We start from the raw sequence: 72,089 nt of genomic DNA on the forward strand, positions 1-72,089 counted from the left end.
ATTAATTTTGTTCTTCAAACTTCAAGCTCAAAGGAAGGCCAGTTGTATAGCTTATATCACCAGCATAACTGTTTTCAGCTGTGCTAACATAATTGCACAAGGGTTTTCTAATCAGACATTAGTCTTCTAAGGCGATTAGCAAACACAATGTACCATTAGAACACTGGAGTGATAGTTGATGGAAATTGGCCTCTATACACCTCTGGAGATATTTCATTAGAAACCAGACGTTTCCACCTAGAATAGTCATTTACCACATTAACAATGTATAGTGTGTATTTTTAATTAATGTTATCTTTATTGAAAAAACAGTACTTTTCTTTGAAAAATAAAGACATTTCTAAGTGACCCCAAACTTTTGAACGGTAGTGTACATGCACAGTCTGATAATGAATGTGTATATTTGCCCACTGTGGGGCGACTTCAATTCAATTCAATTCAATTCAGTTTATTTGTATAGCCCAATTTCACAAATTACAAATTTGTCTCAGAGTGCTTTACAATCTGTACACATAGACATCCCTGCCCCAAAACCTCACATCGGACCAGGAAAAACTCCCAAATAACCCTTCAGGGGGAAAAAAAGGGAAGAAACCTTCAGGAGAGCAACAGAGGAGGATCCCTCTCCAGGATGGACAGATGCAATAGATGTAATGTGTACAGAAGGACAGATTTAGAGTTTATATACATTCAATGAATGTGACAGAGTGTATGAATAGTTCATAGTAGGCATATTCCACCGTCTCCAGTGCGCTGATGATCTTTAACGTTCACCAAATATGTGTAAACCATCCATCGATCTAACCCAACCACAACATACGGGGCAGAGAACATGTGAATATGTTCGATCAGACGCAGCTTTCATTTGATTCATGAACAATATTCACCTGCGATTTTTCTCTGATGTTAAAAAAAAAGAGGCAAAAGTGTGGCCCTTGTAAACGGGCCTGAAAAAAACAAACACAAGGAAATGGTTGTTAACACTATTTGTGTGTGAGGCCAGATGTGTCATGTCTGCCATGTTTTTAAAAGAAGAAATAAGTGTTTGAAAGTAAAGTCCAGGATAAAGTCCTTAAGATTACGATCTTTGTCAAGTAGTAAAGATTCTTCATTTGATTTATTTACTCATTATCCTACTTCGATGGTGGACATTAGAACATTGATCCATCTCTTCAGGGATGTTTACATCCCCAGCTGTTAGCATTGGTCAAAATTCAGATGTGAAGCTAAAATCCTTGATTGTTTGCTCCAGTTAGGAAGAAAACTTAGGCGAAACTTCACTTGTTTCAGTAATTAAACACGAGGAGTCCGAGCATATGAAGAGAAGTTATAAAATTAAAAAAAATACACAAGCTGGACACAAAGGGTGTTTCAGCCCGCTGCCTCTGTGAAAGATGTGCTATGTTTGGATGGACTGCACTTGTCTTGATCTTAAAGTAAGGAATAAATAAAGTGGGATCAATATCGTCGAATGAGAATTCCTTTTATGAATGCTGTACTGTATGATGAAATCGCGTTGAATAAGAACAGCAGAAAACAGAGTAAAGACACGATGTTTGTGAATCAGAATACTGAAGTATGACTTCATTTAACCTTTTATCTTTAACCTTTTATCTTGTTACGCAGACATCTTCAAAACACAGAAATGATGCTGAGAAATTCTTTATTAACTGACATGTGCATCGGGTTTCCACACACACACACACACACACACACACACACAAATACCACAAACAGTTAAATACATCCTGAGAACAAGCAACAGCACTTCATGCGTCGCCTGTTTGTGTCGGCTCGTCATCAGGAGGCTTCCTACTTGGGATCAGGCCTAATTTAATAAGAAATTCTGAGTTGGTCACTTCTCCAATGAACAATTCTGAGAAGTTATGGGTTAAATTGTTAAAAATGTTAATTGGGGCATTGTCACTGTTTAGCTTATTGATTTATTCTTATTTTGGGGTCAATTAGATTTTTCATTTGGAGTTTTATTAAGCTAATATCTCAGGGATGTGATCCATATTTTGAGCAGCATACACAAAATGCATTCTTATAGTTTATATTGTGAATGTTGAGGACACAGTGACGGTTTAGTTTGTCCGTGATGCACGAAGGCAGGTTAACAACACTGTAAAAATATATCTCGAACATGTATTCATCTTTATTCATCGTGTTATCACATATTAATCGTGGCCAACTTATTTAGCTGTGAGCATGGCTTTGTTCTAGTGGGGCCGGGATGTTGCTGGAGGAAGAGGAGGCTACAAAAGATGGAGGTGTGCATCTGTAGAGAAGACAGTCAATTTAATATTTGACATCTTTGAACAGATCGTGGAGACATTTTAATGCGATTAGTGTAAATTAATGAGCAGAGGAAGACATTATTAGAGCTGAACTTATCTATTATACATGATTATAATGTCGTAATATATTAAAAGTCTTAAATGAATGCACATTGAAGTTTTAAGTTAGCTTTTCTTTTCACATGTTATATCTTCTCTTTAATATTTAAGATGCTCAAATGTCTCAAATATTGCAATTTTTCATTATATTGAAAAAAGATGTATGTTTAGTCTCACTGGCTTCACAAATACAGTTAAATACAGCTCACTGTGGTCAGATGTAATACATTACTGTATAATTATGGTATATTTTCTCACCATATTCTAGTTCACACTTCTCTTCCCTCTGTAAATCACTGCAGAAAAAAACAGGTTGTGGAGTGGCATTAGAAAAACATACATACAAAAAATATCTACACCTTTTACCAGTAAATACAGATTTTTTAAAAACTTGTTTCTGTGATTTTGACTTCAAATTATGTCCTTCTAAATATGAATGCAGATTGACATACACACCTGTACCAACGTTGCTCCCCGAACAAGTGACTGAGAAGAGAGACAAAAAAAGGGTGAAATTCCGTGAAAGAAAGTCATCATCCATATTCAGCTTTATACATTTTTTTCACGTCATGTAGTTGCTGATCATATTAAATGTCAGTGCCGATGTTCCAATTCCAAATAAAGCTACTCAAAGACCTTTAGAGAAGTGTATACAATTAACGAAACAGTGGTGAAACTACCAACCGTGCATTAATAATGCACATGTGTGTTTATACACTTTAAAACAGCGAATAAGAAGCACAGGTGTGCATACCTGAGTACTGTCTCTGAGGGCAGAACAGGACTCTGCTGCCCTCTGCAGTGAGCGGGGCCACCACCACGTTATAGACGTCCCCGCACTGGACGTTGCCAACGTCACAGCTGCTCTGCCCCGAAGAGGCGGTGCAGGTGTAGTTGTTGCTGTTGCTGCTGCCCACCATCTCTGTGATGGAGCTGTGGCCGCCGCCATCGCTGCGCCAGTAAACCCGAAGAGAGTTGTTGGCCATCCTGTAGAGCCGGACGCCCGACGGACAGCAGGCACCTGGGAGAGAGAGAGAGAGAGGAAGTGATGTGGGAGTTGTGGACATATCATCTCAGAGGTTACCAGATGTTTGTGGATGTTTATTGTGTCATGCAGAGACGCCATTTCAGATACAGTCACATGGTTTTCTGTGTTTTCTATGCTGAATCTTTGAGATATGAATATTACTAGTATTTAGATTTTTTTTTTTTTGCTGGAGGTTGGCGCCTGAATGGGAAGCCTGATCTCACTTTTGTTCTTGATTGCTTCCATATTTAAAAAAAAAGTATAATGGACAAAAACTACATCAGTGTTGTAATAATTAACGTTAGAGAACGTATTCACACTGCGGACGACAAAACATAAAAAGTCAGAGTATTGAATGAAAAATAATGTGTGTGTGTGTGTGTGTGTGTATGTGTGTGTGTGTGTGAGAGCTTTTTTATTTATTTAAAGAAACACAATACATAGATGAGGTCATATGAGCGTATGCATGTATGTGGAATTGAATTGGTTTTCTGGCAAGGGAAAATAAAAATAATAAAAATGATGATTAATTAACTAATCAATATTTGTAAAAATTTAGTGAATGATGACCAGATGTAGTGGTGTTCTATTGTGTTGTAAATGATAGATGAGGTTAATTTTTCTATTGAAATATATTCTGACATTACATTTTCCCAGTGTGTGACATGTGTGTGTTATTCCTTGACTCACTGGACGAGAAGCCCTGATACGAGCAGTTTGAACTGCGCCCGCTGGGGCTGAAGGCCTCCATGGTGACGGTGTAGTTGGTCCCACAGGTGATGCATCCCATGAGGCAGTGGGGGTCCTGGGTGTGGCAGCGGGCGTGGCCGCGCGTTGACGTCAGAGAAGCGATGAACAAATGGGCTCCTTTAGCTTGAGACCACGACACGTTGGTCACTGCCTGCGTCACCTGGTCGACCGTCAGGTTGCCCGGGCAACAGGGTTCTGTGAGAGAAGAAGATGATGAATGAGGACGTTACGGGTGAAGCACATAGTCACCATCTGTATCTGTTTATGTCACCAAAATATCTGTATTTGGGAAATATTTCTTCTTTTTTGGAGCTTGATTTATAGTTCGAGGCTGAAAGCGAAGATGTCTCTGCTTCTTTTTCCAAATCTGTCACTCACAGCTCCTCCAACTTTGTGGAATACTAAATCACAGAAGCGCTCTTTTAATTAATCGAAATTAAGATGTTGCAATTTTAACAAGTTAATTGATGTGCCAAAAGTAAATAACACAAAAGAATGCATATAATTGGGCTCATCATTCTTTATGTTCATTTAGCTGATGATACAAATGTTTACTCATACTTCATTTTGTATTAAAGTAAAACATGTCTGAATATTCCTTTTTTGGACCAATAGATGCTTTTATGAGTAAGTAAGTAAAGTTTATTTATTTATTGCACTTATCACAGACAAAATGTCACAAAGTGCAGTAAAATAGTCAATTAAAACAAGTTGTCAATAACAGGGGCCAAAACCTCTTAACAGTTAAAAGAGCAAAATACACAATTAAAAAAATTAAAAAAAGAAAGAAAGAAGATAAAAAAAGCAGGCCATAGAATATTAAATTTAACCAAATGCCAGTGTAAAGAGGTATGTTTAGAGATGGAGTTTAAATGATACTATTGCATCTCATCAATGTAAAGTATTTATACTTTCTTTTAACCTGATACCAGTCTGTAGTTTTTCTATGAAGTGGATCGATCCGATTTGACTCACCTGTTTCCAGAGAGTCGGAGTAGCTGGGTAAACTCTGGCCGGAGGGGCCGGTTGCCGTGACGCTGACGTCATACGTGGAGCCGCAGGGAAGGTCAGTGATGTCACAGCTGTTCCCGCCGGTGGTGCAGCTGCGTCTGCCGTCGTCTCCCGACGCGCTCACAGTGTAAGTGGCGTCGCTGTTGTTCGCTGTCCAGCTGACGCTGGCGCTGGAGGAGTTTTTCAGATTCAGCATCAGGTTCGTCGGCATGCAGGGAGCTGATGGGGACGAAGGAAAGGAGGAGCGAAGAGTTTGTACATACAATGTTTCACCAACAGAGGAGGCCATATTGACAATGGCTGTGCAGCTCAGTTATTTAGCTGAGAATATATCAATCAAACCATATCAAGAGCCATTTTGTTTGTTTTTGTTTCGTTGGACCTCCCCCCCATAGGGCCATTGTCAATTAAGACAAAGGCCAATATACAGGTGACACTGTGTTTTTGATTTAATTAAATTTTTTGGGAATAGACAAATGGGTTCGGACAAGGAGCGCATATTTTTCAAGTTTCAAGTTTTTATTGTTTCATTAAAAAAAAAAAAAAAAAAAAAAAAAAAAAAAAAAATTTGGTTTGTGTACAACTTAAGAAATAAATAACCTTTCACATTACAAACTGGACATTGCATCTGTTTATTACAGATGCAATTTCCAGTTTGAAATGTGAAAGTTTTTTTGGGATAGGTAGCGGGGTCACTGCACGGCCATTAAAACAAACTTTAAATATCATACACTCACTTGCCACTTTATTAAGAACACCTGTATACAATGTCATGTATGCACTACATCAGCTCTGCAGTGAATTCTATTTCCCACTTTTTTTCTTCTTATTCTATCAGATTGCATTATAATGTAGATTTGTAAATCTAATAAAGTGGGTCGTCAGTGTACTTCTCTATCCATCATTCATAAAATGTATTTTTTTTTTAAACGCCGCTTTTTGCCTCATACAGAAAGTATTTTATTAATTAGTCAGGTCAGACTCAGTCATGGATATTTTCTGAATACTTATAAAAGGAATATGAACAGAGGGTTTTTCCTACCTGTGTTTTTAGTGTGAGCTTCACATGCACGGTTGCATCCACTGATGTCACTGCAGGGCGTCACCAGCACGCTGTAGGGACTGTCGCAGCGGAGGTCAGACAGGGCGCACACCGGGGCCGTGTCGTTACACAGGATGACCTCTGACCCGTCGGCCGCTCGAGTCTCGTACACCTGGGCCCCCAGCGAGGCCGTCCACGTGATCTCCAGAGTGTCGGTGCTCACCAGGGAGATTGACACTCCCTCCGGACAACAGGGCACTGGAAGACACAGGCGATAACACGAGTAAAGATCCCTGTAAGAGCCATTTTGTTTGTTTTTGTTGGACCTCCCACCACTAGGGGGCGTAGGGCCACTGTCAATTAAGACAGAGGCCAATATAATCAGGAGGAGCAACGTTCTTTTGACCGTGTGAGAGCAGGAGACAATGTGTTTTTATTTCTTTCATTTTTTGGGAACATACAAATGGGTTTGGTAAAGGAACGTGTGTTTTGGCTTGTGTTAGAAGCCGTACAACTCTAAAAATAAATAACCTTTCGCATTACAAACTGGAAATTGCATCTGTTTCTTGCCAATAAACCATAGTGACCTTTTTTTGAAAGGCAACCAGGAAAAATTCCAGTCTCATAAGGATTTTAAATCCTAAAACCTGACGTGTTACTTACAGGTGGTGTAGTTGAGAATCGGCCCTTGGGGACTGCTGCCAACGTGGTTGAGCGCAAACACAGACATCAGGTACGTGTGGCCGCACTCGCAGTGGTAGGTGCAGTTGTTGCCGGTGGTGTTGAAGGCCTCGTCGGCGCCGGCGCCGCTCGTGATGAAGACCCGGTAGCTGTCGGCGTGAAGCGCCGCATCCCAGGTCAGCGTGCAGTTTCCCGCAGTTGACACCGTGAGAAGCAAAGACTGAGGAGGGCAAGGGACTGCACGGCAGAGCAGGACAGCAGGTCACACTCGTATACTGATTTTATATATTTCTTGTCTTATAGTTTCGCATTTCTCACCTGTAATCACAAATTAATAATATCATTTTTCAATATTCGTTTGTATATAATGAAGTGTGATAATACCTATTGTAGCCTATTATAGTGTATGTTCAAAGTATCTGTATCATTTCATTGTAGTTATTGTTAGATTTGATGTATTAAATTAAATCAACGACAGCCAGCAGATAAATTCCTCTGGAAAAACAGTGCAGTATTATTTGCCTTTATAATATTTTATGTTTTTACAATATCTTAATGATGCACTATGTGCTCCATCCCATTAAGTTGTTGAAATGTTTTCTTCTTCTTCTTTTGTCCCTGTGCAGTTTTAATACAATGTGCTACATTACAGTGATGACACAACCTACCGTTAACCATCTGGAATTGCGCTTTACCAAACCAGTGAACAGACTGGTCTGAATATTAATTAATTAATGTTAATTAACTGATTAATTAAAATTAGTTGCATGATTGCTACTCATGGTCAAAAAACACACAGGGTCATTTTAACTCTTGTTGTTTGGATTAAACATGGCATACTCTAAAAACTCTCAAACCCTCATATGTTGCTTAAAATATAACTGTTATACCAATTATCTAACCAATTTGGTATTAGGCATGGGCGATATGGTTAAAATTGTAGATGACGATACAATTTTATATATAATAAAATATCTGGTAATTTATACAGAAAATTCAATACCTGAAAAATACAAAGTCTATCATCATTTTGTGTGAGTGAATCTTGATTAAATGTAAAAGCATTTCCATAAATAAGGCCAGCTCATTGATTGTCCATAATGACCTATTACAATCAGACTTTTGATCCCACTTATGTCCGTGTCGGGGTGAAATCAAAATCAAAGTCAAAATATGTATCAAGAAAAAAAACAGATCTCTACTCACAGGTGATGAACACCATGGGGCCGGATGGCTGGCTGGGCCCGGCCTCGTTGAAGGCCGTGACCCGGATGCTGTGCACCTCTCCGCAGCCCACTGGCCACAGGGTGCAGGAGCTGGATGTGGAGTTACAGGTGAGGTTCTGGTCACTCGTCGCATGGTATCGGATGGATCCGGAGACCCCCTGGTCCAGTTCCCAGGACACGGAGAGTCCGGACACACCGTTACTCATCACCACAGACACATTGGCACAAGATGGTGACGGAGGCCCTGTTAATAAAACACACGCATACAGACGTGCACATTTGATACTTTGATACCAAGCTAGACACTTTAGTTGTATTTACTCCTTACTAGTTTAAGTACTCTCCGTTTGATGTTACTTCATACTTCAGTGTTAAGAAGGTTTATGATATGATATGATATGATATTCCTTTATTCGTCCCACAGTGGGGAATTTTCAAAAATCACAGCAGTGGTGCACATCAGAGCATCAATGCAAATAAATATAAAACACAAAACTAAATACTAATACTAATATTAAATATACAGGGGGAAAACAAAGTAAAGTGCTGAGTAGAGTAAAGTGCAGAGTTTGCCAGGATCTCCAGCGATCTACTGTTAGTCCACTGCATCTCTGAGGAAAATACTTAATTACACTCTATTTATCAGATGACGTTGGTGTAAAATCAAGATGGTATGGATCAATGATTCTCAACCTTTTTTCAGTGATGTACCCCCTGTGAAATCAGCCAAGTACCCCCTAACTAGCCATTTTTGGTTATATACACATCGCTGTGCCAACAGTGTCTGATTTAATATAGAATATATACAATTCTGTTAATGAACTTACACTGATATTCGTTTTTGAAATGATTTTTTTTAATGGATGCTGATTTTAAATATATTTTTTACAAATTTCATGTACCCCCTGTACCCCCCAGGGGTACACCTACCCTCATTTGAGAACCACTGGTATATAGGGTGATACAATGTGATACACACTGTATGATCATTGAAATACTGTTAACAACTTGCTATTTGTTTTATTTACTTTTAAGTCCTTATGTGTAGAATGCATCTCTAAATAGTATTAGAGCACGTAAAAGACTTTGTGGAAAAACGAGACAGATCCGGCAAGAGTTCATGATTTATATCCGGATTTATATGTTTGGATTCTCCCACTAGGGGGCGCCAGAGATTAGAGTTGAGGACAGCATCGGGGAAATGAATGCTCCTTGGCAAATGGTTTAACTTTGATGCAACTTAAGCAAAACAGGCCACCTAGACACACTCTACACTTTGAAAACCAAATATCAGGCAAATAAATGTTTGTATTAAATGTATAATATATCTCACGTATCATTATAAAGGCACTGGATCATGGTCCATAATCATTGAATGTGTCTATGTAACTCTGTAATGATTCCTTCTGGTCACATGACATATATTGCTTCTGTCCATACTGGAGAGGGATCCTCCTCTGTTGCTCTCCTGAAGGTTTTTAATCTATTTCTTGGGAGTTTATCCTGATCCAATGTGAGGTCAAAGGTCAGGGATGTCATATGTGTACGGACCGTAAAGCCCTCTGAGGCAAATTCGTAATTTCTGATATTGGGCTTTATAAAATAAACTGAATTGAATAAAGGACTACGGGAGCTGGCGTGCGTCTCTCCTGTTGAACAACAACACACAGAGAAGTGCCTCGGTGCCTCCTTACTTGTTGTCTGGTTGACGTGCAGACCGCCTTCTCCCTGTCGGCCCTCGGGGTCCCAGGCGAAACCCTCGATGACGTAGAGAGAGCCGGCGTCCAGGCCTGAGAGGGTCAGATTGGTGCTGGAGGTGTTGTGCTTCGTGCTGGTGTTTGAGCCAAACTGGTGTGTGGACAGGGTGTAGAGGACGGCGTGAGCGACGGGAGCCCAGGATACCACGATGCTGTCGTTACTGGGAGAGGAGGCAGAGAGCCGAGGAGGAGGCAACACTGTGGAGGAGAGAAAAAACAAGTTCATTCATGAGATGCTTTATTTAGGCATTAATATTATATTATTTCTGTTTGCATGGACTTTTTTCTTTTCTTTTTAGTTACTTTCATGTTATTTTCAAACAACTCCATCAATGCTCTTTTTTTGCAGCTAAAGTATGAAAGTCACAGTTCTCAAGTATATATACTATATACTATAAGAACATATATGGCATTAAATGATGCTTTCAGAATCTTGCTCAAGCTTCCCAGATGGACAAGTGCAAGTCGTATGTTTGTGACTCGTAATGTTCCCACTTTCCACTCTGTGTTGAGGCATTTTAAATATAAATGTAAAAGTCGATTAAATGGATAATTTAAAAAGCCTTAACTGAGCCAACACAGAGTGATACGAGGTATTTTTCTTGTTTCTGGAAAGATTGGAACAAGTGTTTGTATGTTTTTTTAACCACAAGTGACTTTTTAACTGCAGTGATAGTACATATGTGTCCTCGTATTGAATTTTACATGTTGTTGTATTTGTGTTTGTTGCTTTAAAGACTCATGAGTCTGGAATAAAATATATATATATAGGAGAGCAATTTACCTCAGATGTGGGAACTTAAATTGAGATGTAATTAACTTTTTAGGCAATTTTGTCATGAGTGAGAGGCTTAAAGGCCTGATTGGAGTCTGATATATTCAAGTAGCCTTACAGAAATACAATACAATGAAATCAGAGATGCATAAAGACAAACAGTGGACACAAAACATGGTGAAACTGCTTGTAGCATTTTGGTTTGGCTCAAGTCAAGTCAACCCCTTGTGTTGGGCGTACAGGGCTCAGGTAAAGTTACCACCGATACAGGTAGTGGCTTTGCTCGAGGACAATGAGGCAGATCAAGTGACTTCTGAGGGGCACGTGGATCACTGAGAACAGCACATGTTGTTTCTCCATGAACTTACGACTTATTTCCACACATGATCCAGTCATTTTGTTATTTTGCCATGATATATTCAGTATTCATGAGGTTTTGTTTCCCAGATATGGAAGTAGTGAATATACACGACCGTTCAAAAGTTTGGGGTCACCCAGACAATTTCGTGTCTTCCATGAAAAATCACACTTTTATTTATCAAATTAATATAAAATGTAGTCAAGACATTGACAAGGTTAGAAATAATGATTAATATTTGAAGTATTAATTTTGTTCTTCAAACTTCAAGCTCAAAGGAAGGCCAGTTGTATAGCTTATATCACCAGCATAACTGTTTTCAGCTGTGCTAACATAATTGCACGGGTTTTCTAATCAGACATTAGTCTTCTAAGGCGATTAGCAAACACAATGTACCATTAGAACATTGGAGTGATAGTTGATGGAAATGGGCCTCTATACACCTATGGAGATATTTCATTAGAAACCAGACGTTTCCACCTAGAATAGTCATTTACCACATTCACAATGTATAGTGTGTATTTTTGATTCATGTTATGTTTATTGAAAAAACAGTGCTTTTCTTTGAAAGATAAAGACATTTCTAAGTGACCCCAAACTTTTGAACGGTAGTGTATATTATATATATATATACCTGTCTTTGCAGTCAGAGGAAGAGACGGTTGGCTCCGGCCTCCCCCGTTGGCGGCCATGATGCTGAGCGTGTACTCGGTGTACGGTGCGAGGGACTTAATTTCAGCGGGGGTGGAGGACACGGTGTCCTCTCTGAAGAAGCCATCGGTGTTCTGGATTCGTACGATGTAATGAGTCGCCCCGGCCTCCAAGTCGAACGACGTGATCAAGGTCTCGCTGTCCTTCGGGTTCGCCGTCTGGATGGGTTCCATCATCTGAGGGGCTGAAACAGTCACAGTCAGTTCACAGGCCTCCAAGAAGAGGACGCGTACTGTGGAAATGTAACTTCAAGGAAAATGTTGGTAGCGAAATGTGATAATTGGCTGTGGAATCCACCTTTTGCCTTTCAACTTTCCGGGATTTGTACTGAGATACATGTTATTTATTTATCTCATCATCCTCATTGAATGGATCAATAAAAAGATGTCCTCTTATGTTGTTATTGAACTAATCGTGACTCTTCTGTGGTCCTTCGCCCGGTGTACGTTGTCAACCGATCATCATCACAGACACATTTAGGTGTATTTACATTGTAATAGTATTCATTATTTATATAAGTAGTGTGTATTTATTTAGAAAAATTTGAATATATATATATATTTCTTTTTCTGATCAAATGTGAGGTCCTGAGACGTCGGATGTCGTATATGTACAGATTGTAAAGCCCTCTAAGGCATATTCATAATTTGTGATATTGGGCTATATAAAAATAAACTGAATTTATTTGAATTATGGCGGCAAAGAATGTACTATGTGCAAATTCTTCAAACACATGCAACACCAGAACATATATTAAAACCAACAGCTTGTTTGTTAAATATAAAAGTACACAACGATAAAGCCCTGAATGAAACATTGGCTCATTTTGTGCTGAAACATGACAGGTGTTTTATTAGTCTATTCTCTTACCTGTGGATGACTCAACATCTGCGGAGCTCAGGGTTACTTGGGAACTATCCAGGGCTTCAACTGTGAATACGTACATGACGTTCGGGGACAGAGAGTTCACAGAGCCCAGCACCGTGTTCGGACCAAACGTGGCAAAAGCCAAGGGGGTGCTGGGTGAGTTTTGGGGGGCGACGGTGATCTTGTACGAGCTGGCTCCGGAGAACCTGGTCCATCGGAGGATTGCGGACTTGGTCGTTACTGAGAACACGGATACTTGGATATCTGATGAGAGAGATGACAGAAGTGGAGATCAATACTGTGGTTGTTTACACACCCTGAGACATGGATTTATTTACTTATAGATGTGGGATATAATCAAGATCGGGCCCTTTCCTTCTCTTATATGATAATTATATTAAAAAATCGACACAGTTATGGTAAAAGAGAACATACCTTGGGCTGCAACCTGCAAATATAGATGGAAAATATTGTTAACAATACTTGTATGGAATTACATGAAGTTCAAGTTACTTTCAAGTGAACCACTTTTGATGTTGAATTACATTGTGCCTTCACAACAAAATGTGTGTGCCTAGATTTAAAGTAGGACACACATTATTATAACAAATTGTATTCCATGACTTTACCTTTGAGCAGATGCCTAGCAAGACACAAATCACCAGCCCCTTCATAGCTCCTGTTCTTCCCGTTTGTCTCTTAAGTCACTTTTTTCTCAATCTTTTACACACACGTTATCAATTCGGTTCGATTGTTTTTTTAAATGCTTCACTCTAAGCTGTTTGGCCGTTTTTTAAACACATCTGGTGTCTGCGCCGGTTGAAATACCTTCATCTGGTCCCTCCCACTGGGGGCAAATATCCAGTCATAGCGAAGCACAGAGATGCACCTGGGGAAAGGTGCAGGTCAGGTAGCTTGAGAACAAAACACAGAAGACAAGATGTCAAGGATGTCGTCAAAACACAACACAATGTCGCACGGTACGGGGTCTGACAAAGGAATTGGACCCCCGATAGCTTAAGGCCGCAAATCCTTCCCTTTCACACTGAGGTCTGAAATAACTAAGACATTTTCTAAAAAGAAACAACAAGAAACCCGGATGTAATTCCTGGAATATAGATACTGAACATTATCAGGTAGGAAGTAAAAATGGTCAACAATTTCTCCCTATTCGGTTATATGATACTGAGTCGAATTTAGGAGATAGTCAAACAAACTCTGACTGAATAAGTAAGTCAGAAGTTTGACTTATTAACTAATTACTTTAATTAATACCTCAATAGTATTATGTCCACTGCAATATCTTCTTATATGTAGCTTCATTGTCTGCTAATTTGTCAACTCGTTTTTACCTAGAAAGTAAAGATTTTTTTTGTATAAAGTGTTTAAAATTAGCTCTCCACCTTGAGCAGCTAACGTTACAGCATTGAAGGGATGCACACATACATTTCTCACAGATCTTAATCCAAAAAGGGCCATTCTGCATCATATGTAATTGTACATTTGATGCAAAGTGTTGAATGCAGGACTTTTACTTGCACCAAAAATATTTCTACACAGTGGAATAGCTTACGTAAGTGATCAAAGTACTTCCTTCCTTTCACAAATGTAATAAGATGTTTCCACCACAACTTTTCTGTGCTAACCAAAACTTGCGCATAGGAGATGTTTTCCTCTTTACTTCATTACTGTTATGTCATCTATCTGTCTTGTTTGTCTATTATTGTCTCTGTTTTTACCCTATAAAGTAGCTTTGAGTACATTTGAACAATACAATGTATAACTAATATTATTATTAATTATTATTATTATTATGTATAATAATAAAAATAAAAATATTATTATTATTATACATACTATTATAATATAGTTGTTATTATAATTATAATTATAATTATTATTTTTATTATACAAAATACTAATAATTTGTTGAAAACTACAGCGGCACTCCGTCGCACACTTGGTGACGCGGGTGACGTCAGAACATGAAGACACAGGACAGGAAGAGGCGCAGAGGAATAACAAAAAAGAAAAAGAAAACAAGATGGCAACGAGTTCAGATCACGGACTGAAAAGAATAGTCTGGAAAAGTAAGTTCACCCCGACGGGAGAGTGTGTGTCGTGCGTGTGAAGAAGGGTAACTCTTCGGTGACATGACGTGGAAGTGCGACGATGTGTTGTATCAACAGTTTGTGACTTTGTTTTGACTTTTGCATCGCGGCTTGACAGTCGAGTCTCATTCTCCCGTTGAACGGAAGTTGACTAACTTGGCAGTGGCCGCTAGAAGAGTCGGTACTGGTTCGGCTGAACACGACCGCTCGCGTTGCGGTTCGTGCATTTGTCGACGTGGTTCAGCACAACCCAGCTGACACGGACTGGTCTGCCTGTCTGTCGCCTGCAGCCCCACCTCACCACGAAGCTTCACGTCAGCGCGACGACGACGTGACGGCGGTCCACAACTCGCACCACTTTAAAACGACAATAAATCATCAAACTTGTATTTCATACTCGAGGTCCAGATAGTACAACATGAGTGAAACCATAGCCTGTTGCACTCAATTGTAGGTTATTATAGTCTAATATCAAACAGCCAACCAAAACAATGAAGGATATACTTTTGAGTTTTTGAAAACATTATGGCTTTTGTGATGGCAAGTGTTGCAGGGTAGTTTTGTTACACTGCATCAGTTTCACTCTAGTGTAAATCAATCAATCAATCAATCAATAAAGCAATCACACTTGTATTTCAGAGTCAAAGTCCAGATAGTAAAAAACATTAAATGGAATAGAATACATACAAAATCACAAGTAAAATGCATAGAACTATGAATGCTTTATAAATAGACATCTTCTGTACCAATGTCTCCACAGCTGGGCACGTTGAACTAAACTTTAAATTTAAATTTCTATCCAATTGGCATGCAACTAATGCCAAAATGTTCATAATTCAATGCCCAATCTTGTGATATGCGAAGGTATGCGCTCTACCGAGTGCCCATTCTAGTTAGGTTATGTTTTGATCGCTGTGAATTTATTTATTTGTATGCGTGTTATTCGCATAACTCAAAAAGTATTAAACCGAATCGCATGACATTTGGTGTGATGATTGGTTATTATCCAGGGACCATTTGATTAGATTTTGGGATCGATCGGGTCAAGGTCAAGGTCATGAAAAGGCTGCGGCAAAGGTATGCGCTCTACCGAGTGCCCGTTCTAGTTCATAATTTTTTCATTCATTATTTATAGCAAAATACATTCAATGATGGCAGATGCTAATCAGAAATGTAAAGACTCACATTATATGAAGCACAACAGCACTTTTTTTCACAACACTAGGCTGTTTACTTATGATTTATGAATTATAATCTCTGGATATTCAGACGAACCGACGTGTCGCAGCACCCGATTCAGCTCCAGCTCTAACGGTCATGAACAGCATGTTATTTTGTGCTTCCAGTCGTGTTCTTTATGCTGAGTCATATTCTGTGTCTCCTTCCAGGAATACAAGATACAATTATTACAGATTGCAGGAAATCTGAAGCATGGAAGGTAGGACGACTCTATACAACAGATTCAACCTTTCAATGAGAGGGATTCCTCTCAAAATATGGTTGTAATTTCTCGCATCATATGTGATACATAGTTTGACCGCTACCAATTTTGGTTTTCTTCACAGATATTGATTCTGGACCCCTTCACCACCAAGCTCCTCTCATCATGCTGCAAGATGTCGGATCTGATGTCAGAAAAAATAACGAGTAGGTTTCCTGAACAGCGAAGCACTCATTTTGATATAATGCTGGTAAAAGACAAAAACGCATTGCCGTATGTCTGTAACATGGATATTGTGTTTCTTTAGTTGTGGAGGACCTGTACAAAAACAGAGAGCCTGTTCCAGAAATGAAGGCCATCTACTTCATGTCACCAACGGCTAAGGTTTGCCCTCATTCAGATTCAAGAAGTTTTCATTTCTGCAAGATTAGTTTTCAATCTGATGATTTCTTTCTTCCGTGTTATATCTTAAATGTCCTTCTATAGTGTGTGGATGCCTTAATCGCTGACTTCAAGCCCAAACCTAAATATAAAGCAGCATATGTTTATTTCACTGACTGTAAGTAACTTTAATCACTTCTTCAGGCAGAAATACTGAAATACATGTTCATCCAACATGATCAAAATGTTGTTTCTGGTATTGTTGTTGTTGTTGTCAAACAGACTAAATCTTTTTGGTCCGACAGACTGCCCCGATGAGCTGTTCAACAACATGAAGCGCTCCTGTTCTACGCACATCCGAGTCTGTAAGGAAATCAACATTTCCTTCATACCGCAGGAGGCTCAAGTGAGTTGTTGCTGATTTGTGCTCTTTTTTTCTTTTAGGTTCTTTTGAAATGCCCCATTTCCTCTTTTTATCCAAACTGTGTTAAGTTTGTGTTCAGTGTCATGTTGCTACTGGGAGGAAGAGATCTTCAGTGTTTTGGGTGACTCCAATGGGTGTTGGCTGCTTTAAGCCATGATGTAACGACTCTATATATGTTGTGTTATCCCAGTGGCTGTGTAACTGTAACTTGATGTTCCCTAGAGTTAAAAAAATTAAAAAGTTTCTACTTTGTTTTGAGATTTTCCCAATGTAAATTAGAGATTATTTATTACTAATATTCATTCATTCAGAAACACGTTTGACTCTGGAGTGTTGGATGCCTTTTCAGGTGTTCACGTGTGATAATCCTGGGGCTTTCCAAAGCATCTACAGTCCCAACAGTCAGGACAAAAAGAAGACACTGGAGACAATCGCAGACCAGCTCGTCACTCTGTGTGCCACGTTGGACGAGAACCCGGGGGTCCGATACAAGAAGTAAGCCAGAAGATTAAGTTTCTCGCATTTCAACACAATTCAGCCCCCCGAGCAGAGTGGGGACTTTTCTATGAGAAAAATATGGAACCGAGACCACAGACTGAGCTGCTTTACTGTGGCAGTCATGAAATGAAGCTTGAATACAGTTACGTCACCGCCTCATGTTGCTGTAGCTTAGAACAACCTAAACTATCAATGGAAATTAAACAATCATCTCTCATGAAGTAGAAATAAATGTCTCACATAATGTACCTTTACAGTCTACACAAGGAACCATCAAATCCCCCAAAAGTAAAAGAAAACTCTATTTCTTCAAATGGTTAAAACCAGTACGATGTCTCTAAAATATTGGTATCAGCGTCACCGTGGTGTGTATTTACTTGACTGTGATAATAACTCATCAAAAACAATGTGTATCCTAACTAGAGACGGCAACATGCAGAACGCCCAGACCCTCGCCGAGCTGGTGGACAACAAGCTGGCCCAACACTACCAGCTGGACGAGAGCGGCAAGAAAACGGTGAGAACAAAACGTCGAAAGAATGAACGAGGTAGCCCGGAGAGTAAAAGGGGAACCGGAACCTGTGGTATTCTTTTGCACTGACAGCTTTTAAAAAGAAAGAAAAAATGATTCCCTCCTTAAGCAGATAACAACAAATACAGAAGACAAGGAAAAGGGCCAACTGTCACTATCAGACAAGGAAAAGGGCCAAAGGGCCAACTATCACTATTGGACATAGAAAAGGGCCAACTATCACTATTGGACATAGAAAAGGGCCAACTATACCTATTACGCAAAGGAAAAGGGCCAACTATCACTATTAGACAAGGAAAAGGGCCAACTATCACTATTAGACAAGGAAAAGGGCCAACTATCACTATTAGACAAGGAAAAGGGCCATCCGTCAATTATTAGACAAGGAAAAGGGCCATCCGTCAATTATTAGACAAGGAAAAGGGCCAACTATCACTATCAGACAAGGAAAAGGGCCAACTATCACTATTAGACAAGGAAAAGGGCCATCCGTCACTTATTAGACAAGGAAAAGGGCCAACTGTCACTATCAGACAAGGAAAAGGGCCAACTGTCACTTGTCAGACAAGGAAAACGGTCAACTATCACTTATCGGACAAGGAAAACGGCCAACTATCACTATCAGACAAGGAAAAGGGTCAACTGTTGCTATAAAAAAAAAATGCATTGTTATATTTGTGTATTTCCCCCTCCTCGCATCTCCAGGGAAAGACTCAGGCCCAGCTGCTGATCGTGGAGAGAGGGTTTGACCCTGTCAGCCCCATCCTGCACGAGCTGACCTACCAGGCCATGGCTTACGACCGCATTGATATCCAGAGCGACACCTATAAGTAAAACACACATACAATGCTTTACTGCACCATATTGCGCTGCTCGTATACCAGATATGCTATTTTAAGAAATATAGACCCTACAGCTGGTTATTTTGCTCTCCAGGTACAAGGCTAAAGATGGCTCGGAGAAGCAGGCCCTGCTGAATGAGGACGACGTGCTCTGGGTAAAGCTGAGGCACAAGCACATCGCCGAGGTCTCGGAGTAAGTTTGCAAGATCCGAAGGATGAAGATGTCCAGTCTCCCACATCTCAACCTTCCCTAACTCTTATTTTCTTCCACAATAGACAAATCCGCCTGTTGGTGAAGGAGATCTCTACGAACAAGAAACAGACGGATGGGAAGGTACAGGCTGAGGGTTTCTTCTTGTGTGCTTCCCTGATGTCTGGAGCTCACACATTGTATTTTTTGAGTAAATATTTCATTCAAACTTTGATTTCAGATCACAATTAGCAATTTGGCCCAGATGATGAAGAAGATGCCCTCGTTCCGTAAACAGGTGACCCAGGTATGTGGTACCAGTATTGGCTCACTTGCTTTTTTTGAGCGGTATCTTTTTAATTCTAAAGCTACGTGGTCATTATGTTGCGGTCGGGTGTGGTGCCTTCAAGGCCTGCTATTATGTGGGGTTGACGTCATGGTGCATAAAAACAGATCAGAAAGTCAACATAACCGCCACCTATAAGTGTCTTCCATTAGTTCATTTGAATTCAGAATATTTTATACAGCCCAATATCACACATACTACATCCCTGACCTTTGACCTCACACCGGATCAGGAACAACTCTCAAAGAAATAGAAAAAAACCTTTCACAGAGAAAAAAAGTGAAGAAACCTCGAGGAGAGCAAAAGAGGAGGATCCCTCTCCAGGATGGACAGAACAATAGATGTCATGTGACCAGAACGAAACATTACAGCAGGGTTCGTACGGTCAACCTGAAAGTCATGGATTTTTAAAATGGTCATTTCCAGGCCTGGAAAAGTCATGGAAAATACTTAAATCATAAAAGTTTTGGAAAAGTCATGGAAATGTGTTATAATCACATGTTCATTTACGCCGAGTTTGAAATAATTAATATGTTTTTTTTCAAGAAAGACGCTCAAAATATAAGCCGGCGTACGCTCGCAATGCGCAACATTTTCAAAAATGTTCATGTTTATGCCAAGATTTCAGTTTGGTCATGGAAATTTGGTTTAAACTCATGGAAATCCTTTGGTCAACATGTGTAAGAACCCAGTTACAGAGTTACAAAAACACATTCAATAACTGTGACAGAAAAATCCCTTTTTGAAACTCCAATACTTGTACATTGTTCTTCACATATTGTTTTCAATTTCTCTCTCTCTTTTCTAGAAAACTGTTCATCTCCAGCTGGCCGAGGACTGCATGCAGGATTTCTCAAAGCACGTGGAGAAGCTCTGCAAAGCTGAGCAGGTGCGTCTGGGCTGCGTCCTCTAGGTTTATGGGCGCCTCGGTGCTCTACTGCACGACTCCGAAGGTCTTTTGTTCCAGCAGCATTTTGATTTTTTCTTAATGAACACCTATAGTTTAAAAACATTTTTTATTTAGATTTAGCATCTTTCTGATGGTCATGTTTTATGGGGCATCTTCTGCTTTTGTTTGTTCCTTGTAGTGAGTGTTTGTTGTCTGTTGTACACTGTTGGACATTATTGTTGTCTGTATGAATTTTTGGTGGGATTAATAAAGTTTTCTCATCTTTCGTGAAACAAGTGCCACACATTAATTTGTTTTAGCACTCGAGCTTTAACATGTCAGCGGGTGTTCAGGGGTTCAGTGAGAAGGGATGAACATCTTCTCTTGAGCGAGACACTGACACCCAGTGAGCTCCAGAGCACTTTTTCCGACCTCCCAGCACCTCCCGAGGAGAGGCTCCATAGACATTGTGTTTGTTGTACCGGTCACATTCCAAGCGGGAAATCTGATTTATGAATGAATATTTAACAGCGATGGTTTATCTCTGCGTAGGACCTTGCGGTGGGATCAGACGTGGAGGGCGTGAAGGTGAAAGACCCCATGAGGACTCTGCTGCCGGTGCTGCTCCACTCGTACAGCAGCACCCACGACAAGATCCGGGTTGTGCTGCTCTACATCTTCAGCCTCAGCGGTACGCACAGCTCCTCCTTCTCCCACAGCTCCTCCTTCTCCCACAGCTCCTCCTTCTCCCACAGCTCCTCCTTCTGCCACAGCTCCTCCTTCTCCCACAGCTCCTCCCTCCTCCTTCTCCCACAGCTCCTCCTTCTCCCACAGCTCCTCCCTCCTCCCACAGCTCCTCCCTTCTCCCACAGCTCCACCTTCTCCCACAGCTCCTCCCTCCTCCTCTCACCTTCTCCCACAGCTCCTCCTTCTCCCACAGCTCCACCTTCTCCCACAGATCCTCCCTCCTCCTCCCACAGCTCCTCCCTCCACCTTCTCCCACAGCTCCACCTTCTCCCACAGCTCCTCCCTCCTCCTCTCACCTTCTCCCACAGCTCCTCCTTCTCCAGAGTGCAGACTATCAGAGTTACCGAGAGACGCATTTAAAAGACGATATAAGGCATCGAGAATCCGTAAATCGGGATAAAATTGACTGGAGTTGCCATTTGTCAAATAAATCGAAAACAAGCGTAATTCAAATTGCCACTGACGCACCGTGAGTTTGTGAGTTTACGCAGCAAAAAGAAAGCGTTGTCCATTCAGGATTCCATTTTTTTATTTTTTGTTTTAACTAAACAAAACAAGCAAAAGAACAAAGGAGCTCCTAACGCTGCCTCTCCTGCGCTGGCCTACCCAGGTGCATGCTGGTCATGTACCTGCCTACTCCTACATGTAACCACAAGTGCACACAGCGTTACCCAATTCGCGAGCAAATGAACAATCAAAAGACTAAATATATCTAATCAATCACAAATTAAACTAAACTAAAAACTATCACAAGAAAAAGCTATTCTAATATATCAAAACATCTAACATAAATAAGCAAAAATTAAACAATATTACGTCAATAAAATAATTAAATGCTAATATCAAATAAAGAGCTCCAACCCTGACATTCCCTGGTGACTACTTATCCTACAATTGCAGAAATGGAAGCGCGAGTTGATTTAATTTTTAATAGTATACATTATATTAAAATATACCCGAGCATTTTTGTGAACACTGGTTGATGCCAGGTTTATTTTCCCATTTAAAAGTTCCAGATTATTCTCTCCATAAAGACAATAAAATGGAGCTAGAAACCTTCAAGACTGTTCCAGACCGTATTGCTCATTATTCGTCACCAGATTGTCACGCAGGTTTGTTTGTGTGTGTTTTTGTGTCAACAGGAACAACAGACGAGAACTTAAGCAAGCTCATCCAGCATGTAAAGATTGAGAAGGAACAAGAGTATATCCTGAACTGGAAAGAACTCGGGGTCCCCATCATCACATCGGTGCGTGCAGAAGAGATTTATTGATTAGGATTGATTGTCGATGAGTTGTAACTCTCAACAATGATCGCTGCTGTCTGGATCTTTCACCGTGGTTCACTCTGGGTTTCTTTGGTTTGTGTGTTTCTTCTTATTTATTAAGTTCTGTGATTCAGTCTCAACTGAATCCGGATTAATGTTTCTTGTACTTTTTTTTTTTTTTTTCAGCCCAGTTTCTTCTCTCGCAAAATAACCCGACGCGATCGTTCCCAGGATCAGACGTACAACCTTTCCAGATGGACTCCCATCATAAAAGACGTGATGGAGGTCAGTGAGCGGCAGATAACCTTATTGTTTAATGTATTTTATTCACCGCTATTAATTCTGAATGATCACATAGCAAATTACAACCTTTTTATTCATTTATCCAATTTACAGAGAACTCTCATTTTGGATTTGTTTTGCTGGACAGGAAGTTTAGAAACTGGATATGAGCTGTAAGTCATAGATGATATATCAGCTCTGATGATCTTACTTTTTTAAATTTTTTATCTGCTTATTAGTCCAATTGTTTGAAATATTTAACGAACTGAGTTACTCTAGTCCGCTTTGGCCATAAAATAAGGTTAGTTCAGAAACCCGACTTACTGAATCTCAGTTCTGTAAATTCCCATTTCATATCGAGTGATGCCTTTTGAGGAAACTGGCCACAGAGAAAGATTAGATCGTCATATTGGAAGACAAATCTCAAGTCAGTTGGGAGGGTTTATTGTTATGTTTTGCTCATGGGATTTGTATGTATCGTTATTTTTATGTTTAAAAAAAGTTTAATTATACTCGAAAATAATCTGAAAAGGAGGCGCTCTACTCAGGCTGACCTGTAACACAAGAAGTTCTTTTGTGTCGTCTTCTGGTTTTTCAATTCCCTTTCCTGTTACCTGAAAAGCCATTTCTGAGCAGTCATCACCTGCTTTCCTGTAAACTGTGTTGATCGGTTTTCTTTTACATCAGGAAACACTTTGATATGTCTTTGATATGTGGCAGAATGCAATCTGGATGAAACCATAATAATAAAATCTGTTTCTAGTGGCATCCTGTAATTGCCAAATCATTGAGCCTCTTAACACTTTATAGGGTACTCATTGAAATACTTTGACATTCAAAATGTCAACAGTACAAGGCTAATATTGGAGGACATAACAATACTGTTTTACTGTAGTGACATTAATAACTAAATATTGTTTTAAGGTAGAAAATCAACAACAACGAAGTTACCATATTTGGTTCTTTGCCCGTTCGTGGTAAAGAAAAAAGTGTATATATATTAAAAAATACAATAAATACACATACAAGATGAAAGGAACATTTATTTAATAATATTATAACATCCCTATTAGAAGATTAAAAACAGTCAACATACACATCAACATCTTATCATTTATTAGATTGAGATCCATCTTGTCATGTTTTTTTTTTTCGTAGTCCAAAGATTATTCCCACTTTGGATCTCGGTCACAGAGCGGTCATCACACAGACTGAATGTTTTTACCTCATTAAAGTGAAAAACTGTGTTTACCAATGTGACGGAAAGGCAGCATGCACCAGTGAAATCAAAACCCATATTTGAAAAAAACAAACAAGCAAGTGTCAATACTCCAATCTTTGACACTGTTTAGCCCAAAAGCGTTGTTTCTCTGGGACGGAGACATTCATGATCTCTTACTTTCAGGACGCCGTGGAAAACAAACTGGACACCAGAGAGTGGCCGCACCAGTCTGAGTGTCCTGCTGCCTGGAATGGCACCGGAGTCGTCAGGTACAGTGGTTTATTATTAATTTTATTATTATTTTAATCACACTAGATCTGGGTCAATAGATTCCGGAAATACATTTTAACATACAATTTAACAATTTTTATTTTAATGGTTGATCCCATCTTCCAACTTCCTGTCAAAACCTCCTACATGAGACTCTTTGATGCCTAACACGTTCATCTTTTTTCTACATATTAGAACACTACTTAAAAAAGATCTCTTTTATTTCTGTCAGTTATTTAAAAGTAGTGTGTCCCTCCAAAAAGACGTGTATTACATACAGACGGTTCCCATTTGCTTTTACAGACATATGCAGACTCCAATAGGGTGACACACTAGCACCCCCTAGTGGTGATATGAGGTATCATTTTCAGCTCCACCTGTTAAATGCGGTGTTTTTAGTCTTTATGTATATATTTTTTAAATTTGGAAATGACAGGTACATAACACAGTAAACATGCACTTTAACTGATATTTCCATTGTTTTTCATATTTGTGTTGATGTATACAAACAACAGACCCACCCACTGGTGCAACCACCTTGAGTACAGGAAAATAAATACATACAAATAAATAGAGGTCACCGTATTTCGCCGAGCCAGACGTCTACATTCATACACGTACCTAAAGACACACATATCCTGCATCACTCAACAGAGTAAATACCGAGTCATTCCATCACACAAGTACAATATATCCAGAAATTAAATGTTTTTAGCCGTTTAAAGGATTTTGAAGTGTCGCTGCCACCAGGTTTACTAACGAATGATCTCGGTCTGTTTTTGTTGATTTAGCGGTTTCTTTTTCGATAATTTCTACAAGTAATTCCCCCTTTTTGTTTTTGTTTGAAGTTTTGTCTCAGTGATTTTTCTGTCGTCCACCTTCTGCTCCGCAGCGCCCGTCAGAAGCACAAAGCCAGCACTCAGGACGAACGGCGGAGCGGCTCGCGCCTCATCGTCTTCATTCTGGGAGGAATCAGCCACTCTGAGATGCGCTGTGCCTACGAGGTCACCCAGGCCGTTAAATCCTGCGAGGTCATCATAGGTGAGCATTAATAACAAGATTGAAGTTTTTTTCAGCACTTTGAATTCCCTTCAAATTTACAATGCAAGGAAAATCTCTGTAATTCTGATTTAAATTGTTGTTGTGGCCATTCAGATACACTAAAGATGGGTTACATATTGTATTCTGAACTTCAATTGAATTGGTATCTTGACCTAGAAACTGTCTGTTTTCAGCTGTTTTACACCACCTACTAGAGCCAGTCAGAACTGTGAAAGTTGTGATGCTCTTAAAAGACATAAAGGCTCATCATGCTTTTGTTTTCCAGGGTCTTCTCACATTTTGACCCCGATCGGTCTCCTAAATGACATCAAGGCTCTGAGCAAAGCCCCCATGGAGACCTTTACAATAGAGGAAAGGAGCGCCGCCTGAGAAGTCCAATGTAAACAACTCCCCAAATCCCCCTGCCTGCCTCGCCTCAGCACAGTGCACTCAACTCCCAGGATGGAAAACTGAAGGGAATTTGCCTTATCCTTATCTTTATGTTTTAATGCTCTTCCCAAACCTGGTGCACATGACAGTAGAGATGAGGGCACATGATCTTTTGTATAGCTCAACCACAAGATCTTGGCCTTCTTATGGCATATGTTTTTGTTAATTGTCATATAGATCATATTAAAAGTGAATTGATCTCCTCTTATTCTATATATTTTAAGTAAAACGTGTCTAATCTGCCTGTCTTGGGTTCGCTGTGCATAAAAGATTCTAACTATGTTCCACGTTGAAAGTCTCAGACAGAATGGGGAGAGAAAGTTAATGTATATACTGTATGTAAGCACTGAGTCCCTGCTGAGTCATTCTGACCTTTTCTGTCTCACTTTATGTAATTCTGAGAGTGTTTTAACACAGAGTATTTACGTTTTTGTTAATTGAACAACTGACTTAATAAATGGGGATGAAGTGGTTCAAATCTGTTCATGTTGCCTTATTGTCTTCCTCACTGCACTGTGTTATTATAGTAATTGTACACAATGAATGCGTCCATAAGTGTTCACTTCCATGCATCCTCTGGTGTTCTGCAAGTGATTGAAATGAGAAGAGTTTCATAAAACATCCAGCAGGTGGCGGTATCTACTCAAATGGACATTAAGGAGCTTATAATGCATCATTTGGAGTTGTTGAATCTTATCGTGAAGGGTAGAAGTATGGTCAGGTCCCGATGTGCTGAGAGCAGTGATGTTACATTTTGGAGACAGAAACAACTTAATGTCCATAAAAAAAAAAAAAAACATAAGCAGCCAGTGTTTGTAAGTTAGTTCAAACCAGAACACGGGCAGCGCACAGCTAATCGTTCGCGTCCTTTTGTCCACTCTGGTAAAGTCAAAGCTAACTAAGAATTGAAATTATATTTAGTTCAAAAGGTAATAAGTTAAACTTTAGTTAAACACCAAAGCTATCAACTAAAAACATGACAATCATTTTATGACAGTATTTGAAGACAAATCGGAACAGTGTTCATTTTTAACTCAAATTGCTTGAATGAATATTTAGTATCTCAATGAATATTTGACAAGAATGTTAGAAAGTGAGGTCAAACAATATTATTACTACTTATTATTTTACCAATCATATTCACTAAGTAGCTGCGCCTTGTTATCACTAACTTCATGAAAGATGCTGTACGCAGGCAAGAAGCTAGCCAAAACTAGCTCGCTATTAGCATGTGGCTACCTTCTATCTTTTCTGGGTCAGATCTCCTAACCGTTTGTGGGGTGGAGCTCTGGTCATTCAATTTAATTATTCCAAGTTTCTATTGAATAAATACTTAAAGACATTTAAGTGTTTCAACATTAAACATGTTTTCTTAACCCTCCTGTTGCCTTAGGGTCAATTTGACCCCATTCAATGTTTAACCCTCCTGTTACCATTTATATTTACTGACATAGTTTACCCGTGGGGTCAATTTGACCCCAGCAATTAAAACCTCCAGAAAATTATTAGAATTAATATTGTTTTCCAAGTTTAAGTGTGAGGTACTTTATGTTTGTTTGTTGACTACCTAAATAGCCCTTTAAATATATAAAAAAGTTGATATTTCTTATATGTTTGACACAGTGAAAAACAGCCTGGGGTCAAATTGACCCGAAAGAACACCGACATTAAATATTGAATGGGGTCAATTTGACCCTAACGTAACAGGAGGGTTAAATGGACATTTTCCCCAATGTTGACTTTTCAAGTTTTGAGGCGGAGCCGCCACCGTGGTGAGGTCTGTTTGAGAGAAATACAAATGTTTCCAACATAATGCACATTTACCGTACGCTCTAGATGAGAACCTAATTTCCAAATAAACCATAGCATACATGTTGTATAGGGTCGCTGTGCCAATTTAATATGAGTTAACAACAATGTGTGTTTTTAGTGGTGGTTTTCCAAATGGCAGTTTTTGCCACTTTCCGTGGTTCGGAAGTGCTTCGGCATCTATTCGCTGTTTAAGACTCGAAAATGTCCGTTGCATGGTCAAGGTTAAAGGTTCAAGGTTTTTTATTTGCCATTTGTGCCTCGACCAACGGTCCAGACACAGGAATTGTTTTGCAGCGGTTTTTGTTCGTGTCTATGGTTCTGAAGCCCAAAGAGAAACCTTCAATTCACTCATTGTATCTGACCAACAGTTCAAAACCCAGATATACTCACTTTACAATATTGTAAAGCGGAGAAAAGCATGTGCTGTTTCTCTTTTATAAATGATTTTAAAATACCTACTTTTTCTGTTTAATTCATCTCAATTTGTTAGTTTTGATGTGAAAAAACCCACTTGTTATATCTTATTTCCTGAGTTGGCTTCTGATACTAAGCCACATGTGTTTTCAGTGTATCACTGATAATTCACTAATTCTGGAAACACTACATATCTCATCCAACCTGAAGTGTTCTCCGATAACAACGAGCCACTAATGCAATCCAAACTCAGAACTTAACTACCTTTCACACCCCTTTAAAACCTTTAGGGGCAATTCTGTAATCAATGTTAATTTTTCTTTTCTTGGTAAGCTCTTTCAGTTGGAGTTCATATTTTTTTTTTTAGAGATCTCCTCCCTTTTTGCGGCTTACACGTGTGCCTGTTTTTGAAATTCTTGAGCCAGACTTGGAAAACGAGCGTAGATAAATGTATTCCCCCTCTCATCCTCTCGAAAGCCAACGGAGGTGCACTCGTGAAGCTCTCCTGTGTATCGGGGGAAAAAAGGAAGGAGCAACGTAAAGCTCTCACCAGAGCTTTGAGGCATAATCATGACACAATTAAGATAATTTCCCAACCACTGCTGGTGGCGAGAAAAGCAATTTTTTACGCCTTGTAATCGAGTCTGGCTGTCAGATTAAGATAGCAGGTGATTTGAGGGAAATTGTCTTGGCTAACTCTTTGGAGTGGGATCCAGGTGGCCTCAGGTATCTCTTTGCCCATTGAGGTTGCCCGTAAGCAAAATATAGTTATTTTGTTGTTGTTGAAAAATGAAAGAAACATTTGGGAGAGGTTGGGATTTGTGTCTCTGGGCATTTTTGTCGTCTCATTACCTGCCACCGCCGCCGCTGCCATCTGCTTCTGCATCTCGTGACTTAAAAAGAGCCAAGTGGCCCGTTATCTTTGTCTCACTTTCTTTCTCCGTCTCTCCCCATGTTGTTTTTTTTGCCTTTCACTTGCCACCCAATGACAAAACGCAAAATTCAACACCGACTTTATGTGATGATCGTGTTGCGGAGGTCAAAATCTGTGCAGGATGTTAGTTGCTCGCAGCTGATAAATTCATTAAAGTTAATAAAATATAGTAAAAATAAAATAAGAACCTCCGAAATGGAATGCTTGGTGTCAGTTCAAGGCGATGGTTTATTTGTTCGGCAGCTTCCAACAACAAAGCGTTGCCATAAATGAATAAACTCGCCTCGTCTTTCCTCCCTCGACCCTACACTTGCTTTACGGAGGACTGATTTAAAAAGAGGGACATTTTAGATAAGCTAAATTGGAATAAAACAGATTAAAGGGGAAAAAACTGTTTCAGTGCAGGTACAGTAAAGTGAGAGATATGAAATTTTTTTTTAAAGCCTTTATTTGTCAGATCTCAGATATATTTTCTATGTTTTTTTATTATTTTATTTGTCTTGGTGGGAAAACGCTATTGCATTACGCACTGTGTTGATAAAACATGAAATGCCAATTCTTGCCCATGTTCTTTTAAACAAATTGTTTATTTTATATTTATTATAAAGTTAAGTCACATTTACACTGTAAATTTTTTAATACAACTGTAAAAATTAATTCATATTGTCAGGGTATAAAGTGGCTTTTGAAAGTCCCCAGTCCCCTCCCCCCTTTCGCATACTTAAATCGTGTAATAATCTCAATTTAAAATGGATTAAATGTACATTTTGGCCACCGGTGTAAACACAATAACTCCCGATGACCAAGAGAAAAACATGTTGGAAGATTGTTTTGGAAATTCAATACAAATAAAAAAAAGTCTTTGTCCCTTTGTTATGGCACTTCAAGTGAAGCTCCGGTGCATCCTGTTGGCATTCATAGCCCTCGAGATATGAAACTTGATTGCACTTTCCTCCCCCCAAATTCAATTGATTGGAAATTATTTAGAAAGGCTGCACACCTTTTGTTATAGAGGTTCCCACAATCCACGGTAATATATTCGCCCAGACCAATACGACCAAGCCATCCTCGGCATTCAAACGCCTTTTTCACAGCAGACATTTCCAATTGTCAATGGAAGGAAAAAAACCGCACGGCTGTTACTAATAACATTCACAAAATTCTTCTCCTCCGTGAGCCATGACATTGTGACAAGTGAGCCAGCATGAACAATATACCCGCACCTGAAACTGAAGCAGCTAAATGGAATCCAGCCACCAGTAATTTGATTATCTACTCCTGTGCCTGTTCTACTTTGTCATGTCCAAAAAATCCCCCTGTGAAAAAAAGAAGAAGGCCCTATTATGTTGAGTCATGAATCCGGCCAAAGGAATAAAACTAGACATTTGGAACCACTAGTAACGGATTGCACCAGCTATTCATAAATCTTTGCAATTACTTGTTTCAAACTAGTAATTTACTAACTCTGGTTGCACCTTCAATACTTAAAGATGTGTCTTAGTGAGACTTTAATCATGTGAAGAATTGGTGACTAGATTTCACCACTTTGATCAGACTTCCAACCAGGGGGGTTGGCAGTTCAATCCCCACCCTTGTCGATGTGTCATTTAAGCAAGACACTTAACTCCCTCTAACTGTGTCTACAGTCTATGAATGTAACATGTAAAGTGTCTTAGAGTACCTTAAAAAAACATTGTATAAATGAAATGTATTATAATTATCACTTCCTTTACTCTTCCAGTCGAAACCGGTCTTCTGTTGGTAACTTACAGCTTTCAATCCCAGGGTGTAGAAACTTGTCTGTGTGGTTCTAACTTGGCAATACGGGAATCTCCATTCAGTAAACACTTGACAGGTGATGTAACAGAACTATGTCTAAAGCCATGTTTCCCAGCTGCTATGACAAAAGAAAACAACAACAAAAACGACCCCACGTCGAACCGGCACGGGTCGCCCACAGCCGACAACGGGATCGTGGCCATCTTGAAAAGTTCCATTTGATCCATGACGAAATCCAAACCGTGAGTTTCGTGATCCGTTCCGCCGCCTAGTATTGAGACCCCAGACCAGACCAACAGTCTGAGGGGTTGAGACCAAGTCCCAACCAAGACCTGCAGACCAGTAAGTGCTTGACACACTTTGGATACATGTAGACGATCCAGATAGGACATTTTGAAAGATCTGCGTTTCAATAAAATCAACCTCAAAGATTCCTCTTCCTTCACCTCTTTTATTTCCATATTAATTTAATATATTAAGATAAAGATTAGATGGCTTGATAAAATAATCAAAAGGCTGTGCAGCAGTGAAAACGTCTCCATTGTTTTCTATGAGCAATCGTAGTAATGATGACGTTAACAGATAAATCAGACAACACAGGGAGTTTAGCGACGGTGTCCCCACAGTAGTGATCTTGATATGAAATCCACATTCCTCTTTGTCTATAAAACACCAAAATAATAAAATGTGGTCGGTTTTACGAAGCGAGACAAGACATCTTCAAAAAGTGTTTTTTATTTAGAGCTGTTCAATTAATCTGAAACTCTTTTCACGATCGGTTTTGTGTATTTGTTTGAAAGAAAAATCTTCGTAAATGTGAAAATGTTCTTCATCTTTTTATTAAAGTGAATATCTTTGAGTTTTGAACAATGTGAGACGTCATCTTGGTCTCTGCGAAAAACCCTGAGCGACCTCACTAATTTCTGACATTTGATGGACCACAAAACAAAAAAATATTCAACAATGAAAATAATCACCTTGAGACCAATCTGGAGTACCACAACACCATATTATGGGTTGTGTATCGAATCAAACGCCCCCAAAAAAGTACATTACTACTATTTTGAACTGGATCTTCAGCATAAGAATATGTGCAAACAAAATGCAAAACGCAAAGGGGTCCCTATTATACTATTTTTAAGCAACCTACTGATGTTAGCACTATGATGATGTTCAGGTTGTACAGTCCGATAGACAAAGCCTGAGCAACACATCGAGCGTCCCTCTCTCCACTAGATGGCATCGCTACACTTGAATTCGATATTCTCTCAGCCTTGACACATCAGCTCGCCCAGCGTGTAGAAACCTTCATCTTTTACTGCCATCTACTATTCATTTGCCCAGTTGTAAGATACTGAAAAGAAGAGCGAGATTATTTGATATATTCCCTGAACATGACCTTCTATTTATTTATATAAATTTTTTTTTTATTGCCCATCCGAGATCAAGTAACATTATGATGATTTTTTTTGTGTGCAAATATTTCAAGACCGGTTTCCATTCCCTTACTGACTGCTTGTCTCCCGGTGAATCTTTGCTGTATTTGAATGATTGCTTTTCTCGTGGCGTTACACAGGAAATGTACAAGAGTATGTTTTCTTGCCCCTTGCACCTTGTAATTTTAAAAGACCATTTATTACTCAACGGAGAATGTCTCATTTGAGATACACAGATGGCTCTACAGTGACTGAAGGGATGCTAAAGGGATATATTTTACATTCTATATTCCCATTTCAGTACAGATTAATCAAATAAATGAGTTTCACTGTGGTGTCACGCAGGCGTAATGAGGGGCGATTGCCTCCGTCCCAATGTGTTTGAGTATAACCACGAGGAGGTGAATATTATGGCTGTGGCATTGGTCTTAAACTTTTTGCAGTTTTGAAAGAGAAGTGTCTTCTGGCTTGAATCTCTAATTTTCACATTTTATTTCCTTTAAATAAATAAATAAAAAAGTACTCCGCTTGTGTGTCTGTCTGGGTCAATTTGGATTTTAGGGCCCTGGCGGTAAATGGTACAGGCAGACTGTGGAATCCCACAGCTATCGAGACAGGCAGGGCTCAATCAAATGATGAGAGGCGACGCGTTCACATGCAAGTGAGTACAATGTCCCCCCCCCCAACACACACACACACACACACACACACACAGAGAGAAAAAGGCTTGGCCATGGGAAATTTTGCTGAACTTAAAGACTTTCATAAAAAAAATATATGAAGAAAACCATCCAATTTGCCTTCTGATTTGTCCTGCGTTGGGTTTGGCTCGGTCAAGTTGGAAATCAGAAAACGCGTTTCAGTGCATTCTCGAAATCCGTCGACGGGACACCCAGCACCGCATCCTAAGATTTTTATTATTATTTTTTTTTACCATAGAGCGAATAGTCCATACACCTTAAGCATGTATTGGACTGTGTCAGCACTTCTTTGGTTAAAAAAAGAAGAGATGGAAAAGCCAAAAAATGTTTTACAAAAAAAGGAGAGATGTGAACAGGCAGGCTTTTAATGTTCGGTCTCTGCTATGGTGACCAGTAGGGGTCACATGTGGCCTGGGACATCACCAGCTCACCCAAAGGGCACTGTCCGAAATCCAGATGTTAACAGGAAGGTAGGCCACCGCCTAATTATGTGATCTATCAACCTTATATTTAGTTATAGGCCTTTTAATAAGCATACTAACACCTAATCTATTAAATATATTAAACACATGTTTTAAAATACGGTGTTTTGAATATTGTGTCTAATATATTTTACCCCCTCCTCTTAAAAATAAAGCTTCAATAAACTCCTTATGAATTCTTTAAAGTACTCCTTCTAGCTGTCTATAAATATGCAAAGTGAGCCAGTGCAAGGAAAGTGAACCTAGAGGACCACTTGTATTATTAAGTATAATCATTTAAGACAGTATTTATTGATACTCAACGCATTGCTGTTATTAATAGTCACAAGTCGAGTTTGTTAAAAGGATAGTTCGGTTGTTTTGAAGTGGGGTGGTATGAGGTACTCATCCGTAGTCAGTGTATTTACCCGCAGTAATGGCGGTCTGCACACGCCCAGTGTGGAGAAACAGAGCAGCCCGAGAACAAAGAAATGCCCTGTGTATTTCAGACATCTGAAAAGAAACTACATTGGAATATTTTCACCGTGTTACGTTGCTGTCAAACAGCTCTTTCCAACGGGTAACCAACCCCACAAGACTTCTTTGATAAACATATTATAAATCTATTACATAGAAACCCGGGAGTTGGAGTTTATTTGTGTTATTGTTGTGTGCCGCTGGTGAATATGAACAAACACTTTTTAAAAACACTAAGCGAGCGACGCAGCGGTCGACCGGCAACTCCTGCGTTCTGCGAGGTAAAATAAAAACGTACTCAATGGATTCTTGTGGCTTTGAAAAGAGCATGGAGAGCATAGTTTACACACTGACTAATAAGTACCTCACACAACCCCACTTAAAAAAAAGCAGAGCTATCCCTTCAATGCCTATTTTCTCTTTGTTTTATTTTGTTTCCAGTGCAGAATGTCATCCACATTGTATGGAAGTAATCAGGTCAGACGTTTTTTTTAAAACCTAAAATCATCCGTGTGCTAGTCACCCGGATGGTTAGGAGTTATGTTTTTACTACTAAAGCGTGGAGAGACGATCAAAAACAACAACAACAAACTCCAGGTGAGATCCTATACCTGCAGAGGTGTGAGGTAGCACCTCATGTTCCAACCTGCAGCTGCTGCTATTGCTCATCTTAAGGCAACCATAACACAACTGATGGACAGACGAGATCCTTCCAGCTCATTAAATCTCTTCGTCTCATATAAAACATTAAAGCCAATGCAATTGACAATGTCATTATTTACATTGGAACAAAACAAGTTATAAGGACAGCAATGTGTTCATGAATTACTATTAACCACCGTTTTCCTTTAGTCTAGTTTGCATTTATTTCTGTTTTGTATAAATAATGTTAATGCATGCTCTTAAAACTTGTTTGGGTGTGTAATTCATCACAATGGACACCAAGTCAGCTTTACTAGTTGTGTACCTCACAACAATTGTGCGACTGAACTCTGACTGAAGACATAAACTCGGGCGTATTTCAGAGAAATGAGTCCGACAGGCTCATGTCAGACCTCAAGGCTACATGGAGCATGGAGCGGCTTCTGGTGAGTTACAGGCCATATAAACATGACTAGTTCCCATAGCGACACTACCTGTACGTCCTGCCTAACACCTGTAGTCAAACACTCGAGGGCACTCTTATAATGCGACATTATGAACAACAAATACATGTTGAAATAGTCAGGAGGTGTTAGCATTAGCCGTTAGCATACGGCTAAATCAACCAAGCTAGCCGCTAACGTTGACGGAGGTCACTTTGAGTTACAGTTTGATGCTTTCAAGCTCCGCCCAGTAAAACTTTAGAAGGTTATCAGGTGAAGGTCAACAACCTTATCGTGTGTTCAAACGTCATCTTGTTAAGATGTTTTATTTTTGGTGAGAAACTGTAGGCCTAATGAATAAAGTAGTTTGAAGACGCCGTAGCAGCAATATAAAACAGACATTAGATGGAGAATTATATTGAACTCTTTCTATCGGCCGATACGCATGTTCAGAATCTGTTTCAGGGAGGAAGAAACAAGATGTCTGAACGTGTAGTGTGTGAACACAGGACCCCCTTTAGTCTCCTGGGATATAAAACCGCATCGAATCACCTCGGCGCTCCGATGTGAATCACAGCCGTTCACAGCATTGCAACTCATGGAATTCTGGGATAACGTGGCGTGTGCCTCCACCTCCCCTGTCCCGCCAGAAGGTTCATGGTGGATAGCGACGACAAAATGACTGCGGGGAAGGGGATTTGGCCGAGGTGCTTTGGCACAATGACATCGTCTGAACCACAGCCTCCTCGGCGTGCCGCGCCTCAGCGACAGCCCTTTTAGTATTTCCTGTCAAACAGAGCATTGTAGCTTTTAGTTCACCTTAAGTGTCTAGACAGTGGTTTTCCTGCTCCGTTGGTTCCCTTGGATTGAGGCCAAATCTTCACTCTTGGAGGCGATAAGAGTCTTATCTTGCTGTTAGAGGGGCTAGAGACTGGAGCAGAGCTCAAGTGAGTGTCACTCAGGTGGGGAGTGTGGGCACCGTGAGGAGCAGCGGGGAATCGTCAGCCGGCTTACAGTACCGACACAAGCCCACGAACCTCCGCACGTGCACATTTTCACTTGCCTCGTTCTTCTTTTTCTCGAGATTGATTTGAAATCAGAAAGCAGAAACTTTTTTTGCGAACCTGAAAAAAAACGACGACAAACAAACATTGCGCTGAGAGCGCAGGCATTGTTTATTCCCTCGCTCCTCATTAGAAACCATCGGACGGCACGCAAAGGGCACGCCAAGGTGACGAATTTACACAAAGACGAGCTAAAACTTCCAAACAGCGCACCAAATTGCTTGTGAACAATGGCCGAACAAGCGCCTCCAAAGGGAGCTCTTTACCTTCTCGCACCACAATGATGAAATTATGAGATTGAGGTCACCCATTGACGTACAATGAGCAGTCTACACTCTCCCCGACAAAGGGCAAGAGGGTAATACAACGGCCTTTCAAACGCTTCCCTTTATGCCCGTCTTCTCCGGGAAATGTTTGTTGTGAAAAGTCCAAGGTCCCTCAAGTGAAAAAAAATCAATCCGCGGATTGTGCGCCGGTCCTTGTTTGAAGTCCATTGTGGCCGTATTCCCTCGGCCAGGTAACACAAGAATGCCGCTTTTATTCTCAGCACAGTTGATCCACAATATTGGCAAATGGTCCTTAATTCCCCTCTATGCGAGGTAACTCTCCAGCTTGAAGTAATTCAGACTCTTTTCTTCTTCGCTGTGAATGGTGGGTCTGTTGCAAAAATGAAAGGGAGTCAATAGAAGTGGATGATTTATTCAAGGGGGAGAAGAATAAAAAAGCATTTAGACTTTGGAATGAGAAGCCTGACTGTCTTCTTTTTGTGAAGGACACGCGTTATATTTTCCACAACAGAAGGCGAAATCGGCGGCCGCTCAATTCATTCTGCGGCCACAAAGGAAATTGAATTTGTCTAAATTCGTGGATGAGCCCCATGTTTGACTGGTTCCTGCTGGTATTTTAAAGCAGATAGCCGTGTGGGCCTTTTTAAAGATATAACCTTGCACGTCAATTTGGTCGTACTTTTTTTTATTTTTACAATTTCTTTTAGAACAGGAATGTTTTATAAAAAAATCTCCAAATACAGAATGAAAAGGACTTGTGTGATGGGCTAATTAAGCATATATTCATCTCATCCGCCAGATAGTGTGCCAGCAATAAAATCAAAAGATAGAGTGAGTTGATTTAGATGTGCGCCCTTCATTGTAACGGTGAATTCTTATTTTTACTGTTTGTTTTTGCTCCTGTTTTCATTTTGTCCGCATGTGTCGTATAATCACGCTGTTTTGATGCTTTCAGTCGCTCTGACATTTGATGGCGCGGGCTGTCAGGCCTTGTCTTGGATTAAGAGCAGCATCAGGCAGACATATGTCCTTTCTGCTTTTGTATTGGTTGCTTTTTTTTATCTGGGCGAAAAATAATTTTTATCTCACTTCATTCAGAATGACAGTTCCTCAAAATCGCTCCACACCAAGGGATATTCATTACTTTTTGTAGACCTGCCTGGGTAACCCGTCAACTTTTCATCTACCTTCATCTCTCATCTATTTCACTCTCTCAGAAAGCCTGTTTTTTTTTCTCTTCCTTTCCTGGCAATTTCCCCGCTTTACTTTGCTATGACCTTCCTGCCTAAATTGCTTGGCTTGTGTTATTCACAGTTTGAGATTTACCGAGAATAATATTTCAACCGCGGGATTTTCCACACTCTTAGGTGCCCAATAACTCGTGACAGAATTTCTGTGACCTGGTTGTCTGTATTTTCTCAGCTTAGGGTTGAAGTGATGGGGTGTGGGTGGGTGGGTGGGGGGGGCACCGAGCTGAAAAACGACACACACACAAGCCGGTTCATTCATTCATTCAAGAAAATGCGATGAAAAACCACAACTAATGAAAACTTTTTTTTCTCTCTTTTTTGTGTGGATGTAAACCAGTGATGGGCACAGCAACGTGAATGAGCAGGTCCACGAGCGTGTTTTGTCTTGGCTCCACTTGCTGCAGGGGAACAGAGGGCTGAGGGGGTCACGAGGACTCGCCTGGATCGAGCCGCCGCACTTGCAAAGGTGGAGTATAATCACAGACAAAATGGGTGGTGTAAAAGCCTCCATTTTCCATCCATTTTTTCTTTCCTGACTATTAATTTAAGACAGTGAGTGCTTATCTCTTGTCACACAGAATGTATTAAAGGGGATGTGCACAAGTAGACCTTACTCAAGTTTCTTTCCCTCTAGCTTGCAAAGAGGCTTTCACATTGTCACTCTCATTTGTGGCACATAATAGTGTCTGGAACTCTCTGTGGTCCATTGTCAACTCCAGGACTGGTTGTCCATTTGGAGCATCTAAAATACTGGGAGGGCTTTAATCTTTCTTCATTATTTTCCAATTTTGGATAAATGTGCTCATAATACCTCCCTCTTATAAATGAAACTCTTTTGACCCTTTCCCCCCATCCCTCATTTTTTTCTTTTTCTTCTTCTTCTTCTTCTTCTTCCCTTTGCCACACTTTTTCCGCTTGCTTTCATCTTTTTCGACACGGGACAAATAAGTAGTCCAAGTGTACGGTCCAAATGTGGAGATAGAAGGATAATTGAGTCGATAAACACCAGAATCAGGGGGAGATCATTGTTCAGGTCTTCTCCAGGAGGCGCTTGGTCCAATATCAATACGCATATTACCATATTTTTGTTATTCGCCATAATAGTGAGAATTGACCCAGGGGCGCACTTTGCAAAAACTGTGATTGTGTGGATAGTTAACGGGACATTTATAGGGTCGCCCAGCGACCGCCCGCCCGCTACAGCGTTTTCCACATAGAGCCGCGTCTTATAAATGCAACTGGCAAACCACTGCGCAATTTATTTTTTGATATCCGAGATGAAAAATTTAAAAAGTAGGACCGCTCTAATTCTGCACCGGACTACATTTCTGATGTGGAAATGTGTATAATTTGTGACATGCTCGGCAGAAATGGGCCAAGTGAAATATCAATGTGCCTTGATCTGACCCTGGACAATCGCATCTGACTGTGACAGATGTGATTGGCTGTGAAGATGCACATCAGCCCGAATGGTTGGAGTCCTCGCTGCTGGTCACCAGCTCCTAAAAGCTGGCTAGAACAGCAAAGATATGAAGGCCCTCGAGCGACACCGCTGACACAGCCATTGTACCTCTCACATAGTTAAACGTCAGGATTTACCAGCGAACAAGACAATTATTAAGTTGACGGTACTCTCGATGATGAATTCATCATGAATTATCAATAACTTACATCCAATTCTCCATCTTCTCTGTCTCTCTGACGGCACGCGACGAGGCGCTCGGTTTCTGTAATTTACCACGGTCCACAAATCTAAATTTAACAAAACTAATGTATATTTTCATATCCACGGAAATATTCTGCTTCAATCTATATTCGTCTGTGTTTTAACCTTTTCAAAAACAACATTTTCACCGTATTTACTCTCCGCGCACACACCTGTGTTCACGGGTTCCAGCGGCAATCTAACAGCACCATTATTAACATGTATATGATCATATTCAAAAACGTCAGTTGCTGTGCTTCAATGCTATAATTGAAAACCTCAATAGGTTTTGAGAAAAATGCACGATCCACTATAACTGCTACTGAATCATTTCGAAAGCAATTTAATTTATTTGACCATACTGCATACACTGCATATATAGATTTTTAGAACATAATCAATTGAAACATTTGTATGCAGAACGACTACTTTCCCTTTAGTTAAGTACATTTTGCTGATATTTTTCAATGCAGAACTTGAATTTTGTGGTATTGCCACTCTGACTGCAGAAAAGGATTTGAATACTTCTGCCACTACAATATACAGTATTCTTTCTTCCACTTGATACTGCCGATGTACAAATGAGTCTGACGCACAAAGAAAAGGGCATTATGTCATCCATGACCTTCATCAACATCTCGTGGTGACCTGTAATAATTGCAGCAGCACTTATTGAACTCATCTCCTTCTTTACGAATCGTTGGCACAGTCCAGACATCTGTCATGCATTCTGTTTTGTATGAACTAAACAATGAAGTCATCGAGCTACCCTATCGTGAACATAGTGTGTATATTTAATCTAGTGTTTGTATCGCGAAGCAGTGTTAAACTAAAAAGAGGTTGGCCGAGAGACATGAAGTGTGTTTTATTTCTTGTGTTGGCTGGAAAGAGTTTGGAAAACCCACAAATGTCTGGCTTTTTGCAGAGCAGTCATCCGGTCATTGGTATTGATAGAAAATACTACCAATCCATCACAGATATACTCTTGAGCTCTGGGGCAGTAAATCTGATGTATTGCCCCTTAAAAGCCCACAAAGGGATAGTGTTGGACAAATCGTTTTTTTTTCTTTTTTACAAAAAGGATTTATTTTTTACTCTTAAAATAATTAGCATACTGTAAAGTGTCGCCGCCTATCAAATATCACGCTTATCATCTCATTTACGCTACGCAGGAACAACACACACACACACATCATCCTGATGCGGACACGCTGTCCCATTAGTATAGCACACGTGCAAACCAGTACTACACACACCTGTGGTGAAACACTCTTTCCCCTGACAATGCTACGTTGTGAACAACAAATCTCTGTTGGAATCTCAGAAGGAGGGCTTGTTAACGTTATCTCCCAGTGAGGAGAAAGTCTTGGGGAGCCCTTAACCATAAGAACGAGGCGCATGCTGCGTTCCATTTAACTCGGTATCTGAGCTCGGAGTTGCATCGCACCAGTCAACCGCGTTCCATTACAACAAGTCAGACAACTTAATGGGCTTTGCTCCAGCCAGGTGAGCCAGAGTCAGCAATCTTTTTGATTTTGAGGTTGGGGTTGATGAGTTTTGTCCAACTTAAGGTGCCGTTCTAGTATAAATGTCTCCCATTGGTTTTTTGGACTCCCCTTTTGGAGACCCGAGTGGAGCGAAATAGGACAATTCCTAGCGCAGACAACGCCGTGGCAGTTACCTGCCAATCACAAGGTAGCCCCGCCCTAAAGCAAACTTAGCTTTATTGTCTTGATTTTACTCAAAATGGTGGCCATAATTTAATAAACTACGGTGTGAGACCATAAACTTATGTTCATGATGTTCACTGAGGTAATAAATCAAGTGAGAAGAAGGGTCATTTTCTCATAGACTTCTTTACAATCTCACCTTTTTTTGCAACCAGAGGAGTCGCCCCCTGGTGGCCATTCGCAAAAATGTTTTTCTTCTTTTTTTAGACCTGGAGGTTGCCGCCTCTTATACTCAATGCAACCTCGATAGCTCAGTATTTGGTGTTGGATCAGTACTCGGAATCAGCCGCTATGCAAGTTCAGGTATCAGAATCTTTATTGGGAAGAAAAAAATGATATTGAAACATCCATCCATCCATCCATTCTCATCCGCTTATTGGGAAGAAAAAAATGATATTGAAACATCCCAGTTGATTTTAGTTGAGTATTCTTTCAGTTGTGGCTTCGTCCCTTCAACCATGAACACCTTTTGCATCATAATTCATGCTCGACTCCTAAACCAGAGAAAGATAAAACGGTTACGCATTTCATTCCCCTGTCCTAATGTTCCCTTTTTTTTCTTCTTCATCCCCTGGATTTGTGCTGACAAGTGCCGCAATCAAAAAACCCGAAGTGAGCCAAATATTACAATGAAATATAGAGAGTTAACCCCCCTAATTAGATGTGTCAGTGTTCCTAGGATCTGTGTCTGATGTACCTCAAAGGATCATTTTTGCTCTGTTCTCTGAGCTCGGGTCACAAGAAAGAATGAACACAGTTTTAAAGATCAGTGTTCACTTGTGATATGTTGCATCTCTTAACAAAGCAGGAGAAAGAGTGCACAGACTCGTATTTTTTTTCTTCCCACTGGCGCACGTTGGTGGCGTCTTGTCAAGAGCATTTGTGCCTAAAAATGTCCCCGTGACACGGAAGCGAGCAAAGCCACCGGAAAGACAAGGCAGAAATGATCAATGTAATACGAGGTTAAAGACGGATGAAATAGAATGAAGGCTGGTGTGAGGCGAGCGGGAGGAACGAGGGGGAGAAGAAAAAAACAGTTTTGAATTAAGCATTCGTTGAAGAGAAGGAGAAAAAAAAGGAAAAGAAGAAGAGAAAATCTGAATTCCTGGGTCCTAATCTCTCGCTCCAAGCGCTGCACTGCTAAGCTCTGGTTCGGGATGACAGGTCCCCCACCTGGACAAGCTTGGACAATGTCTCCGCTATGTCTCATTTCTGTGGGAACAGTGCCGCACAGACGGCTAATCACCTCCGGAACCAAAGGCACCTGCCCTATCTGCCTCTACATTTGGTCGGGAATCTTTAAAGAGGCTAAACCTCACTTTCATGCTTGTCTTTTATTCACGGTAAGTGCTTATCGAAAACCGAGCTGTTGCCACTGCCCCATCTTCCCTCCCACAAGCTCTGAGAAATGCTTGACGTAAGTACAGCCAATCTGGGTAAATACGAATCTCTCCTTACTGTCACTGCTGGCATATTATGCCCCTGAGGGAACATTCTTTTCATAATATCATAAGCTGCTTAGCGGTGTGCTTCTATTTAAGGCATACATATTAATAGCTATAAGGAAATCATATTTGAACTGTTCCCTGCAATCAATGTCTTTGGGTTTGCTGTTATACTTTGTATAAGAAGGTGCTAATAACTTGAAGGCATTTACACTGGGCAATCTAATCCCTTTGTGTGATAAAGACTCGTCTTGGAGAGTGTGCCAGATTATAGGACAAGGTGCTGCAGAGGTTTAGTCCCTCAAACCCCGCTGTCTCTCTCTCTTTCTACTCTCTCTCTATCTCTTTCTCGTTGCCTTGTCTCTCTTCACCGGGGGGAAATACACCGCAATGTGAGACCTCGGCAGCCAAAAGTTACGGTGTTGATGTAAAAAAAAGAAGAAAGAAGTTGGGTGACACGCTCGACATTTAGGCCGCGTTTTGAGCACGGGAGAAAAATATGGTGGCGCCTGCCGCCGCCGCCGCCTCGTTGCTGCATCTGAAATGATGGTTCATTTGCGTGGGAGCTTTTTGGGAGGTACTTTTTTTTTAAGATCAGCGTGTGTTTGAAATATGGATGCAATAAAAAAAAGATAGTAAAAAGAATGTCGTCATCAATTGATCTGGAGATTGTTTTCCTCGATTCATTGTTTTGTGCATAAAATGTTAAAGAAAACAACACACACACAAAATATGTATTTCACAGTCTAAGGTGATGTCTTCAAACGTCTTATTTTGTTCAACCAACAGTCCAAAAACACAAATATATTCAGTAATTCTGCAAAGAAAAGCTGAAGATCCTCTCACACACATTTTTGCTAATTTCAAATCTCCTCTGGTCTGTAATAATTAGTGTCATGCTATGAAAATAGTTTGTATTATTAATGCATATTAAACTGAGAAGACAACGAAAACAACACGGCTCACGAATAAAAAACATTCTCCAATATCTGAAGTAATTCAATTCTGCATGTGCCAAATAATACTATCCTATATGCCGAATATCTTTTACACGTCACACAAGTATGTAGTATTTAGTGGGGATGAAGACCAACTTATAAGCAATTAACTCCTGACAGCAGTCACTCTGAGAAGTTATCACTGGGATTTAGGAAAGTGCATTGTAACATTAAAACATATATATATTTATTTGTTTAGTTTTTGCAGTGGAGCTTCAAATGCTGCAGGATAATTTAAAAAAAATTGAATTAAAACCATATTTGTTGCTGAAATGGGGAAACGTCTTCTCTCTTATCTATAGCTGAGAACAAAGGAGGAATGACTGATGATGACACATCTGTGTATTTATGAAAATCTATTTGTTTAACACAGAAAAGAGCTCTCATGCTGTTTTGAAGTGACTCTCACTGTCACGTTAGAATAACTGTTACTCATCCCGTGTCATTGCAATGCAGGAGCACTAACATCAAAATGAGGCGGGGGTGGGGGGAGATGGAAGTTTAATCGAAGCTGTGTGTCCCGGCTGGTTTATTTCACTACAGAAGAGTTCTGAAGACACAAGGTGGAGTTTTTTTTTTAACAAAGAGGTGCGTATAGCAGGCCAAAACTAAATCTATAACTGGAACACATTCACCAACAGAAATATAATCACCCTCCTCCCCCAAGGTTTTAGGTGTTAAAAGGTCAAAAGTTGACACTTCTTTTATCGTCGCCCCCTAATATGATGCAAAGTTAACCACACACGGATGCAAACAACGTTTGTCTCCTGCTGATGAGGACCTGTGGCAGTACTGCCTCTGGCCAGGAGGGGGTGCTGGCTCACAGGGCTTCGGGTGAGCTGGAGCAGGAGGGAGACTTTGGCGGTGGCTGCTGGGGCACAGCTCTCTGAGCCCAGATGAGTGCTTCAATTGTGGGGATATTTTCCTCTAAGCCTGTGGTTGACAGCAACACAGTGCACTTATTTAAAGCAATTTCAAACATGTCTTGTCTGACAAGTTTTAAATCCTACTTAACACCCCGTAACAGCCACGAGTTTAAGGGAATTCTCAAAGGGAGAGAAATTATCACTTTCATTTTGTTCGCCCGCCGTTGTTTATAAAAGGACATGGCAGGGATGTTTACCTAGGGATGAATATATTATTACCGTTTTGCAACACTGTGTTTTTATACCGAAGAAAAGGGTTGTTAAAAAGTTCACCTTGTATTTTTTTAATTGCTGCCATTACAGCTGAAGGAATAAAGGCGGCGAGCCTGAGCCTCGGTATAGCTTTCCGACTAAAAAGCTCACTGAACATATTCATAGAAATAAAATAAAAACCTGAAATGTTTTATATTAAATAGCTTGTGTAAGAACTAAAGACATACGTGAGACTTATTTCTGCCCCTTTGTCCCGTAGAGATATTTGTTCTTCTTCTTCTCTTCCCCTTTAAAAGCAGAATATGCAACATGCGTGCAGACGGATCAGTTCAAACGGCATTTCTATTTCATCTCATTCTCATGTCTCCGTACTCCGGGTTGCACCTCTGTGTTTACTTCAGTTGCCAACCCCAACAGAAGCACTTTATTTACATGAAGACATAGGGGAGCGAATCACGGCCCGCCTCGGCAGCGGCTCATGTCGTGCCTGCAGAAGATGAGCTTTTCCTGCTCAGATTCCACATTCTTTATCAGTGCCCAAAAGCAAAAAGAAGAGGAAAAAAAATCACCAAATGTAACAATCTTCCCCCTGTCCTCCTTGTGATTGCATGTTAGGCAACCGGGGTTGATAAGCACACGGGTACGTGTTGTTGCTGTGTGAAAGACACCCTTTATCGGCTCATACCTCTGACTCGTGCTTAGTCTAGTCAGCCGGAGAAATACGACGGAAAATCTGATAGGGGAATGGTCCCATCTCGACATCAGCGCAAGTGCACGCCTTCGCGAGCCAATGTTTATGCTTCCCGGGGCCTTGTGTTCTCCAGGGGGAGGAGGGGGGTGGGCGGGGGATGTCAATGGGGTGTCATCGGGAGCATCTCGCCAATGAGAGGGTGTCTCCTGACCCCCCAAAACGTAGAATATATCGAGAGTGTGTCGCATCGCGAAAGCCTTTGACAGGCATAGAACAACAATTTGATTATCGTATTTTACAACATGAACCGGGCAGGCAAAGGGCACGGGGATGTTTCTCTGGCGCCATTGTTGTCACGCGGCAGGACGTTAAGCTTGGGCCGTCAGAACACGAGAAGCTGGATTTCTTTCTGGATGGTTTAGACTATTTTATCATTTAGAAAAAATATATAAATGTGTCGGTTTCTCTCATGAATCGGACCACTATTTTCTTTTTAACAGAGAACAGCTGGATATTTTTTTTTTGTCTTTGAAATTTTCAAAGTCCCACCTCAGTTATTTATCACCTTACCGGTGCCGGTGGTCTTTTGCACATCTTCAAGCTCCCCTTGCTCTTTCGAGGTTTTGTAAAAAACCCCCTCCTCACAAAAAAAAACGTCTGGGGGGGTCTCGGAGGAAGACCGAACAAAGTCATTTGTTCCCCAGATATATTGCCACCATCAATGGCATCAACATCTCTCGCTTGTTAGCTGTGCTCAGCGAATGGGGGTGTGGATAGGGGTATTTGGAGGTGGAAGAAAGGAGATGCTATCCCTGCCAAATGAGGGAAGATTCACGCAGTATAATGAAGGCTGGATCCATGGCTTCACGGCTGATGTGTATCTAAAAAGGCTTGGTAAATACTGTTTCGGAACTGAAGGCTTTATCTGCAGATATACATATCCCCTGCAACCACTGGCCCCCACATGAGGGCCAGGGCTATCGCCTGGATCACGTTTTATTCTTTTTTTATCTGAAAGGGTGGAAAAAAAGAGTTTGGGTGAAATCCTTGTAGATAGAGAGTCTGATTCAACAAACCGGAAATCTGAAGCAAAATCTATAAGATATTAACATAGGATCTAAAAAGTGAAGACTCATGTTTCTACATTTCAGTTCTTTCACTCATGATCAACAGTTTTTTATTTTCTGGGGGTCTCTTTGTCGTCTCTCTGTTTTTATGGAAGAAAGGCGGCGCAACAGATCCAGAAACTTGATTCACGGATCGGATAAGCACAAAGGGCAAAAAGGGAGGAAATATAACTTTTAGAGATTTTCGCCGCCAATACCAATTGCCGATCATCAATTATCCCAATTGGTATGTTAAGCTGTTTTAGTTGTTTTGATATATAAGCTGATATACAAAGCTCAATCTTATTGTTTTTACCAACCACTCCCAAAAAACATAAATTGTTAATGTCTTCTTTTTACTCTGTTTTAGTCATCAGTAGTGCTTATTTGCATTGAAAACACAATTTAAATGAATATGAAAAAGACGATTGTATCTTTATTGATTTAAAAGAAAAGTTACACCACTATTCCACACGACATAGTGTGGGGTTAAGTGTTGTAAATTGTAAAAACAAAGGTTCCAGGCTTTTAATTTGATATATAATTTACCCAACAGAGCTTGTTAAATCTCACTGCGCCCCCTAAATTGAGCATTGGTTATGTCGTCGGTGTACGCGCTGACCTGCAAAATGTCATGAATGCTACTTTGGTATGTATTTAAGGTATCGGGCTCCAGAATCCAACATTTTCAGTGCTGTGAAAACTATTTCTGGCATCGGCTAAACCACCTACATCCCTGTTTTCCTCAACGTATCCAGTTGAACGGATAACCCCTGGTCCTGCAGAGATTACCGGCATTTGCACCAAGCACCTTTCAGGAAGAGTGAACAAGAAAATAATTTCATTGGCATTGCTGGGGCTGATAAAGGAGGTACTGTGGGCACAAGGCATTTGTTTTTGACTTTTAGTGGACTGGTTTCTTGTCTTGTGTCACATTTAACCCTTGACTTCACACTCTAGTTTGATCTAGTCACGTACATCTTTTTTGCTATTATTTGCCCAATTTGGCCTTGATTCTGATAAAATGAAGGTGGATTTGAGGCTATATTGAAGAATTACAACAATATCATTCAGCATTCCAATCACTGTGGATAATGCAAAGAGCATGCTTGTCATTAGAAGTATTGAAGAAGTATTCCGAGTAGAAAATATTGACATTGTGTATTTAATGTGTTCTGTGACTTGGATGGACTGATGCTTTAACCATTCCATATGAATCAGGCTCTTATCACAATGGCAAAAAAGTATTTTTTCTACAAATACTGTAGGTATAGGATAATGTTGGCAGTGAGGTTTAGATTGATTCAATAACTCTCCGTCTGAATATGTTTTCTCCCAAAAACACATTTCGGGGGAGACACTATTACATTTATCGAAGTAATATTAGGGTATGCCTCCAACTTTGAGTACAGCTTTCCAGAGGCTTTGCAATATTTTTGTAACTCCGCCTATAAAGTTGTATTTATATGTTGTACAAAGGGCAGATGAAATTGAAGATTTTTGGATGTTTTGCTGCCTTGTGGCAAACAGCCCGCGGCCAACTGCAGGTCCAGGACCTGATGGTCTGGAATCCCAGCTGTAGGCAACGAGATGCAAGGAGATGTGGAAATTGACAGACATAAATAATGAGTAAGCCTGGGCAATCCCTTTTAGGCCCCGTGGAAATCACAGTATTGGTTGCATGGAGCCAAGACCTTGCCATTCAGTGCCAAGGCCTTGGCTTAGATGGTGCAGGTCGTGTGTCCTCTACGGAACAGATTGTTTCCTTTTCTCCTGTCACTGCAATTGAGCTATTGCGAAGGAGGAAAAAGAGAGTAGGAAAAAGGTCAACTGGATGTGAAGCTTCTATTATCAGCAATCTTCCCCTGGCTTCCATAAGCAGCTTGTTTCTAAGCTGCAGCCTAGCCAAGCATGAAAAGAATATAATTTCAGCCAATCTCCTGGTAGCATAGGTGCACAGAAAGCCATTGTAAGGCCAGCAAAACAGCCACAATGGAGTCACCGGCCTCCCTGATAAAGATCTGCATAGGTAATGCTAGGGCAGCAATGAAGGCAATTTTTTATTTTTTTTGCTTCCTCACATTAAACTCAGCTCCCTGACTCTGACCACTGTCCCTTGTCAAAGAAAGAGATGGATGGCAGTTTTTGTTGTATGTAATTAGTAGCTGTGCAGCACAGTGAGCTGCCAGCCTCTTCACACTTTATCTGCCGGATTGACCCTGAGCTTTGTCTGCTTCTTAAACTTCCCCAACTCTATTCTCTATAAATATGTCAGCAGGCGAGATACATGTTCAAATCTTTTTGTTTTGTTTTAGGATAATAAGGAGCTGATCAAGGTTTTTCTAGTGTTCAAACATTTCAGTGGAGCTTCCAGTCTGTAAAGGCTGGATTACAATCCATCAAACCATAACTTTATTCGAAATTAAACTAAAACTGAACAATGGAAAACATGTGCCGCTGACTTTATTGTGGTGTTTCAAAGGGTAAACTGTTGCTATTAATCAGTTGCAAAGAGTTTTAGAAGCAGTATCTTGAAAGTCAGACATACAAAATAAGCTTGTGGCCATCGTCAAATCTTGTTAGTTAATATGCTTCGTTCTTTTTGAACATTTTAAAAGGATATAGCCACCAAAAATAAAGCCTATGAAATAAGAAATACATTTGATACAAACATTTTCCACATTATTCCATATTATTTGGACATAATATTAAATCCCAAAGAGTTTACAATCTACAGCAGCCATCATTAGGTAGGCATTGGCCCCCTGTAAATACTCTTCCAGCACAGTAGTGGTGGTTTACCATAACATTTTAATATTTCTCGCTCGTCCCCCGAGATGACAAGGAGGACTCTTATGACAATATACGGTGCATTAATGCACCTTTGCGGTCAATCAAGGCCACGCCAAATTGCCCCATTTTTTTTGGGTTGCAGACTTTGGTGTGACATTGTCCTCAGACAAGAGAATGGCACTTAGAGAAGCAATACTTATTGTTCACTCGATGAATTAACCTACCCACTGTAGTAGGGACGATCATACCTGGCTAAAGCGGGACAAAAGAACGCCTGCGCAAATGTACGGCGATTAATTCTATCGCAGCTCTCTACCAGCGCATTTGTCTCTGATTAGCTGTGTGAGGAGTAATTAAAATGTATCTGACGTACCTTTTGCCATGCAGTCTCTATCCGAGAATAGAGAAGATACCCAAAGAAAGCTGCTGTGCAATTACAGCATTTCAATGTCAAGGAGTAGCTGAGAAACAAGGAATGGACCAGCGATATTTCTGATAACTAGGATATTTCGGTAGTTTGGGTTACATTGGGGAGACAAAACAGGACTAGCAGTACAATCCAGTGTAATGTGGAGTGCATGTATCCAATATAGATGCTCTATTTCCTTTGACCTGTTTGTCAAGTGAACTCTTTAAAAAGAAAATCCACATTTCACCTATTCATTTCGGTCATAGTGGAGTCCTTGAATCTCATTTTAAACACACCGGAGTCTGAGCCTCCACCTGCGTCTCCCGTGCACTGTAGCTCCACCTGACGAAGTAATTCATTGATCGCGCCTGCATGCCATGTGGACACAAAAGGCGAGGCCACGCAAACTTCATCTTCCGAGTGCAGCCGTCGTAGACGACCCACATTGTGCTTGAAACAATGTGCCGCGTCTCATAATTGAGTCCAGCACTTTCATCTTTTTTTAATTACACGGGCACGAGTTCGAACACCTCGCCTGGGCCTTCTGTCTTTACTGTTGTCTTTGTGCAGCTGCAAGGCTCCACTTAGCCATGGGGTTCTTAACCTTTTTGATGTCGGCGCCCAACTTTTCCAGTACAGAGTGGCCACGGAGCCCATTCAAATAGTTTAACTAATTGATCTCCCTCTTGGTTTGATTTGTATTCAATAACTAAATCAATTCCACTTTCAGTTGAACGAGCAAAAACATGACGCAATGTGATCATCACAAAGACTTTTGTTCATCATGTGTATGTAAGACTTCACATACAACAATAAAAACATGCCAATGATGTATCATATGACCAGATGTAGGCACGAACCACTTTATGGCTAAAGTGGCTAACTGCTTACATTTGCTGCTCACCTCATGAGCTGTTTACATTGGCTTCTAATATAAGTGAATGCACTTATGAATACAAGTATTTTGTTAGCGTATAATACGGATGGGCTGTGGAGAAGTGGACTCTGCTGCTGGAATGGTTTGCAAAGTTCTTTCGGACATCTTGAACGGAGTACATTGAAGCCAACATGGATTTAACAGCTTTAAATGGGGTGCCATTTAAAATGCAACAAAAGCTAATAAATCAAACCCAACAAGCGTAAACAACTGACTGGGAAAAGTGGGCTACTTTTTTCTACCCTGTGGTTAGAAATAGTATTAATGTGAGATGTATCTATAATGCTTGAAATAGGGAGAAGTTTCAGTTCAAGGTTGTCCATGAAAACTTCCACTGGTCACTTGAAACCTGCGTTAACTGTCCAGTGTGTTGGTTACTTAAAACTATCCCCTCTGGACCACGGAACAATTTCAAAAACCCTGGTTGGTATTAAAAACAGTCTGCATTTTTTAAAAAATATCTTGGCTCTAATGTGGTTTTGCGAGATTAACATTAACTCGAAACCAAAGGAAGTTCTTTCCAAATTTAAATGTTAATCGCTGGATATTAGCATTCTGATGCAACTCCTCGAAATGAAAGAAAGCTCTAATATGGCGGTAATAGCAGGTGACGAAATATGACAGGTGGTACAATCATAAAGCGATGCAGCCGTTTGGTTGTCAGTCACACCGTAGACTTTCGGGGGTTTTCTTCCTCCCACAGATCCGTCTCTGCTACCACTTTGTTACCTTCCAAATTGTTGCATGGCATTGCGTATAGATCATTGACTCCGTGTTTGAAAGAACACAGTTTAGAGCAGATAAACGAGAGCAAACACATTATCAAAATCTAGTATTCAATTCAATTCAGTTTATTTGTATAGCCCAATTTCACAAATTACAAATTTGTCTCAGAGTGCTTTACAATCTGTACACATAGACATCCCTGTCCCAAAACCCACATCGGATCAGGAAATACTCCCAAATAACCCTTTAGCATCATCAGTTTATTTATTTTACAGTTCTCATAGGGCTTTACATTAGAAAATATATGTAACATATTAAATGTGAATGACTGAAAACTCACTGAAAACAAGAGAAAATCCCATCAAAAAACCTATTTATATAATTATGCCTTTATATTCGCTATTACTTTATACAGTATATCCTTAAATACGTGTCAAAGCTGTTTATTGGGGCTTCAGTCACCAAATGAATTGGCTGCAAAATGGTAAATGTGAATGATATTCAAACCAATTCACCGCTACCTCTTAGTTTATTCAATACCTCTTTATTTATATCCTACTTTAGATCACTCTCCATGCTATTGGTAACTTTCACGATTTTTTTTCTTCCCGCCATAATTGTGCCATTTCCGTCGATTACTTTTATATTAGAATCAAGGCCACAGAGAGTAAAGTGTGACAAAAGAAACCCCCTGAAACTACTTCTTGGAGTTCAATGGGTACATCAGCACGTTGTCATAGTTGTCACCGTGTAAGGTGAATTTCCACAAACCGCCCTGAAGAACACACACATGTATCATACAGGGTTGCATATGTTTAATTAGCTTAAGTGTATCTTTGAAATAGCATGCAGCCTTATTTTACACACACCGTAATACTAATACCAGTCCTGGTATTTATTGTATATATACTGTGTGCACAGATTATCACAAAAGAATAGGTGAGCGTTTGAAGATAACTCACAGACAAAACATCTGGGAGGTTGTTGTGAAGTTCCAGCAGCAGGTATGGGCAAGATAACATTCTCCAGATCTGGAAAAGTATCACTTGCAGCTGTTGTAAAACCCACCAGAGCCGTCTACAGTTCAAAACGCTGTATTGTCTGAGGCAACGTTGGTTATAACAGTGGACCGTGATTGTAGCCACAATACAGGGTCCATCTCTTACCGTCTATCTACCGCAACATCTTAACAGTGGCAGGAAGGTGAAGATGCAGCGTGGAGAAGAATGTTGAGATTACATATTTCTCTTATTGCTTTGAAAAGGAATGAATATCTCTACTCCACCCCCCCCCCCCCCCCTGGTAGTATGTGATTTTCGGCATATGTTCGTATATTTAAAGGAGCATGTTTTGTAGCCACGGTGGTGCAGTGAGGTCGACCAAACCATGTCCGTGCTGAACCTGGAGATGTTGTTACGGCATAAGCGGTAAGCTCTTTAGCTCGCTGCATCACTGTGTGTAAGGGCGTGTTTATATGTTATATGTCTAAGTGAAAAGAGAAGAAGTCCTAATATACTGCTGGATTTGAAGAAAAAGCTAATTATTTGAAATAAGCTTCATGAGACGGCAAGCCTCGAGCCTTTCTGCAAACAGTAATAAGGAAAGGCACACGCACACGCGGTATCTGGATGTTTTTTCGAATAATCTCTGAAGCACTCTCAAAAAGATTTGTCCTTAACCGCGGCAGACAAGAGAGGTGTTATCTCACTGCTTTTGTTTCCTCAGTATTCCTGTGTTGCAGGGTTCACAGGAAGAGGCCACCGTTTTGTATCACGCAGCATTGTGAGGGAAACACATTTTTTTTGGGGTGGGGAGATAAACCATTTTCTCTACTTTAGCACAGAAAAAAAAAGCTACATTCTCACACATTGGCCTGTCTGGGATAGAAGAATGCTGATTTGCTTGAGGTAAGGAAAAGCAACGGACATTTAATTAACCTCTCAATCTGCTCACAATTTTTTTGTCTGCGACTCCCTTTAATAGTGAAATGACCTTGCCGTCAGTACGACTGAGAGGAAGACTGAGTCAAGGTATGATTTAATTAAATGAGTCCATGAGTTTAAGACTGTATACCCATGAAGTTGTGGACACGTTGGGTTTCCTGGGAGTGACGGGACTGACCTCGCCATTGAGTTAAAAAATGACAGTGAGCTGCGAGCCGTAAATAATTAGATGGCGAAAAGCGAGAGAAAAGCACCCCTTGAAATCGGGCTCGCTGTATGTATATTTTTCTTTAGCATTAAGGTGTGTTTTTTTTCTAATCAACGTCCAGTAGTGCTGACTTTATCCACAATATGGTGCTAGTGGCCCTTTCAGAGGAGACACTGCTTCCTAATGCAAACCACTTGCATTAAATACCACAGACGGTACATTACAACCTATTAAGGCAAGCAGTGTTAGGAGTGTGTACTTTCCTAAGGGTACACTACTTCATCTGATTCGGATATTAAATAATACTGTGAAAGCCACTGCAAACTACCAGTCATACGCCTATATTAGATTTTCCAATTACAATAGAGAAATTAACATTTTTAAGAAATTGGACGACTATCTGGATGAATGCGGTCAGATTGCCTGAAACAACAGATTTTTTCCTCGTTCATGTTCCATGGAAGTGAAGAAGAGTTTTTGTCGCAATTTTAGTACTTCACGCAATTTAGCAACAAACGTAAACTGCAATCAATGAGCCCGCAAAGGACATACTCAACTCCTGAAGCCCCGCCTCCTCGCACAGAGTACCATCGCTTATCAATTCAAAGATTATTTATATTGAAAGCATCGCATGTCTAATTTGCACCGACTTTGACAAATTAATTGATGATAACTACATTAGTGGGATACGTAAGATTACTTTTTCGTGACTGCTATCTAGTGACAGCGTACAAACAATTACCAGCACGGACATTTAACTCTATGTGGTACATTGAGTGGTAGACTCATCATTCTGTTTGTCTTCTATGTTCGGAGAAAAAACAAAACAAGTAATCCTCGCAATTATTTAAAGAACATCAGAACGACAGATCGTGACCAACAGTTTATTTTTTGGCTAGCTCAAAAGAATAAAATATTGATACAGTTTATAAGATTAAAAAATGACAAACCTGCTGCTGGCGACCATTGAATTGCTGATGGCGACTATTGATTGAATGCAAAGAGGCTGTAATGACGTGACATTTTATGTTTCAAGTGGGTCATTGTAGCAAACGCAGCAAAACGCAACCGGAACTAAGCTAAAAATTGTGATATTTCATCAGAAACATGTCTTAAAATGATTGAGATCTCTCTAGTCATGGTTGTGCTGTTTCCATAAAGGTGCTGGACTTAAATATTGCAGCGAATATCAAGGCTACTGAGAGAGAACAATGTAAGAGAAAATAACCTGAAACTTGAGGTTCAAAGGGTAAAAAATACAATGACAAACAAGAGAGGAGAGGTAACAAATAACTCAACGAAAAGGTTTCATTTACAAATATACAGAAAGTTTCACGAGACGCCATTTTTTCCAACAATGATTCCCATTTTGTGGTTTCAAATGAGACGCGGCCTCTCAGTGCAAACGCTGCCAGCTCAGAGAACGATGAAAGACTGCCATGGTCACCTGACTGTCACACACGGTACCGGTCCACTGATGAGAGTGAAATTACTTCATAATAGTAGGGGTGTTCCTGGGGTTTATATAACAATATGATAATCCTCTTTTCACACAATGATGATAATGATGATTATTATGGCAGGGGAGTAGGGGGCGAGGAAACGGCTCGGAATGGAGACTTTGCTGAATAATCCTCCTGCCTTGAAAGGTTAAATACGGATTTGAATACTATGATCCCCCCCCACCCTGAAAACGATAGTCGCGCATTTGAAGCAAATGTGCTCATTGTGCACTTTCCCTCGCGGAGCAGCATGAGTGCCACACTCCACCAAAGAAGACATGCTCACAGCGCTGTGGAAGCAAAAAAAAGAATAGAAAGCATTATGAAGAATGACTGACTTGAAGAAATCCACTGTTGGAGGAGTTTTTTGTTGTACTTAAGTTTAATTGGGGCTGTCGTAGCCTAAAGGTTAGCAAAGCAGGCTTTGGACCAGAATCACTAGAGCGGAAACAATTTGGGGAGGGAAGTGAATGTGTAATGCTTTCTGCTCCCTTAATGTTGCCCTACAGTACCATCATGGTTCCCTCAACGTCTCGCTTAACCCCAGCTGCTCGAGTGGATTATAGCTTGAATGCTATGTATCCATAATGTATGTATTTGTGTATATGTGTATATTTATGTGTATGTGTGTTCGTATATATGCGTAGATCTCTCTCTCTCTCTCTCTATATATATATATATATCTGTATATGTGTGTAAAATATTTACTAATTCCTGAACAGTACTGATCCACTACTAGTTTTTTTCAAAGTCATAATTTTTCTCTAATATAAAATATATATTGTTGTAAAAAAATATTTATTTTAAACAACTGTATTTATTCAAGTTTCCTGCCCCATTTTTTTTTTACAAGATCGCATTTGAACAAATCCTTTATAAATTATTAATTATAATTTTCCTATGACCAAGTCGCAATTTGATTGAATAGAGCGTGAGCGCAGCTTGATTTAAGTGTGTTAACGTTAGCTAAGCAGGACCTCGGCGCTTCCCCTCTGGCTGCTAACAGCTAACAATAACGAGCTCTCCTCCTGCCAGTTTCAACACAGATGTGTTGTTCACAAGTTAGCATGATGTAGCACTATATAAATTTAAAGTATTATTATTATTATGATCAGGAAAAACAAATACGGTGCACGAGAGTGTTGAACCAAAGTTGTGTAGTACTAGTTTGCACATGTGGAGGAGTCTACCAATCGGGCTGGACGAAGGGATCGGGTATTGAGTGACATGTGTTGTTGTTATTAGTCCTAATTAACGTTGTCTATTGTATTTCAGCGTGTAAATGCAACGTTAAAAGTCAGAGGATCACCAAGGTCATTTGGATTTGTCCTCCGAGTACCAAGAATGTCAGAGCACCAATACTCGTAAAGGTAACCAGCAATGGTAGCAGCACTGATGGGTAGCTAGTATGTTCAACAGCTTCTATTCTCACACTGTAGAGGCTTTCCTGTGCCATAATCATTTCACAAATGTGGATTTGTTTTAATGACAGTTGGATTGTGTATTGGCCTTGCTCACACAACCCCTCCCATTCAACCATGTCATCATCAGTCATGCATAGTATTCAGAAATGAAAGACTCAAAACTCAAGGATTTCAGAATTATGTAGAGACCACGAACCTGAAGCGACTTTATTTCTTAGAGCATTACCATCTACCTCTGTGTACACGAAGCTTATGAAGTTTAGCGCGATCCAGTTTTATATCGTACTGTTTTTGTATTTTATCTCATTAGGTCATGCTAGTTCAAAAAATATATAAAAGGCAGTTTAATTAATAATAAGAAACTGTATTTTTTAGACATTTATCAAAGAAAAATTGTTTTTGGATTTGTGCAATCAAATGATAGAACTGTTTACCCATGAAAAGAAGTCAAACCGCTCGGGGACGTCTGTAAATGTAACTGTTGACTCTTTTTATCCATTGAGAGCTCGGCTGCTAGCTACAGCAGGACGTAGTTGACTTTTACCATCTGACAAACTTGTTGAACATCCGCTCATAAGCGCTTCTCTTTGCTCAACTCAAGAGGAATTCAATGAACTTTGGGCGATCCGATTATCTGTGAATACAGTGTTTTTGTTGCATCTTGACTTTTATAATAAAAAAATGACGTTGTGTTCATCTTTTTAACTTGTTTTGCCATTTGAAACATGACTTTATTCATAAAAGAAGCTGTCAACTCCAGGAAAAATTGTTTTCCAACTGCAGTTGGACAAAGGTTCGACTCCACTTCAGTCTAAAGAGTCTGCTCAGTCCAAACAAACTTCTGAGTAGATGCACTCTATTATATTTGAGTTGTTACCATACTCATAGAAAAGTAAAATGTTGTAAAAACAACAACAAAAAACAGGGTGACGATTGTGGAGGGGGTTATACCACGGTGATAACTTGACAATGGAGAATATCAAATAGTTACATTTTTGTAATATGGCATAAGTCGTAGGATCAAGTTATTTGGGCCTCAATCCCTACCTTAATAACCAGTATCTGCCAATACGGTGTTTGATCGGTTACTTATATGTCTTGATGTATCTAAATGTAAATATGTATCTGACACATTGAGCGTAAGACTTCTACATTTGATACTAGAGGCCCTGATACAAAATTCAAAAGCCTAAATAAGTAATGTTATGAAAGGTCGGACTGGGAAATTGCGATTCCTTAGATTACGTGACACGAGAGAGTTCAACGTCACTGCTGAATTTATCAGAACCACCGAAACACTCTGAGAGCCACAAACACAAAAACAGAGTTTTCAGAAATCTCCACTTTGGCCGGAGTTTTTAGAAATGATCGTTTTCCGTGATAAAACCTCCGTTTTTGTGTAAATGAAAGGCCAAAACGCATGAAAATATATGCGTTTTCCCATCGTGTAAACGGGGTCTAAGAGACCAGGATCACTCTTTTATGTGTCAGGCTTGACTTAAACATTGCTTTCCTACCTTTGAAAAACTAATTGCAAGAAATATGTACGTATATAAACATTAAAATAATAAATATTGGACACAAGCAATTAGGTAAAATCATCTTAAAAATTAACAGGAATTACAATTTAAGTGAAAACCTTTTTAATGCAGCACATTGGTTAAGACTTAAACAGGAATTGAAATTCCAGTATGTAACGCATATAAACACAGAAGTGATTAGATCGGTGCTTCTCAAATAAATACTGACTACTTCCGAGTCATTTGTCCTGGGGATAAATGACGATGAAAAACATGCCCTCTTCAGCCGGTTGTTAGTGGGTGTTCATGAGTTTTGTTGTCTATTTGGAGAGAAGCTTTCTTTCCAGAATTAATATCAAATAATGACTATTTTACCTGCACCAAGCCACCAGAGAAAGCTTTGTGTTCGAACTGGCTCGAAGTCACATGCAGAGTTAAGACAGGATCGAGTTTTGATCTGCTACATTTGAGCTGATATCGATGTAAATGCGGATCCTGACGTCTTGAGTGATGATAGGGCATTCCATCATTTCCATAATCTAACCCTGAAACTAATACTTGATTTATGTTCAAATGGCCAAATTCGGATTCATATTCCATTGCTGGCTTCCGATATTTACTATAGGGTCTTACATTGCCACGACTTCTTTTTTTTTAAAATCGATTCAAATGATAATTAAAGAAAAACAATAATATCGTTAGTTTCATACAAAGTCCCATCTTGATAGTTTCTGAACTGATAACTACAGGACAACGAAGGAGGCTCGGCCCACAGACTACAGTGTAATGACATGCAGTTGTCATGGTGTGTGGGTGGGGGTGGTGTCTGTGTAGTTTGTGCCAAATTTCAAACATGATTTACATTCTCAATGTAATGTATTAAAACGTTGACAGGGCAAAAGGGATTCACAAGCTGCTGCATTAGAAACCCAATTTCTGTGATGAATTGCCTGAAGCCACTGAATTACAAACTGCTCCCTACCACCTCCCCCCCCCCTTCTCTCCCTCTCCCTCCCATGGCTCAGAAGTTTCTTCTTCTTTTTTTTCCTTCTTTTTTTGTGCGTGTCAAAATCTTCTTAAACCTCTCTCTTAATCTGATCTGCTGAATGTGAGAGGGTGAAAGGATTTTCTGAGCAAAAAAAGCATTCATTTTCTGTCTTGTTGTGCATTGCCTTTTTCCCCCTCAAGTGCTAGGTCAGTAATATTCAAAAGTTGCTGCTTTGCTCTTCCGTCGCTCCCCGGCTCCTGCTTGTCTCGGGGCTTATGGATGTCCTCTCCACACCTCCACTTTCCTCATTATGCGTGACTGGTGAAAAGCTGCCAGCGCACTCAACTAAGTGTAAGCATTATTAACTAAGTAGTGCAGATTGATGGCGACAAATATTCATATAGGGTGTGTGAGCCCATGGTTATGATGTACTGTATACCCGACATACACACAGGGACTTCACTGGAGCGCTCACAATGACATGATGAATAAAACCTCCGTGGTGATCAGTCAGTTGCTTGGTGCAAAGAAGAAATGGGAGTGTGCTCAACAATGTTTTATGAGGATGACATGCAGTATGTTTGGAATGTGAAATCAGAGGTGGGCTTTTTAAGTGTTAGCAGTGATAAGCAATGCTTTTTTAAAAGCTAAATAAATCACACATAACTGCAGATGTAATGTTACTTTTATGGCGTATTTATTTGGTTAAAGCGAAACATAGTTTTTCATGCACTGCTCAGTTTTGAGATTTTGCTTCCACAACACGTCTTCTTTCATACTCGTGGAAAGATAATACCCACAGTACACGTTGAGGTGTTTTATTTATTATTGTACTGCTTTGTCTGTTGATTTCTTCTAAATTCACCAGAAGTTTCCATTGGATAATGCACCATTTCCATATATAAACATAACATGTCAGAAAATGGGTAATACTAATCTAATTGTGTTAATGTAAATTATCAAATGTGGAAGTTTCACGTTGATATATATTAGTTATTTGTTAATATTATTTACCCTGTCTTTTAAACGGTTTTTATTTTACAGAATAAATATTTAAAGTTTTTCGTTTTTCGTTTTTTCGCACTGTTGAGTCAGAAATCTTCACTTTCATACACCAGTTAATTCATTTTGAAGGTTTTTTATCGAGGGGTTGCTTCATCTATCATTTATAGCTTTACAACGTTTTATATCTAAAAACATGGCAAAAATATTTTGTGCATGGCCGTTGACAGGATTTTCTGATTCATTGAGTGATACATAGAGCTATCCAAAATCAACTCCGGATAAACCTTTGACTTTAATACGTCAACGAAATGAAACCAGGCTTTATCCAGTGTCCAGATTTCTGTTCTGGAAAGTTAGGAATCAACTGGGGAAGTTTTTTGGTGATATGTATTACTTTCAGTCTAAAAAAGTCATTTCCCGTGGCCTAAAGGAATATCGTGCGTGAACTACAACTTGAAACTTGCTATTTGAAGTGTAGTACAACTACAGTATTCCAGACCAGTCTGGGTCCCATCCCGACTTCCTGTGTTTGGAAAGTTTTCTCTTTTTCGCCTCATCTGTTCCTCCTCGAGGTTTCCTGTCTTCTTTCATCTCTACTATTTGATCCTACGTTTTTTTTTCAAACTTGACATCGAAGTTTGACTGATGTCACGTTGATGTGCGCTGGCTGCCAAAAGCACTACTCATTGAGAGGACTGCTGCTTGTTTTTATACAGTGTTCGTACGGTCATGGAAAACCAGGAAAAGTCATGGAATTTTAAAATGGTTATTTCCAGGCCAGGAAAAGTCTTGTTCATATGTCATATGTTCATTCACAGTTTCATTAAAATAATAAACATTTATAGAAATATTTATTATTTTATTCAAACTATTATCCCATTCATTTGGGTCATTTAAGGTATACTTGTGTATACACGGAGATTTCATAAAATGTTTGGTCATGGAAATTTGGTTTAAAGTCGTGAAAATCCGTTTGTCAACATTAGTATGAATCCTCTACATACCGATATATCTTCTTCCTGATACGGGCGGTATTTAGTTGTACTCCGTGTTTTTAGTCTGCATTTCTTAGACTTTCATTCAATATTAAAATCAACTTCCTCGGTTCACACCGATTCTGAACGACCGTGAAGGCGATTACATTCGTTAATAGTTTGCAGCATGTTCACTATGGCATTTAAAATAGGAATATTGAATGTTATCAAACTTGCATTAAAATATTTTATTTGAGTTATTATGACAACATTGTTCAAGGAATTAGGTATGACTGTTATATTTTATATTAATATAATGTTGTTATTCTCACGTGCCCCCTGCAGTATACTCCAAGGTACCCCTGGGGGTATTGGTACCCTTTTTGAGAAACACTCGTCTATATATTTGCCCAAAGGTATATAGTCTCGCTAACTTTGCTAACTAAATGCCTCTTAACCAACCTCATCTGATTTTCTTTTTCTTGGAAAACAAAAATAGTTTGCCCTTTTCCTCAGATTCTTTTTGTCTTTTGTACCTCACGAGGTGGTGCTACCGTTATACAGCACGGGTCATGTTCAAACATGTTATCATTGGAACAGGAGTTGCACTTCAGGATTTACTTTCATGTGAACAAAAAAAATGTTTATTCAACATTTAAACTTTTTGCAAATGACAGAATTGTGAACAATATTGGCCTCTAGACGAAATTATAAACCTTGAATGTGACGTACTCGATCGCCCTGCCAGATCACTGTCAGGGAATCAAGGCTGATACTATTTATTTATTCTATCATATTGTTGCAATATTAAACGAAGAATCTTTTGTAGTCTGTCTCTTACTGTGTATTTTAATCTCCGCTAAACCTAAATGCTAATACATCCTAATGTTACGAGTCAGCAGTTCAAAATGTCTCCAAGTGAAAGCAGACATCTCGGAGTATTTACAATGTGTGTGTGTGTGTGTGTGTGTGATGCAGATCCGTTTCTAGTGCAGACTGCGACACATTATGGTCACGTATAGTGGTTCTTAGGTACGTAGGCATTGAACACGCTTCAGTTAAAGTGGATTGAGTTTTTTCTCTTCCTCTGACCTGTCGAAAAAAATCCCCCGTGAGAAACTCATGCGCAGGCCGCACTTCGACTCTCCCAAACCCCACTGAATAAAATGTTTCCCGAGGCAAACTCCATCACCGGTACAGGAAGTGTAATGTGAAGAAAGAAAAAACATTCCCCAGTTTAAAATACATTATTATAATTTCCCAGAAATGATCTTGGGGGACCCCCAGGTGGAGAACCGCTGATGTACCCACCTCGGGGGGAAAAACTCAACGTATCCCCCTCTGGATGTATTTAGCTCCGAGTCAGACGCGTCAGGAATGGGATAATAAATACATAAACATTGGATAGAGAGCTCGAAGATAAACACAATAAATAACCAGAGGAGGAGGGAAAGTACTTTGTGAGACTTTGAGTGTCTGATTCATTGTTCTTTGGGTTCATGTTTCTGTGTGGATGACGGTGCCGGCCTTGTGTGATTGTGCCTCTCCCCTCATTGTTCTTGTTGATTTACAGCACCGGCACAATGGTGTAATAGGAGTTTGGCTCGGGATGCTTGGGAAGAGGTTTTTTTTGAGGGTCTTTTGTTTGGCGGGCTTGATTGCGAGGTGTATAAGGGAAGCCTTGGAGCTGTCATCCCAATAACGGAAGCTCAAATGTACAGCGTTAACACCCAACATCCAATCAAAAGAGAGAGGAGCAGGAGGGGGGAGAAAAATAATCAGATTTACTTCACTGCTGTTTGCTTTTCACACAGAAAAAGGCCATTGCATTAATGGAAATCCAAATACTCCAGCATTACCAGAGGATGATAATGTAAATTCAAGTTAATATTGCGACAATGTGTGTGTGACAGTTTGCCATAATGCGCTCTTCCTGGATTAGTCATTCATTAAACACGTTTGCCATGCAAAGCCACTGCCAGATTTTTGTCAAGGAGGACAAGGAGAAGGAAAGCTAAAAAAACAGTGCCAGCGGAGGCTCTTACAATTAAATTCAGGCAGCCTGATTATGGTGACCAGTTTAATCTGGAGCATGTGAGTTCCTCGGTGGATGTGGAGCAACAATTCTTTTGCAATAATAGAGCGGAAAAGACAGGCGAAACAAAAGGCGGTATTAAAGCGTCTCTGTTTGGTTTTAAAAAGGAGCCGGGGAAGCATTGTCGGGCAAATGATGTTGTTTCACATTAGATGATTTAGAAAAAACAACATCTATTTATACCGTTCTTTCACTCCCTCAGTGTGGCGTCTACTTACCGCGCGGCGTTCCATAATGTGAGACGCGAGAAAGGGATCAAGGGCTTTTGTTGTTCCAGTGTGCGGAGATCTCCTAGAGATTTATAGCTTTTGTCTCCAGCACGCATTTGTTGTGTTGAAATATTTAGGAGTCCGTGACCATTTCCACGCTGGAAAATATTGTAATATAAATGTTTAAATTGATGTCATTTGACTTGCTTAAACAAAACCAGGTCGTTTGTCTTTCTTGATGACCCAGATTAAATCTGGATGAAGATCATTCATGTTAACATGCCGGTAATATTTCTCAAAATGCCACGTAGGGGGACCAATTCCAAGCTCCCTTTCTCTTTTTTCTTGTCAAATGCATACGCATGATACAATCCCCGGAGTGCTGCATTACGTGCTATCTGTCCGGAAGTTACTCTAAATCCCCAACCGTTGTTGCCTGTTTTGTTTTCTTGTTCTGAACCTACATCTAAGTGCAGGAACGAAGTATTCTATATGTACGAATGAATGCCTTAAATTCCAGGAAATGATAGGTTAAAATGTTAGAAACAAAAAATATTTACGTCTACAATTCCTAATTGTTGCTCCCTTGTCGTACTGGACCATGTTTTTTGGGTGTATATTCATGCGTATGCCTAGGTGGGTCATATTGGTGGTCATTATATCTCTGTGGGTCTTGTCCTCACATCATAGATTAAATTAGAAAACGTTATTAATCTCCAGTGGGGAAACTCATTTGCCACCATAAATTCATATAGAGCACAACAGACAACAAACACACACTACAAGGAACAAACAAAACCAGAAGATGCCCCATAAAACATGACCGTCAGAAAGATGCTGAATCAAATTTTTTTTTTTTAAAAACCTAAAGGTGTTCATTAAAAAATCAAACTGGTGCTGAAAAGACCTTCTGAGTCGTTCAGTAGAACACTGAGGCATCCTGATCATGATTCTTTTTAACTTGGACACAAAATAAATAAAAAAATGTCCACATACCATTCTTTTCTACTATTATTGATGCAATTCATGTCAAATCTCAAATTAAGAATCGCACACGAAATTAAACAATCGTATACTTCTCTGTTTTCCATGCACATTTATTTCCTCTGCGCAAAAGTCACGCCAAAATGTGGCGCCGCTCAGTGCGAACGCATCAGACCAATGCAAACACTCCGTCTGCGCTCTCTACCTTGGCTCCTCCCCCTTTGGAGTCAGCGACAGCACGTGGCCTCGAACGCTGACCCTCTCCAGAACTTTAATTTGTCTCCAGATGGTCGGTCAGCGTGATCTCCAAACCGTCGCGTAAGTCTGAAACCACACACGCACCATGAAATGTTTAAATCAAACCAGATTACAGAGATTTCTGTCTCTTTATCTGGCTACTGTGCACACACACACACACACACACACACACACACACACACACACACACACACACACAGTTTCTTGAAGGATACTAATCACTGATGAAAAGTGAAGATCAACTCGGCTGCCACGCATTATTATGATACAAAATGTAGCTCGGGATTATCTCGGCGATAATAACTGGCTCAGACGCAAACATTTACCAGTGTTAAATATTCAAGACAACATGCTGTGATATGACCCGATGTGACAAGAGCTTTAAGAATGAATAACTTGTTTTCTTTTAATCATTGTGGGTGACATTTATTATGTTACTTTAGACATCAACGATGTTTCCCAGAGAAATGTTGTGCTTTTTACACATTTATTTGACATCTGTAAAATGCCAGTATCCTCAGAATTACTGATCGGATGGTTGATTAGTTGCTGACGCAGTTGAGTTTATAAAAAGAAGAAATGGGAGTTTTAGCGACTGGTTTATATTTTATATAAAGAGTGTCTATGATCAACGAATAGAATGATACTTCAAAAGAAGATGACACTACCCAGAAGCATTTAAAATGAAAGACAAATATAAGTAAAGCATATGGGTACATTTAGATCCACCTCAACTCGCCATAATATAAAAATGCTGCTCACATGTTAAAACTTGTTGCGCCTTTCCACAACCAAAGGACTAAAAAAAAGAACTAAAGATATCACCTTTTATATACAATGCATTCTTCTTCCTCTTCAGCATCCGACCCCTATCGTACATTACACCCACAATGCAGTTGGGTAACGCGAAGCTGCCTTAAGCACAGATGAGCGGCGGGCTACAACGCTCTGGCAAGCTGGTGCGCCAACACCGACTCAAGTGACATCACTTGAGGACATTTATCAGATTTCCATCTGCAGCCTCAATTTATTTTCTCCATCATATCTAGTAGTATTCCACATGACCTGAAAAAAAAAACCTGACTTCCTCTTCAAAGCACAGATACAAAAGACTCCATTCATATACACTATGAAGTCATATTATGATTATACGGTCATAAAAATAATTCTTGATTTTTACTGAACCTGACCGGAGACTGAACCAAAACATTGGTTTTACAGTAAAAAAACTAAAGCCGTTATGTTCTACGAGTTTGCTTTCACGGTACCGATATTAAATTGATTGATATAGAGTTTTTTTGCTCAAGGATCCAACGCCTTGCTGAATTGTTGTTTGTAGAATGGCTTTTATTAATGTTTTTGTTCATTTTTTAAAGTATTTAATAAATATGAAAAACCAGATCTTACCTCATGGAAGTAAATGAAATTAAATGATGTCTGGCCTAAATACCATTTTACATAATGATTCTTCATATCTGTTTTCTTTTTTTATGTGTGGTACAGCTAGTGCCTCATTTGTTTTGAAAGAAATAACAAGCTACAATGTACCTGTTTGGATAAAAAAAAAAAAAAAAATCGGCAGACTAATATAAGTGTGTTTGACTGCTTTTGTCATCATCGCCTCCCGGACACACAAGCATCATAAATACTCCATACATCTTCTCATTCAATCCCGGCTTTGGGGTGTGCGCTGTTTGTCGCTCTTTGGGATTGATAAAAAAAGATTGGTCTCTGGAGAATGTGTTGTTACTGTCATAAAGGGAAGGCCATGTCCACATTATTATTTTTCTCATCGCGGGCGGCGGTGTGCGGCTTTTCAGAGCACTTTAATCTGCTCTCCGACTGGACACGGGGGACTTGGCCTTGCCCCCTCTTCACCCCCAGCAGACTCGCGGTGGTAAATATCAGATGGGGGTGGGGGGGGGGGGGAATGATAGAATCAGCATTCAGAACAATGCTCAACATAACAGGAGCTTCTCAACCGGTGGTTACGACCCGAAGGTGGCGATGAAATAATCATTTGAAAAAATATAATGAATCCTCTCTGACTTCCCACATAAGTGATCAGAATGCAACACACACACACACAAGTTTAAAATGTGTTTGTTTAGTTCTACAACATAAAAAATATGTCAATAAATACCCTTCTTTTGAATTTGGAAGCTTTTTTGGCGTCTTAAAATGGAGGTTTGCTGTTGATTCGGATTCGGACTACAAAACGTCAACATGCCGATTACTCCCGTCTTTTACATCGTCGTACTCGTGTGACTGTGGTGTAGGCGGTTCATAAAAATCGTAAAACTGGTATTCATGAAGATGAAAGTTAAGCTTATTTTTTGCCATAATCCAAAATTCAGTGCGATGCTAACTTCCGGGGTTAACCTACAAACATACGTCATCCCTGCACCAGTATATTCTGACTTCCTTCTTTATCGTTGTAGTTCACGTGACTACAGATTTCAATGAGTTGGCCTCAATGTACATTTCTATGAGTTGGCCTCAATGTACATTTCTACCTTGGCAAAAATAGCAGAAATGATTGAACGGTTTTCTTCACTTATTATTTTTTTTTTTTAAACAATCCTAACTAAGTTTTGGAAAAGCTTTCAAATGGCTTACGTCTGTAACCCAACTATTTCAGAGCTAAAACAAATAAGTTGTTTGTCAATCATCTTCATAATTATTTAAGTTAATTCATTAACCTACATAGTCGGAGCGTGTAAAAATTATCTTTGGGTCAGTCACCTTTATATGTTGCAGTCCTGTTTGAGTAAATGGACAGATGAATCAATATTTAATTGCATGTATCTAAATTGGTCAAAATGGCCGCTTTGACACATTTTAGTTTTTTTTTTCTTTCTAAAACCTCTCGAACTTTGTTCTGCTTCACTTTTTACAAAGTCAAACTTTGCAAGGAGAATATTAACATATTTTAATAGGATTTGTGAGAGTTTTAAACCTTTCAACTGCCTCATTCCAAACATATAATCATCCTGGAAGTGCTTTTTTTCATTCAGACCTGACATTTTAATATTTTTTCTGTGTATACTGATATGTACACATCTGAACAAAAAAAAGAAAGAAAGTAAAGCGGCAACATTGTAAAAATTATTAAAGTAGCCCTAGTGGTTGCAGAGATACAGCCTTTTTAGTTTGGGTATACCATTTTCGGAGCAGAGGCCTAAAAAAAGCTTAGGGCTTAAAAGGTTAAGAATCAACAAAATCTGAAAAAACATACACAAAATGTCTAACTAAAAGCCAACAGAACAACAAAGCTGTAGAATCTTGCCATTACGTTATAAAGTGCAAGAAATAAAAAATAAACCATAAAAAAAAGGCACAAGTGATGCTGAATAATTGTTTTCCTTTCACACTGACTGACACTTATTGTTATTCCTATTTGAGCACCGTTTTGTTATTAATCAGTCAGGTCATGTGCTGTGAGTGCTGTCAGTGCTGAAATAGCTTTAATATGGACTACCCCTCTGGGACCAACTTGGTCATTAACTCTAATGCCATTTTCTGCGACAGAAACCTTCCACCCTCCCTTTTTCTCCCCTTTCATTGATTCCAAAATCAAGAGGCAAACGACTCCCAAGACATTTAAGCACACTCGGTTCCCCTCCTCTGAAATTGGAGGGCTGGATCAGGTAATTTGTCTGAACTCTGACCTGCTATATTCCCCTGCATATATTCTCCGTCATCCCCCAAGGACATTGGACTCACTTCATCCCAGACTGACTTGTCTTAAACAATTCCCCCCCCTTGTTAAGAGCATTGCGGGGTACATCATTTACTGGGGGGGGGTAAGAAGGGAGGGGTGAAGGGTATCGAGAGAGAAAAGCAAACAGCCTGTGATGAAGACGAGGGGAGGACAGGTCAGATGGGCGAGCTACATCTTTAACGTTGCGCCTATTGATTTTAGATTCTCCCCGTGAGAGAGAGACAGAACGTCAGGTGCAGAGTGTGAGTCGTTAGCGTCCCTGCCTGTGTGTGTGTGTGTGTGAGAATGGATCTGGTACACACTTAAATCTAATGAAACGCTCTCATCGGGAGTTGACATGCAGGCATATACAGGCCTCATTCTGTGTACACACACATTTGTACTACCTACTCCAAAAGTTTGTTTTTCACACGACACAATTTGGTGCATTTGTTGTTTCTCCCTTTGCACTTCCGCCTCGGACAGATCCAATCAGAAATCCAGAAAGCCTTCTGAAGGAAAAGCATTGTTTTCCTTTTATTTATGAGATAAAAATAATGACATTTTTCTATGTGTTACAATCTCATTTGAGCTGACTTTCACATCAGTGTGTAGGGAAGCTACCGTTGAGCTCAGCAGGGGCGTTTGTAGGATTCAAAGAAAGCGGTGGCTAAGCCCCAAGGGGAGCGGTAAGTTTGACTATGTTTCCAGAATTTTTTTGGGGAGCCCCGGATATCTAATAATAATAATACATTTATTTTATAAGGCGCCTTTCAAGGCACTCAAGGTCGCCGTACAATCATCGCCGTATCTATTGTTAGAGACAGAATTTCAGGGTCATAGTGATATTTTATGCTCATTTGGACTATCACTGAGATAAAGATGAACTAGTTCAGTGTCAAATATACCATTCAATGGGGAAAACAAATATATATATATATATTAATGCAAAGCATAGAGAGATGTCGATAGTTATTTGTTGTATTTCGAATTTGCTCATTCACACTCGCTCACTGGAGACAGTTTCTAACTTCCCTTTCATTTGCCTCAAGTAAAGCTAAATGTAAGCAGGTAAAAATCGTTAACAACTACTGATATATTATATTATATATATATATATATATAATATATATACATATAGCCACATTCTGGAACGACCAGGACTTACAGGTCACTCAGTGCATAATTGACCTTGAGTTAACCTCATTGGCTGTAATTCTGTCTGTCGTTGAGGAGAGACGTTACTTGGCAGAGTGTGAAAGCCGGCGCAGCAGCCTCCCCAAGGTCCTAGTGCCCGGGGGATTATATCGTTAAGTATGATGTTAGGCTATTGGATGATAGGCCCCCCCTAAAATAGGCCTAATGACGCCCCTGGAGCTCAGCAAAGCTAATATGGGAATTGTTTTCTGTTGTTCTAATCATGTTAGGACTTTTGGTGACGTCACATATTCAGTTGGACTTATTTTGTCGCGATGCGTAGTAAGTTATTGCTTAAATGCTGTTCGGGCGTTCTGCGTGGCGCTACCGTAACAACTTGAATAGATGCGCATCAAAATCCATGTGGCGTCCGGCTTGACCTGGATTTCCCATGCTGCTCTTTTCCTGCAGGTGACATTATATATTACCTTTTCACACCTCGACAAAAGTGAGATCACAATTTGTTGAAATGTAAACGTTTCGCTTGGAAATCAGCCCTTTCCTATATTTGGTGTGCATTTGGTGTGTTTATTATAAGGTCATTCGCTGGATTCCAACTGTCACGTGCAGAAGCTGCTGTTAGATGAACACGACCGGAAAGAAGTCAAGTGTTAGAAAGCTAAGCTAGCGAGCTTAATCATTGGAAGCTAGTTAGCCACAAACAGAACAGTTAGCTGGTAGCTAATGCAACGTCGGTCTTGTATGTTTTCTAGTCAGTAGCACACTAAGAGAACTTAGTTGTCTCCGAGCAATGGCAGGTTATATATATATATATATATATATATACATATAAATACAAATATACAAATATATTATGCATTCTGTGTTTTTGATTATTTATTTAACAAAACAAAACACAACAACAAACAAAAGAACAAAGGAACTCCTCATGCTGCCTCTCCATAGGCCTATCCAGGTGCATGCTGGTCCTGAAGCGGCCTACTTGACATATAACCACAAGTGCCCACATCGTTACCCAATTAACGAACAAATGAACAACCAAAAGACTTAAGTATATCTTAACAACAACAACAACGAATTGAACGAAACGAAAAAAACTATCCTAAAATATCAACAAATATAACCTAAATAAGCAAAAAACGAGAATAATTAAACAATAACTAAATAATATCTAATAAATAGCTCCTACATAGTTCATTGAAATATTGTAATGTGTCAAGGTTGAAAAAGCATGTTGAAATGTTTACCTTGCACCTATTTACTATTGTATGTTTCAGGAGGTCAGAGAGAAATGCCTGTACAAGCGTCAACAATATTATATATACATATATAGTTATTGTAAATAAAGCATTAAAGCCCACTCAAAAGAAAGAACTGCTAATGTCTGGTGAAGTATGCAATAAGGCATTGAAAATGATAGAATATTACTTTATTTGAAATGGACTCAGCTGTTGTCTGTTAATTAGATGTCCTTGAGAGATAGGGGTTGCCTTCAAAAGCAACAATAGATCTTTTCATCGTTTTTCTATGGCTTTGCTATTCAGGCCTTCCCTTCCAAACCGTTCAAGGCAACCGCTCGCCCATCTTTGGACCGTACTTTTCTTTTCTTTTTTTGTCTTCATCATTTTAAATCATTTAGAGTCACTGTTATTCGTATCTAGATATTTCAATTACATGGCTACTTTGCCACAATGTCATTTATTGAATCACCGGTTTGTACTGTATTATTGGTCCACCGTGAATAAGTAATGGTTTTTTTTTGCAGACCACAATGGCCTCCACTCGTGTGTTTGGCATGCGGTCCACCATGGGAGGAGATGTGGACTCTTTATGCGCTTATGAATGAGGTCTAACATGAATATTATTTCTGTCGTTACAATGTATGTTGATTTTTCATCCGTACAGTTACCATTCATTAGCACTAAGACTACAAAGTTATACATAGAAATAATCTCACAGCGGGTTAAAAAGTGCTGACGTTCTTTATACCAAAAGTCCTGCACTCCAAATGTTTATAACCCTGATGTTATAACCCTTAACTCAAATCTTTGATACTTTTTGATATTTTGATCCTCGGTTTTATTTCAAGCATTTGCTTTTGACAGCATTTCCATTCATTAATAACCACTCTTGTTTCCATCGGCGGAGTCGGCCACTCCCAGACTGGCTTCAAACTGTATTATTAACACAAGGAGTTCACAGGAAAGGATGCGGCACAGTGTTACCGTTACAAACTTTACATCACTGACATCAGCCTCACCTTTCTATCGTTGTGTGAGCCGCATTTCAAAGTGACTACATTTCCTGGCTGCTTCATATTAAAAGAAGAAACTCACCCAAGTTTAGTAGTTTCTCATATTCATCACTACTATTGGAGTGGATGCCTTATTAAAATCTTCAGATAGCTTATCTTCAGCATTTTTCTATCTCGTGGGGCAATTAAATCTATAACAGTGCATCTTATTCTATGTACCGATCTTATGATTTACACTACCGTTCAAAAGTTTGGGGTCATCCAGACAATTTCGTGTCTTCCATGAAAACTCACTTTTATTTATCAAATGAATTGAAAATTGTATAGAAAATATAGTCAAGACATTGACAAGGTTAGAAATAATGATTCATATTTGAAGTATTAATTTTGTTCTTCAAACTTCAAGCTCAAAGGAAGGCCAGTTGTATAGCTTATATCACCAGCATAACTGTTTTCAGCTGTGCTAACATATTGCACAAGGGTTTTCTAATCAGACATTAGTCTTCTAAGGCGATTATCAAACACAATGTACCATTAGAACACTGGAGTGATAGTTGATGGAAATGGGCCTCTATACACCTATGGAGATATTTCATTAGAAACCAGACGTTTCCACCTAGAATAGTCATTTACCACATGAACAATGTATAGAGTGTATTTTTGATTAATGTTATCTTTATTGAAAAAACAGTGCTTTACTTAGAAAAATAAAGACATTTCTAAGTGACCCCAAACTTATGAACCGTAGTGTAAATGTGCAAAGTAACGGTTTAAAAGCAGTGTGAAAAATTACCTAATAGACCCCTTGATTGACCTCAATTGCTAAATTCCGAGGGGTTAATTTAAAAGTTTACTCATAAAGCACGGCATGATTCCAGCTCACAAACATGAATAGTGGGTGCTAGAAGACTGAGACGATACCCTGTTGCCCTCGGGTCCCTGATGGTT

The 72,089-nt window shown here is 39.8% G+C and overlaps 2 protein-coding genes across 2 annotated transcripts; one reads left to right on the forward strand and one right to left on the reverse strand.

Moving 5' to 3' along the window:
- Nucleotides 1-2,654: 2,654 nt before the first annotated feature.
- LOC130194141 (fibronectin type III domain-containing protein 7-like) lies at nucleotides 2,655-13,278 on the reverse strand. The gene is made up of 13 exons (XM_056415035.1): nucleotides 13,234-13,278; nucleotides 13,040-13,052; nucleotides 12,608-12,868; nucleotides 11,661-11,921; nucleotides 9,831-10,091; nucleotides 8,117-8,380; nucleotides 6,893-7,147; nucleotides 6,230-6,487; nucleotides 5,152-5,406; nucleotides 4,117-4,371; nucleotides 3,154-3,420; nucleotides 2,856-2,885; nucleotides 2,655-2,695 (listed from the first exon to the last, which is right to left on the reverse strand). Exons 1-13 carry the CDS (start codon nucleotides 13,276-13,278, stop codon nucleotides 2,664-2,666), a joined length of 2,457 nt encoding a protein of 818 aa, XP_056271010.1. The 3' UTR covers nucleotides 2,655-2,663.
- A 1,350-nt stretch (nucleotides 13,279-14,628) lies between these two features.
- stxbp3 (syntaxin binding protein 3) lies at nucleotides 14,629-26,019 on the forward strand. The gene is made up of 19 exons (XM_056415214.1): nucleotides 14,629-14,694; nucleotides 16,104-16,153; nucleotides 16,281-16,362; nucleotides 16,464-16,540; nucleotides 16,643-16,715; nucleotides 16,843-16,943; nucleotides 17,311-17,456; nucleotides 17,883-17,976; nucleotides 18,697-18,821; nucleotides 18,928-19,026; nucleotides 19,110-19,167; nucleotides 19,265-19,330; nucleotides 20,178-20,258; nucleotides 20,811-20,949; nucleotides 22,148-22,254; nucleotides 22,459-22,557; nucleotides 23,960-24,045; nucleotides 24,939-25,087; nucleotides 25,374-26,019. Exons 1-19 carry the CDS (start codon nucleotides 14,649-14,651, stop codon nucleotides 25,475-25,477), a joined length of 1,782 nt encoding a protein of 593 aa, XP_056271189.1. The 5' UTR covers nucleotides 14,629-14,648; the 3' UTR covers nucleotides 25,478-26,019.
- The last annotated feature ends 46,070 nt before the right edge of the window (nucleotides 26,020-72,089 follow it).

This window comes from Pseudoliparis swirei, chromosome 5 (genome assembly GCF_029220125.1).
Source record: "Pseudoliparis swirei isolate HS2019 ecotype Mariana Trench chromosome 5, NWPU_hadal_v1, whole genome shotgun sequence".
NCBI lineage: Eukaryota > Metazoa > Chordata > Actinopteri > Perciformes > Liparidae > Pseudoliparis > Pseudoliparis swirei.

Bases quoted from the DNA above. Each gene is read 5' to 3' on its own strand.
- LOC130194141 (XM_056415035.1), bottom strand. From the start codon at position 13,278: ATGAAGGGGCTGGTGATTTGTGTCTTGCTAGGCATCTGCTCAAAG. The intron at 7,148-8,116 runs GTGAGTAGAGAT...TCTGCCGTGCAG, and splicing joins CCCCATGGTGTTCATCACCT to TCCCTTGCCCTCCTCAGTCT. The intron at 4,372-5,151 runs GTGAGTCAAATC...CTTCTCTCACAG, and splicing joins CTCCGACTCTCTGGAAACAG to AACCCTGTTGCCCGGGCAAC.
- stxbp3 (XM_056415214.1), top strand. From the start codon at position 14,649: ATGGCAACGAGTTCAGATCACGGACTGAAAAGAATAGTCTGGAAAA. The intron at 18,822-18,927 runs GTAAAACACACA...TTTGCTCTCCAG, and splicing joins ATCCAGAGCGACACCTATAA to GTACAAGGCTAAAGATGGCT. The intron at 19,027-19,109 runs GTAAGTTTGCAA...CTTCCACAATAG, and splicing joins CACATCGCCGAGGTCTCGGA to ACAAATCCGCCTGTTGGTGA.